This window comes from Fragaria vesca, linkage group LG6 (genome assembly GCF_000184155.1).
Source record: "Fragaria vesca subsp. vesca linkage group LG6, FraVesHawaii_1.0, whole genome shotgun sequence".
Lineage (NCBI taxonomy): Eukaryota > Viridiplantae > Streptophyta > Magnoliopsida > Rosales > Rosaceae > Fragaria > Fragaria vesca.
In genome coordinates this window covers 31,677,678-31,741,306 of record NC_020496.1, presented here as the reverse complement: position 1 = coordinate 31,741,306, position 63,629 = coordinate 31,677,678, and the positions used below count along the sequence as shown (strand labels likewise).

Sequence of the window (63,629 nt, the reverse complement as noted above, 5' to 3'; positions counted from 1 at the left end):
AAAAAAAAAAAATAATCACTAGTTGAAAAAAGTAGATGAAATTTTGTTTTAAACGAGTTTATCGACTATTAATTCAGCCGAGTTACGTAGCACAAGGATTTAGTTTAAATTTTTAATTATAAATATAAATGATTTAAATTTACGGATATGCACTTTGCAACGAAATAATATATAGCCAACTTACATCAAAAATATGAATATTTTTATTTTATTTTAAAAGTGAACATTTATTCATGTTAAATACGTATTAGTACAAAAGTATAAGAGAGTTAACAATGACAATCCAGAACCTAATAAGAAAATCCAGAAAATAAAAACGCGTGTATCATGCATGCAGTCTTCACTAAGGTGCATCATATACTCAAAATCGAAAGAAGTTGAAAAATGTCATCACTTTATCTTAAACCTAAACTAGAGGTGACCTCTAATCGTCGCAGCCACCTTATGCGGGGTGAAACTGGTGCATAATGGAAAAACGAATAACTTTATGGCTCTATAACTTTCTGTTATGTAGCCATGTTTTATTCAAAGTAAAAATGAAGTAGTCACTGATGTGCTATTTGCTAAATGGCTATTGTTAGAATATTTAGGCGATGTAGGGTCTCCTGATATTGATTTAAAGTGTTTTTACATTATTGGGTTTAGGCTTAATGTCTCTCCCTCTTTTGTATTATATAGTTTCATTAATAGTAATGACGTGAAAGCTGTCTTTTGAAACCTTGCTCGAATAAAACTCAATAAAACAAAACTTTGAATCGAGAAAAGAATACCATCAAATAAAATGTTGTGACATAGACCAACTCTGCAACAATTGTGAACAAAGACCATATCTGACTAAGATAGGCACACTGCTTATGTCCCACTACTGTTTGTAACCGCATATGTTACAATGTCCGCATATTAGGGTAGTAACTGCTTGTGGTTAACCATCTAAAAGTCAAAACTTTCTAGTAACCGTTCACAAATCACGTTGGCGAAACATACCACCATAAGCATCATATTTTAAAGGGAAAAGACTGCAAGGTGTCTAGGAAAACATTTTGCAAGATAGAGACAAAGATTTTGGGGAGATTGAGTCAATGAAGATCCATATAGGCATGACACAATTTGCTCAATTTAGGATTCAGAAATCCTTCCCTGTCTGTGTCTTTGTCAGCCAATGCAAAACGAGAATATCTAGATAAAAATTAATTTAGTATTTATAAATGGTTAATATCAACTCACTATTCAAAAACAGAACTCTATCCCCCTACAAGGGAAGAAGAATAGCCTTGCATACATGATCCAAGTTGCAAAACAAAACTTTTCATTCAGTTATGGATCTTGAAATTCTTTGACTTCATAGATGAAATGTATGGGCTTGCGAAGCTCTGCGACGTCTTTAAAAGGCTATACATGATATGGAGTGATAATATGTAAACTTGTCACTTGAAACCCAGAGTATGATCCAATAGAAACTGTTACATTAGTGTTTGATTCTACATTCCCTAAATACGAAAAACAATGATCACATAACTAGTGTTGGGTCACTTACACTAATGATCACATAACAAGTCTTGGTTCACTTATACCTTATATGTAACAACGATTATCAAACATTTATGCTTCAATGTATTATTATGGTAACCAGAACAGCTAATTTGTCTCACTTCTATATAAATTTAATTTTCTCCAGTACCCTGTTTGTTATAATCCATAATTCACTTAGGTAACTAATGTAATTAAATTCTGAAAAATAATGAGTAGGCATCCAGTGTATCAGTTTGATTAGTTGCTCGATCATATTTATAAATTGTTATCACTCTTAGTTTGCAGAGACAAATTTCTATGAGTATGAAATCATGCTAAATTCATGTTCACAAATCAAATTCACAAATTGAACATGCGGCACCTGAATTAGGATTCCTGCATTCTTCTCGATCTGCAGTTTATAATTCCGAATAGCCAAACATACTGAATGAGTCACTGGTTCTGCCCTTCATGTACTTATTTCTGGATCTTGCATGCCTCTATGTACTCGACTTTCTGGATCTTATATGTTTCAACGTGTGTCCTTCGTATTCTTCCTTTTTTTTTTCTTTTTTTTTTTTTTGTGTGATACGACATAATATATTCTTTCTGGGTGAAATCGGAGTCTTGTTACCCCTATTCTCGTTGGGCCTCACAATGATCAGGCCCGGATCTTAAAATACGTCATTTTATTATAATCTCTTTAGGACAGTTAAATATGTCACACCATGAGATAAGAAATAAAAAGGCGGTCAAAACCCTAGAAATCTAAATCGGAGAGAGAGATATATAGACCTCAATCTCCAAATCCCCCGAAATCCACAGTCGCAGTCTTCACCGTCGTCGATTTCAGTTTCCGATCATCCATGGCCGGCCAGAGAAACAGTTACGGCAAGCGCTCCCATTCGCAGTCGGATTACTCCGACAACGGCGGAGGCGGAGGAGGAAAGAGACGAAACAACGGCGAGGAGAGAGAGCAGTTCATCATCGACGCCGAGGACACAGTGTACCGCTACCTCTGCCCGGTGAAGAAAATCGGGAGCATAATCGGAAGAGGCGGCGAGATTGTGAAGCAGCTCAGGGTGGACACAAAGTCCAAGATTCGGATCGGCGAGACTGTGCCGGGCTCCGACGAGCGAGTTGTGACTATCTACAGCGCCAGCGACGAGACGAACGGCTTTGAGGACAGTGGAGAGTTTGTAGCTCCGGCGCAGGATGCTCTGTTTCGTGTTCATGATAGGGTTATTGCTGAGGACACTCATGCGGAGGAGGAGATGGATGCGACTCATCATGTCACGGCGAGGCTGCTGGTTCCGTCGGACCAGATTGGCTGCATTATTGGGAAAGGAGGACAGATTGTTCAGACTATTCGGAGCGAAACTGGTGCGCAGATTCGGATACTTAAGGATGATCACTTGCCTGCCTGCGCATTGAACTCCGATGAGCTTGTGCAGGTATAAGATTGCTGAATTCTACTGTTATTTGGTTTAAGATACTGCCTTATTGTATTTCGAGTTGATTGCTTGGACTGTAAGGTTATGTAAATATGCACATTGCGATAATTTGATCCTTTTCGCTATCATAAAGTATCTGTGAACTATTTTTTATTTTATTTTTATCTGTATAGTCGTTCGATTAGGTTGTTTGTTAACCTTGCTACTTGGATAGAGGATACGCCTTTCCTTACATAGTTGTATGTGTTATTTGTGAACTTCAGGTATCAGGTGAAGCCCCACTTGTGAAGAAGGCTCTTTTCCAAATTGCATCTCGCCTTCACGATAATCCATCTCGGTCTCAGCATTTGCTTACGTCTTCGGTGCCTATGTATGCTTCTGGTGGTTCCCTCATGGGTCCAACTGGTGGAGGGCCTATAGTTGGACTAGCTCCAATGATGGGTCCTTACGGAGGAGGTTATAAAGGTGATGCTGGAGACTGGTCACGGTCGTTGTACTCGGCTCCTAGAGATGAAGGTTCTTCGAAAGAATTCTCTCTTCGCATGATTTGTCCGACTGCCAATATTGGAAGTGTGATTGGGAAGGGTGGTGTCATCATTAATCAAATCAGACAGGAATCTGGGGCTGCTATAAAAGTTGATAGTTCACAGTCTGAAGGAGATGATACCTTAATAACTGTTACTGCAAAGGAGGTGAATTACTAAGTCCCGTATTGTGGAGGAATATTTCATTACAGATGTGAGTCATGTCACTAATCTAACACTTGCTATTTCAGTTCTTCGAAGATCAATACTCGTCGGTTGTAGAAGCAGCAGTACGTTTGCAACCCAGATGCAGTGACAGAGTTGAAAGGGATTCAGGAATCCTCTCATTTACAACCCGCATACTTGTCCCAACCTCACGAATTGGCTGCCTGATTGGTAAAGGAGGAGCTATTGTAACTGAGATGAGGAGAATAACTAAAGCTAATATCCGCATACTTTCAAAAGAAAATCTTCCCAAAATTGCATCTGAAGATGATGAAATGGTGCAGGTAATGTCTTTCTCATGGTGCTTAAATTTTTCAGATTTCTGTATTTAGTTGTCCAAGTTTGTATCTCTTAATTAAGCTGATAAAAACTTCCGTATTTCTAGATTTCCGGGGATCTTGATATTGCCAAGGAAGCTCTTATACATGTTGTGACGCGATTGAGGGCAAACCTTTTCGACAGGGAAGGTGCAGTATCATCTTTCCTTCCAACAGTTCTGCCTTATCTTCCTGTGGGTGGAGATGCGGCCGATGGTCCAAATTATGACAGTAGAGATGGTAAACGACATGGACGTTATGGTGGTTATGGTGGCTCAAGTGATTTTGCAGCTAGTGACAGTTATGGAAGTTATGGGGGTTCTCAGGTATGCTTATTTTATATTTATAGATAGTCCATTGTATATTGGTGAACTAATACTTGCTTGAGTGTCCCTTCTTTACTTAGATTCATCGCAGAAAATCATCTGTTTTTGAATTGTAAACCAATGTTTCTTAATTAATTTGGTAGAAGATATTTGTGATATACACTTTGTGCATCAATCAAGGTCTTCTGTTAAATCTCTTTTGTTATATGATATCATAGGTGGGCGGTAGCGGCAGCCCCTATGGAGCTTATGGAGCTTATTCTTCTGGACGTACTGGTAGTTCTGGGTAAAACTCCAATGATTCTCTATCTACTTGGCTTGCCCTTTCTTACTTTTGGCTTTGCTGCTCCCTTGTTAGTTTTTACTTTTTCTTATAAATGTGCGTGCATAGTCGTGGATCGCTAGTCGAATATTCATATTAATGAAATCTTGTAATAACGTTGTATGATTCTTTCACGGTTGTCTTCAATTGCATTGATCCTGATTCGAAGCTTATGATATCAGGTTATCTAGCCAGAACCCTGGTTCTCGGCGGAGAAACTATGGTTACTAGAATTGATGGTACCAGCAGGTAGACTATGGTTGTCTTTTAGATATTCTTGTCTATTATTATAACTGGCAGTCCCCCTTGTCCAGTCATTTGATAACGTAACCTATCCAATCTCCCTAATATAAAATTCTGATGCTCTTGTTTTACCTTTTTTGCCTTTCCCATCCCATTAAAACAGCTGAGTTCTATGAAGCCTGAAGCTAGCCTACTGCCTGCCTAAACCGGAAGATGAACCAGCATATGATATAGTCCTGGCCCACCTTGACGCATCTACTTAAAAGGCCAAGAAACCAAATATACCAAGCTTTACTATCTGTGTTCCCTAGAACCTAGTTAGCCAGCATGCCTATACGGCTGTTTTTCCCTGTACACTGCTATGATTATGAAGCCATATTACTTCCGACTTTCCCTTGTGCTACAGTTTATTCTTTTATGCATTCCAGCTATGTGGTTTATTACTGTGGTTTTAATTCCTGTTTTGCTTATGGAACTTAACCATTTCCTTTGTGATGTAGCAGATTATCGTATCTGATTGCAGCCATTTATGATTTTATTTTAGCAAATTGTGGAATCAACCTTATTGATTTGCATTTCTCATTAGTAAAATACATCTGCATTGTGTTTTTTTTTTTTTTAAGACTACCAATTTGGAAATCTCATTTAATTGTGGTAAGACACACACACACATCTATGCATATCCAAGAGTATCGATTTGCCGTCCCTGCTTTCTGCTTTGCAGCCATTTTTTTGTAAATGCTTGGTTGTGCTTATAACTTGTTTTCCTGAATCTGTTTTGCTGCATGCATTTTTAAACTGATTATTAAGTGTTGAAGTTTTGATCTTTTGAAATAAGATTCATTCAAAAGAATTATATGGGTGGCAGTGTTCAAAAATCAATTCTGGTCACTGATCATAGATCACTTTTGAAGACAGCATTTCTAGAATGCATGCAGCATGCTACTGGATAGAGCAAGTGTCTGTTTGAAGCTCAATTCACTACATGGCCTGTGGATTGTGTAATTGTAGATGTGGATCTGCCACAATCTCCTGCTATCTTCATCTCTCAGCTTTAAATGGGCACCTGGCTTATCATGTAATCCAAATATGTTTTAATCGAGTTTTGCTAGTCTTGTGCATTTTTTTTGTTGATATCAAGTTCAAAGTCCTTAAAAGGTTGGTGCACCAGTTAGTTGATGTACAGGCAAGTATCGGATTTTCTGAATGGATGCATGAGACTTTGGTTCAGGAGTTCAATTTGGGAACTTTGTGGGGTTTGTTTTAACTTGGATCCAACTGGTAGGATGATTTATCTACTGACAGGTTCTATCAACGTTGTTGGACATCTTTTGTTTGACGGTCGATTTGAAGCAAACTTATCCTCATTTGGCTGAGTGCATTGCTAATGCTTTACCGGTTGTATTTATCGGGGGCATTAGCTCTACCTTAGTTTGATGGAAGTTGATGATGGATCTGGTTGTATTTGTTGATGGAAGTTGATGATGGATATGACCAAAAAAGAAGTTGATGATGGATGGAGATACGGTTATGTTATTTTGCAATTTTAAGAAACTATTTAAATTTGAATCGTTGTTGTGGTACACCGTACATGTGTGTTTGTTTTCTCTCTTTGAGCCTTTGAGAATATCGTGGATGATTAGTGAAGTTGGATCTAGATTTCAAATTTTATCATGGACTGCATGTTTAATCGACTAATGAATAAGGATGAGGGTACGATGATCGTGATTTGTAAATCATTAAACGTTTTGAACTAGTTTATCTTATCTGCATTTCAAATGAGCTTGTGTATCTTATCTGCATCTCATTTTGAACCCGTTTCGATTTGAAGTTTGGAAAAATACAACCCAAGAGACAACTCCACTATTTCACTCTTGAGAGAGGAGATCGTTATGCAAAGATAATAGCAATTACGAACGTGCTCTCATTTCCAAATCTGTAAGATGCTCTATTTATTGTCCGGTACACCGACTTCTTAGTTCCTGAAAGTTTATCGGTATATGTGACACCAAATTTAGTAAATCACCTCACCTAACTCGCACTGCTACTCGGTAGAAAAGAGTACAGCAAGTTTCAGAGGAGCCATACCATTGAAGCTAAGCAATCAAATCGGAAGTAATGCCTCTGACTAGTGTGGCTGAATTAACGCAAGCTCTTCTGAAAAAGGAAATACGAAAGTGCACTTGATGTTGATGCATCTTGAGGCTTAGACCGCTCAGTTATATCTCTTGGTTTAAGCACCCATGCTTAGTCACATCCACTCATGTATGAACACACTGATTTACTTCATCTCTGGTCAGACCCTATTGGATAGTGGGATTCAGATCGGACAGTTCTTGAGCTGCTCTACTGCTACAGAGGTCTGAGACCATTTAATATTTATAATTGTTGGGAGCAACTTCTGAGTTTAGTTGCTTATAAAGAGTGTCCCTTATCTATTGCTGCCTCCAACCCTCATTCGTCCAAACACTGCCATTAGGGCTATTGCACCCAATAGCGTTTCTTCTTCTCTCCCACTTTCCTGTGCTTTGTTTTCTGGTAGAGACAGAGAGAGGGTGCTTGGTTCTCTTTTCTTGCTATAGAATGTTGTCTCTCTTCTTTGGGAAATATGGCTAACCCTTTTTTTTTTTTTTTTTTTTTTTTTGAGTTCTCTGGCAGTTTGGCTCTGATTGATGGGTTTCGACCTCTTCTAAAAATGGGTCATCGAAAGTCTTGCATGTGGGAATGAGGTGTGTGTTGCAGCCAAGGATGACTTGCCGGCATGGTTCAGTTACATGTATAAAACATTCATGCATATTTATACATATGCTAGAACGGCATATATGATATATGAACTTAGGTGACATGTGTATATACATGTTACTGTGAGTTCCGATCGGCAAGTCGTCTCTGGCTACACTATTGCCTCCTTTTCTCATGCTAGATTTGAGATGATGATGACGATGATGATGGGTTCAGCTTCTACAACATGTTAACGTACTAGTGAAGGGTTAGCTTGACTCAGGAACACTTGAAAATCTTTATACTCTATTGATCTGTCTATTTTGTGAGTAGTTCTTTTTCTTTCTATGTATGAGTTGAGTTTGATTCTTTGATCAGTTGTTAATTTTGCAGATGGAAACATACCATTACCACCAGCTTGTGGGATCGATATCTAATTTTTCTGGTCTTTAATGGATCGATATCCCTTAAGAACTGCAATGAGGAGATTGTGGATATTTCTTTCGTTTCTGTATGTAAGAAAATCATGTCTTGTATATTTTGAACATGGAAATCATAACCAGGTTATTGCAATTTTCATTTTATGTACCTTATGTACGCGTTGGTGTTTTAGTTAGCCTCATGAATGTTTCCTATGGTTTGATACGGGATCTTGAAGTCTCAACTTCTCCCCAACCCTTTAATCGAGTTCTGGCATTGAGAATCTCAGCTCAAACTACATTACCTTATCTCACTCCGGATCACATAGAAGATTAAATAGTACATGAAGATGTAGTATTTATATAAGTAACAAGAAAAATAAAATATGCCTCTTAGTTAAATCCGTACTTAAACCGCCCTATGCTACAAATTACAACCATTAGAGGATGATGACTCCTGCAGCATGAGTCTTCACTTCTTTCAGACTCAGTTGCCCTCCCTCTCTTTTCCAGCCTGAGAGTAGGGATGGCAATGGGTAAGGTAAGGTCAGGAGATCAAAATACCATATCTATATCCTTTTTCATTCCTCATCCATGTACCCGTCTCATTCCCCGTAATTAGATAATGAAGATTCCCCGTACCCGTCCCTTTTGGGGATTACGTTTTCATACCCGTCCTAATCCCCGTTAACAATTATGTAATAATTAATTTTTTAAAAATAATTACAAAATATAGAAATATGAAAATAAAATCAAATACATATATAAATAAATTTCTTAATTCAATCTAACAAAAATGAATACAAGTCTCTGTTAAAAAAAAGGGGGTAAACTACAAAAAAATACCAAAATTTTGAAGCTAATTTCAAATAAATACCTCATCTTCAGATTCTTTCAAATAAATACTCGAGCTATGCAAAATCTTACATAGTCTCAATTTCGTTAAACGAACCGTTAACTTGTCTACGTGGCAAATGTGACGTGTCAATTCTAATTAACTGGACCTGTCAACAAGGGTATTTTAGACCACCCAAAAATGTATTCGCGCTAAACCCTTAACCCTAAATTGTCAGCCCTCTCCATTAAGTTTGCACGTTTTCTTTGCCGTTCTTGTTACAGTTCGCGCGTACATGCAATGGGAAACATTATTTTCAGTTTATGAAATTGTGATCAAGGTGGGGAAGAATACTTCCCTGAATCCCTCTATATGCAAGTGAACGTACGATTGGTAAGAAATATGATTTTTGTTTGATGAAGTAGGGTGTATTCGAGTATAGTATCCTTGAATCGATCAAATTTATGTGTTTCTCTGTATGTCTTGACAAAAAGTCTCTTGTTTGAATCATTATAGGGTGAGATATCAGTCTTTCCGATTCTTACCTGAGTCCCCAACAGCCATCTGCTTGAATTGGATTTATTCATATTGGTTCTTGATATTTTAAAAGTTATAGATCGACTACTTGTTTGAGTACTTAAGCTATGTGACTTTCTGGAAATTTCATATTTGGACTTTTAATTAATGGTTAAGATACCACTAGTTTAGTTTAAGGATTCCAATATGAGTCCCAAAGGTTCTATGAGTTTTGTATATTTCAAGTGTGAACTTTTAGGAGTTTTAGCTCAATACGTTAATTAAATTAAACTTATGTTTTGATTTTGGTTTTTGAATCGGTAATCATACGTTTGGACATATCATGAATTCATGATTAGATCACACTATGTGACTAACACATACTTTTGTTATTCATAATACTTTATGTTCATCATATATTGATGAGTATTTCTCTTTTGTCGATTAGAAACAATTTTGACCTTAATAGTTATCCATGAGGCAAATCAATATTGTGAAAGAAAACGTGCAAACTCAATGGAGAGGGTTGACAGTTTAGGTGGTCTAAAATACCCTTGCTAACAGGTCCAGTTAATAGGTATTGACATGTCACACATGTCACGTAGATAAGGTAACGGTTCATTTAACAGAATGTATAACGGAATTGAGACTTTGTAGGATTTTGCATAGCTTGAGTATTTATTTGAAAGAATCTAAAGATGGGGTATTTATTTGAAATGAGCTTTAAAGTTCGGGTATTTTTTTGTAGTTTACTCAAAAAGAAGTTTCTATAAATATTCATTAAGAAAATCATAGTAAAAAAAAATTACAAAAAATTTTACATAAATATCTATTTATAAATATTATATATATATTAAAAAATAATATTTCTATCCTAAATGAGTGGGGATAGGGATAAATATCAAAATATCAATTCAAAAATCTGAATATTGAAGATCCTCATACCCGTTACCCGTTTATCCCCATATATCTTCTCCGTTAGGGTCGAATACTTGTGGGTACCCTACCCGCTGGAGATTATTGTCATTCACGCACATCGTCGACTTTCTCATCCTCTTCCAGGTTCTCATCCTCGTTCCCATCCACATAACAACAGACCATCTTGATCCACCTTCCATCACCGTCGTAGTATTCCCCAATCCCCACATGGATCAATCACCATTGGCTCAAGCTTTTCTGCAATTTCAAGAATGCAAATGGCCAACTCATACCACATACCTCCGATAGGCAAAGAGTTGTGTAAGGTGACAAAATAGGTCAAAATCAGCAGGAGTGTTGATGCGTGACAAATGCTTAAGGGTTGATGCGTTCAACTCTGAAAGGATCCAGTGTGGAAAAGCGCGCATAACGATTTTCAGTGGGAGAAACATAATGCTTTAGTCTTGATTTTCAAAATTGCCTCTATATAGCTGAAGATCGAGCAATCCGACGCCCTTTGTAATTGCTAAACGAATCCATTTGTGAAGATCTTCAGTACATTTTCCATCCAAAAAGAAGCCACTTTGAAAGAATCGACCTTGTTGCCATATTAGAGCTCCAAAAATCCATTCACACGTCTAACAAAGCATTGTCTCTCAAGTCCCGAGTCGACGGACCAGAACTGCAAAACACTATTTTCCTTCATTTTCTACAACAAGTTGATCGTATTTGGCCCCTAAAATGTTTGGAATGTCAAATACAAGATTGGGGCATGTTAGCGCTAGATGCTTCCAAAGGTGCCTCCACCGGTAAAGAGCACTCTTGGTTACTTGGTTTAGATTAAATGGCACCACCAATATGCAAGGAAATCACTACTGGTTCAGAATCTGCTGATAAGGCGCTAATCTTGCAGGGTGGAAACTCAAAGCATACTTGTGAATGGTTCTCAGACTATTTGGACAGGTTCAGTACAACAGTGTTGGAAGAAAGGCGTGCATAACTGCATCTACGTGAGCTGTGACAGTGAGTTGCTAATTGAGGATAATGAAAGAGCTGAAATCAAATTCAAATATTTCTGAATAACAAAACATAACTATATATAAAAGTTGACAAGAAATTCGGCTGAAGAGGTTGGCACCCATATTGCCTTGTACTACAACATTGACTGCCATGCATGAGTTAGAAATTACTACACAGGCAGCAGATTAATAGCCTGAGCTCAACCTGCATACCTTATTTCTTTCCGGATCACATAAAAATTCATCAACAAGATCATGAGATTGTACTATTTCCTAGTTCTTTCCTAGTAGCTACTCGAAAGGATCTACAAATTACAACCATCAGAGGATGATGACTTGAGCATCAGTCTTGACATCTTTCAGCCTTTTTAGAACCGCTGCCCTGCCTCTTTCTTGCCAAAGTTCATAAGACACCTTGTCCACATTCTCATCTTCTCTTATGTGGCGTCTTACCTTTGGGGGGTTCTCATCCTCATTCCCATCCTGATAACAACTGGTCAGTTCGCACCAGGATCCATCACCTTCGTAATATGATCCATGTGGATCAATCACCATTACCTCAAGCTTTGTTGCAATTTTCAGAATGGAGATGGCAAACTCTATTTCAAACCACTTACCTTGGAACCCCTGCATCTTTATTCTTCTCAAATGATTATGAGAGAATGTAGAAAGATTCCTCATCTCTCCTTGATAGTCTGTTGCTCGTACTGTCATTACAAGTTCTTCCAAAAGCGGTGCAGCCCTGAGAATATTCAGAACACTCCCAAGTTCAAATTTAAGATGATCGTCATCATCCGGCTCAAAATAAAGGATATCCAGCTTCAGTTGCTTTAAGTTCCTCAAAGTTGGAAAAGTTTGGGGTAGATAATGGATATCATCAGTGATCTGCAGCGTAGAATGTTCGAGTGTTTATGACCTCCCTATATATACTGTGTTGTTGTTTGATACCCAAAGGCCCTTGTGGCCATATTTATAAGCCTTGATACTAGAATCCTCATGAATCGAGGAAATATAATGAGCTAAGGATTTGTTCCTTGACAAGAAAGGAAACGAAACCGGAATTCTTAATACAAAATTGGGTTTTTATTTTATTCTTGTAGTTGTGACATCGCATTGGAATATTGACACAGGCTCTAATCTGAATTTCATATATGCCATGTCAGCTTGTCACATAAGGTAGGCTCTAATCTGGATTTCATATATGCTATGTCAGCTTGTCACATAAGGTAGGCTCTAGGTGGTTCACCTGTTCACCTAGCATTACTCAATTTTGTAAATGGAAAACTCAAAGCATACAAGCAGCTTGTTGGATGTGGTCGGTTTTCGTTGTTTAGCCTCATGAGTGTTTCATATCATTTGATATGGGTTCTTTGGATCTGTCTATATGTGATTTCATTTTGTGAGTATTTCTTTTTCTTTCTATGTATGAGTTGAGTTTAGATTCTTTGATCAGGTGTAAATGGAAAAATAGCATGCCACCAGCTTGTTGGATCAATATCTTCTTCTTTTTTCTCTATTTTTTCATCTGCAAATTCACTTGTGGGTATCTCTTTCGTTTTTGTATATGAGGGAATCATGTCTTGAAGTTTGAAGATGGAAATCATAACCAGGTTATTGCAATTTTCATTTTATGTTCGTTATGTACGCATTGGTGTTTTAGTTAGCCTCATGAATGTTTCCTATGATTTGATACGGGATCTTGAAGTTTCAACTTCTCCCCAACCTCTTAAATCTTAATCGAGTTCTGGCATTGAGAATCTCAGCTCAAGCTACATGACCTTATCTCACTCCGGAAGTCCGGATCACAGAGAAAATTGAATCATACATGAAAATGTAGCATTTCTATAATTATCACAAGAAAAATAAAATATGGCTCCACCAAAACTATGTTCTTCCAAAAGAGGTGCAGCCTTGAGAATACTCACAACACTCCTGATCAGGTCGAACTTTGCTGGCCTGACGAGATCCAAGTTCAGTTTCTTGAGGTTTCTAAATGTCGTAAGAGTTTGGGGTGCCAGATTACCACCTATATGCAAATGAATCGACTCTAAACGTAGAAGGATAGTTGGCAGTCCTTCTATCCTAACAAAACACCTGAAGAGCTGTGTCTACTGTCAAGAAACAAGCTCGAAGTAAATGAACATCTCTCATAGTCTCAGGTATCTCATGCATCTGCATATCATCTGTTTTACACAGAGGATAGCAGCTTCGCTTACTATCCTGTTCTCTGAGTCCTCAAGTTGTCTAAAGTTTCAGAAGTTCTTATTATTATATTTTAGTAAGTTCTTTGGTATTTCAAACTAGCTTTTTTTGACAACTGAGATTGTGCATTTGTCTTGGCGCTCAAACCAGTCTAGGGTTGAGATCTTTTGTTATGCCAACCCGTGACCAAATGGTTTGTGTCCAAGGCTCCAACTTGGTTTTTATGATACATAGACCAATGTAAAGCTGGACCAGGTTTGATTCAATGACCAGTCGCTGTTGATTGAGTCATGGTCCACTAGTGGACTGAGTAAGAGGTTCTATAACCTTATTGCTCCCTTTTTGAATCGAACTTGTTTTTGGAAAGGGTTATTTGTCTCATTGAGTTGGCTGTTGTCCACTCTCCTTTGGTTACATCACTTTCAGTACGATAGCTATTTACTTGTGTCCAAAACCCTTTCTGAGACAACTTGATGGATGAGCTGACATCATCTCCTTGATGTCTCTTTTGCCTATATATTGTTATAGCTTTGGCTATGCTCGGTTGTTGTTGAAAACAGTAGCTTTACGTTTTCTTATTGAGTCTGGTCTTCAGCTTGCAAGTCCATGCTGCTCTAAGTCTTCCTTGTGATTATAAACCTTAGAGCTTGGACGAAAAAATCTTTTCATGAACTCATTGCATCATTGCATACCATGAGAGATGTTGGTAGTGCAATCAACCCAAGAAGTGTTCAAAGTTGAGACACCTACTCTGTAGTTGGTTTCAGGAACAAGACTTCTCAAAGAACTTTCATTTGTTGCTGCTTAGAAACTAGTAGTATAGGTCTAGACTAGTATTCAGACTAGGTAGGATAGCAGTGAGCTGTTGTATCCCTAGAGCAACTATTGTGTAAGAAGTGGTTTACATATTGGAAAGCTTTGTCCTTTAAGAGTTAGGGGCACGCAGTTTTTCTCCCTGAGTTCAGGGTTTCTACGAGTAAAAAACATTTTTGTGTTCATTGTTTATTGTGCTGTCTCTTACTATTTCAACTCGCACCCTGTCAACCTGGGATAGCACAAGTCATTGCTATCCTCAGTTGCAGAAGCAATCAAAAATCTGAAAAAGGCCTATTCACCCCCCCCCCCCCCCCCCCCCTCCCTCTAGGACCTTTAGACTCGTCCTTAAAATTTAACAACACAGTAAGTATCATGGCACCACCAATATGCAAAGGAATTACAAATAGAGGACTAAATTAGGGAAGAAAAAATATCAAGAGGCTCATTGACTGACAAATTAACCATGTAATGCATATCATTTTGTATGGAGTGCTTCATGTCATCTCTATAGTTGGTTTTGGAATCTGTGGTGGGATTGAATACCAAATACGCATATACTGCAACACATGTAATTGCTAATTACGCATACCAAAGTTTAGATTCTGCCTAAGGCGCTAATCTTGCAGGTGGAAACTAAAAGCATACAACTATTTAAGCAGCTTGTTGAATTGGCACGAAAACGTTCTGGATCTTTGCTCTTTATCTAAGAGGAAATACATTTACAATATCACTGATCTCGAACAAAATTGTGCATCTACATCAATACATCAAATAAAGTTAAACAAAAACACCATTCCATCACATAAATTGTTCATTCATGTATAAGGGAAAGCAAGGATACAATTCTAACTAAGAAAAACCGGCTGAAAGTGAAACCAACTCAGGGGAGATCGAAGATATGGAGCTAAAAGGATATGAAACCTTCCTTGACAACCAAGCCAAACATGAGAACGAGGAGGCCGACTGTGATGCACTGAGTTGAAGACACCACAGTCTGAGAATAAGCAGACAAGGTGATCGTTGCACCCGCCAAGCCGATCATAAGAGCACTCACGTTCTGATTCATTTTCGATCCTCAGAAACGACTGAGATGGGAACTTGAAGCTTACAGTGAGGGGTTACGTTTTGATTGATGAGGAAAAGAAAGAGAGGTTGAGCTTCTTATCTGCGTTTGGAGAGGTTAAGCTAATCTAAGGTCAACTCTTTACTAGGCCTTGCATCACATGAGAATATGCCTCTTGAGTGTTCATAAAGAACCCTTTAGGTGGCTCTTTTTTAAATTCTTGAATCTTAAGATGCAATGCAAAATCATCCATTTATACAGAAGAGTGAAAAAATTCCATTTACTGCAAGTGAAAACTAGAGTAGAGAGTATTATTACAGGTAGACTGAGAAGTCAATAATTATGGAAGTAAAGTCTTCGTCAAGGTCCTCCTCCAACTCCAACAAACTTTCCTCAATTATTCTGTCCAGCAAGGTAAGATAACAGCCAACAAACTTTCAACTCCAACTCCAACTCCAACAAACTTTCCTCAACAGCAAAGTAAGATAACAGCCACACAGCCTCAGTCGGTCAGTCCTCTCAAATCTAATTGTAGAACTCGATCACCAGTGGAAAAACTCGATCCGAGTTCGTGAGGTGGAAGATGGTAGTTGAATCAGTGCTCACTTTCGCTGCTGAGGGGATTCTGAGCAAGGTGTCTTCTCTTGCCGCTAACAAAATTGCTCTTGCATGGGGGTTCAAGGCCGAACTGGAGAAGCTCAGACAGTCCTTATCCTACATTCAAGATTTATTAGGCAGTGCTGCGGATCAGAGACTAGATGATCGGGGCAAGGCAGTAGAGGAATGGGTCAAGAAACTTAAACAGGTAGCTGAAGACGCAGATGATGTTTTGGATGAGTTCGAGTATGAACTTCTCCGACAACAAGTGGAGCTGCGAAACGACATGGTGTTTCCGCAGAAGATGTTTTGCAGAAAGGTACTCAACTTCCTTTCTGCCTCCAATCCTCTTTGGTTTCGTTTCAATCTGGCGCATAAGATTAAGAAGATCAATGATTCTCTGGTGGAGCTTAAGAATGAGGCACCTGCAATCATCTTGGTTGCCAAAAAAGGAGATTCAAGGCGACGACCAGATCGAGTGCAAACTGATGCATTTTTTGAGATTGAGAATGGTGAAAAAGAAAAAGTTGTTGGAAGGGAAGACGCTGTGAGAAAGATAGTTACGACGTTGATCAGCTCCGACAATCAGCAGAAGAATCTTTCAGTTATGGCCATTGTGGGAATGGCTGGCCTGGGGAAGACTACTTTGGCTAAATCAGTGTACAATGAACCTGACATAGATAAACACTTCGATAAAAGAATATGGGTGTGTGTGTCTAACACTTTTGAAGTGTTTACGATTTTAAGTCAGATGGTAGACACTGTAGTACCTGAAAAGGCTGGAATGAAATGCCAAAATGCAATTCTTGAAGCTCTGAGAGAGAAGCTAACAGGGAAGAGATATCTTCTGGTGCTCGATGATGTTTGGAATAAAGAGAAGGAAAAGTGGGATAGCTTGATGAGTTGTTTGTCAAAGCTGAATTCTAAACCCGGAAGCTGCATTATCGTCACCACCCGTAGCACCAATGTGTCAACTATTGCTGAAACACTCCCCAGACCTGAGTTGACAAAGCTATCAGAGGAGGATTGTTGGTCCATTATAAAGCAAAGAGCTTTAAAAGACGAAAATGATGCAGAACTAGAAAGAATTGGGAGGGAGATTGCTGAGAAGTGTGGAGGGGTACCCTTGGTTGCAAAGGTACTAAATTTCATATGATATCAAGTTATTAACAAAAATTCCACTTGTTTCTTTTCATTGAGAACACGTTATATTACATATATATTTGCTTTGTAGATTTTATTTGGATGCATCTCACTTGAAATTATAATACAAGATAACTCTAACTCATATTGCTTTCTTTTCATTTGATCAAGAGGCCTTAGCGTTCAGTAGAGAATATTTCTGTTTCTGAAATAACATACAAGGCAACGGATGTGGACACAGGAAAAAAAACAGAAGCCAAATAGAAAAAGTTAGAACTATAAGAATATGATTTTAATCTCATAACCATTTTAACGTTTGACTTAATTTGTGTCTTAATCTTAAATCTAAACTCTTGTATCATATACTACAGGTTTTGGGAAGCCTACTGCGCTCAAAAGCTAGTGAAGTTGCTGCAAGACCTAGTACAGTTGCTGAATGGTCGTCAATTCGAGACAATAGATTATGGGACCTACGTGAAGGGGAGGACAGGATCATGAAGGTATTGAAGTTGAGTTTTGATAATCTGGAGCCATCGCCATTGAAACAATGTTTTGCATATTGCTCAATGTTGAGAAAAGATTTCGAAATTGAAAGAGATAATTTGATCCAGCTTTGGATGGCTCAAGGATTACTCCAGACTTCAACTGTAGAAAATCATCATGTGATGGAGGATACTGGCAAAGAGTATTTTAACATTCTACTAAACAATTCCTTAATTCAAAAGGTAATTGAAAGAGGCACTATTACGAAGTACACAATGCACGATCTTGTGCATGATCTTGCAGAAAAAGTGTCCAAAAGTGAGCGCTTGACACAGGAGTTGAATGATGATGTTCGACATGTTGCACGTAGTCGACCTCCTTCAACACTAGAAAACATGTCAGAAGTAACTGTTGGGAGATTGCGCTCACTATTTTCAAATGACCAGGTCCCAGATATCGTTTCCTCCAAGTTCAAAGCAATGCGGGTCTTAAGTTTTGATACAGCAGATATAAAAGAGTTGCCAAAGTCATTTGGCAAGCTGAAGCACTTGAGATATCTAGACCTCTCAGATACAGGAATCAAAGCACTTCCCAAGTCAATTGGCAAGCTCTATAACCTTCAAACATTGCGGATGCAGAATTGTGATATGAACGAGCTTCCAAGGGAGATGCAAAACTTGATCAACTTGAGGAATCTCGTCCTAGATCGCTGTAGCGAATGTGAAGAACTCCCGATACTAGGCCATCTACCGTTCCTTAGAGATGTGAAGATAAAGGGTATGCATAACCTAAAACGCATTGGAAGTGAAATTTATGGTTATGACCTTGTTTACGAGGCTACACGAGAGAAGGAGACGATAGTCTTATTTCCAGCACTAAAAACATTAAGCATTTCCTACTGCCTTGAGCTAATTGAATGGATGGAAGCACCCACAACGACGATGACAAAAGTAGAGGTGTTCCCTTGCTTGGAGGAGTTGACGATACTATGTTGTCCAAGAATTGGGTTCATTCCAATTCCCTGCAGCATGGCATCCCTCCGCGAACTGCGGATTGAATGGTGTGATGCATTATCTAGTATTGGCCAACTCGATCATTGCACCTCTCTACAGGAATTGGAGATTAACAGCTGTGAAGCATTATCTAGTATTGGCCTAGAGGGCCTTTCATCCCTCCGCAAACTGCGGATTGAAAGGTGTGATGCATTATCTAGTATTGGCCAACTCGATCATTGCACCTCTCTACAGGAATTGGAGATTAAATACTGTATTGCATTATCTAGTATTGGCCTAGAGGGCCTTTCATCCCTCCGCGAACTGCAGATTGTCGGCTGTAAGGCATTATCTAGTATTGGCCCAACATCCTCACAGGGCCTTCCATCTCTCCGGGAATTGATTATTGTATTCTGTGATGGATTATCAGCCCTTCCGAGCGGGATTGAAAACTGCTATTACATGTATACAGATGCGATAATCTAGCGACCATTTCGTTTACACGAGTCCTCCCATCCCTCAGTAAATTGAAAGTTGAGTACTGCGATAATCTGTCTTCCTTGGCTGTCCCAGAATACTGTCCCTCGCTTCAGGAGTTGAAAGTAAGCCAATGCCCCAAGCTAGCATCCATTACATTTTCTACGGATTTGAATCCATGTCTTGAGGATTTGTGTATAGAGAACTGCGACGGTCTGCAATCTCTTCCAGATTTCCGCAGTTTCACATCCCTCCGTGCATTGTCTATTGAAGAAAGTGCGGGGATAGAAAGTCCGGTGAGTGAGTTTCATATCCCGGTGTCTCTGGAGCAGTTGTGTATTTCGAAATTCCGTAATCTGGAGAGTATTCCACGATTGGAGGAATGCACATCCCTTCGTGGATTCAAGGTTAGTCATTGTGACAAATTGAAGTTTCTACTGACAGGGCTGAGCTGCCTCGCTCGTCTGGAGGACTTGTGTTTAGGTCCTTTCTGGGAGGACCTCGACTCTTTCCCTGATTTTCAAGTTCCATCCCAACAACTTGTATCATTAGCGTTGGACGGGTGGCCTAAGCTCAAGTCTCTTCCTCAACAAGTTCAACACTTGACTTCGCTGACAGAGTTGACTATAAGTTCTTTCAAAGGAGTGGAGACTTTACCAGAGTGGCTGGGCAACCTTGCATCTCTCGTGGACCTGAGAATTTTGAATTGTGAGAATCTCAAGTATCTACCTTCTCTCGAAGCAATGCAACGCCTCACCAAATTACAGCATCTATATGTTTCTGGTTGTCCACTTCTAAAACAAAGATGCACCAAGCACATCTGCGAAGAATGGCCCAAGATTTCTCACATTTCAGATATCAGAAGTAAGTAAGCTTCTCTCTGAGTTTTCTTTTTCTTTGTTTGGTCTGAAAGGTTTTCTACTTTGTTTGTATACGCTTATTTATGGCTCCACTACTATTGTCATCACTACTTAATTGTCTTGTTTTTTCTGTAAAAAGTCTTCTCAAGCTGTGTGCGTGTCTAAAATATATAATAGAAATGGTCTGGTTACCTCTTCTTTTTTTCTTATACTCAGAATTGACAATTGAGTTTTTTCTTATATTCAGTTTGGTGAAGATTTGAAGCCACGCAATGCCTCAGTGAAGTACCCACGTTTTGATGGACATGGCTTTCATGTTTCAAGAGAAAGATGTACGTACCTGGCTTTGTGGGAGTCTCCTTTTGAGCAAATTTAATCACTTCTCCTCTCTAAAAGCCGAGTAAGCCTTCTCTTTACCATGAATGATTTGGTACTTTCATATAAAGTTTTATATCATGTCATAAATTATCTAACAGTATCATGTAGATTAATCCTTCTGACTTCAGAACAATCATAAACAGTACGAACACTAACACAATAGGCAAGCTTGAAAACAGATTATTTTGTAATGATATACATACCTGAAAACAATTTCTTCTGCAAATCTCTGTCTGAGGATCCACAGAATGGTGGGGACTGAGATTGCTAAGGTGTTAAGAGAATACGGGGACCCTCGACATATTTATAGCGATCCTAGTACTAAAGCAATTAGGTCCTCCTCTTTATTCTGTATCAATGAAATTTCACCTAGAAGTTAGCTAAGTTTCCCAATACGAATAAAAATTCTCATAGTTTCAGGACAGAAACTTTAATGAAATCTTGAGCACTTCATTCATAAGTGTAACTATATGCATATTGTTAGAATCATAATGTGAATAATGCAAGTCCAATTTTTCATTATTTCAAAATAAATTAATCATCATCTTACACTTAGACAGCTTTCCAATTGTTCACTTTTGGTTTTGCTTTAGTAGCTAGCGAAATTTATGCAACCCTAATGTTCACACTGTAAGTAGTAATTCTAATTGCATAAAGAACATGGAGGACAATTGAGGTCATGGTTATAAATTTTCTGGATGTAGCTAGTATGCATTTGTTAGATTTGGAAAAGCTGTGTGAAGCATTTACAAAATGTAAAGAACTAGAGGACGATTAAGCTCAGTTAGATGTTTATGGTTCCAAAGTCAGGGAATACATGCGCTAGCTTGAGGAGTATTTGACGTTGCAGTTGCACATGATTATTTACATCCAAGTTCTAAGAACTAGTACAACAAGTTCTTGAAATCATTGTATACCACTACTTCTGGCCTCTTCCCTTCCAGTGTTCCTCTTTGATTACATTTAACAAGTTTTCAAATGCACTGTTCTTTTAGTTTCTGATCTATAGGGTATTTACTTGCTGCATTTTTTTCTTGATGGATGGCTTTATTGTTTTGTCATAATTTGTAATTTTTTTAACAGGCTCTATTCTGTGCTCAATGGAAGAACAAGTAGTCCAACTGATACGCACTAGGTGTGCAAACTGCGTTTGCTATCTGCTGCTGCTGGAACAGACTTCTGTTACACTTCTCAGTTGTGCCCTCTCATGGTGTTTCTCATGGGGATGCTTGAACTATAATGAATGGAGCACATAAGCTTTGCAGTCAGGTACTGTTGGCTTGTTTGGGAACAACCAAAGTATGATTAGTAGCGTACTGCAAGCCTCATGGTGCTTCCATATTTATAAGATTTCTTTTGGTGGTATGATCTTGTTGTGAATTATGGTAGAGATGTAGAGGAATTTTAACTGAAAGATCGAAAGCTTGTGAGCTTTGGGTGTAATTGGCGTTTTTCCGTTTTGGGTGTAAGCAGATGATGAATGTACAAGCGTGATGATTAGCTTTTGTTCTATTTTACAGTCAATTCTCTGCTAAGAAGTAAGAATGCAAATGAATTGGAGAAATTCTTAACAAGTAAAAAGGATATTGTCACTTGTAAATTCTATTTTACATTCATCATCTGCTTATCATTTAGCAGTTTTCTGTTTAATCAAATAGGGGCCAACCTGACTGATCAGGTACAATACCTTCACATAATTATGGCTGGTGGACAGTATAGAACATTCGAGTATGTATACATCCATATATAAATATCTTTTGCATGCTCTCCTACATATTATCTCACCAACCAGATTACTTGCGACTTGTGACGACCAGTTGGCTAGCTGCATTCTTAGTAGTTAGTACTAGGCCGTGTTTAGATGGGTTTCATTGACACTCCGCCTTTTGTTTTGTTTCTTCTCAAAGTACATAACTCAGATTCTAGTGACATCGTAATCACATTCCAGCAGCAGATTTGCTGACTTCTTCAAAGCAGTCGCAATCTCATCAGCTGTTGGAGCTTGCCCATTTACAATGGCGACCAATGGGCTCTGAGGAGGAACAATGTCGTCTCTCAAATAGCTTCCTGATGTTCTTAGCAGCTCTTCAGAACCCTTTCCCACCGCCCCTTTCATGATTATGGTCTTGTGAGTCCCTGCAATCATTTCTTCATAATTGGTGTCCCCACTTTCTCCAAGGAACACGTACACGTTTGCGACATTCAATCTCCAGCATACAAAAAGATACCTATTAACAATCAGGCAAAACATGGTATACAATCAAATGGCATTGCTATATGTAAAGAAAAATGGAACACTATCCCCAAGTTGAAAACAGAAACAGTACCTGAGAGCCTGTGCTCGAGAAGCAAGGAGCGGAACAATTTGCATTCGTGTTGAGCTCCTGCAGTACATTGGATGGCAGCGTAGTCCGCGCCTCCTGAGTTTCTGCCTTAAATCATCAACTTTCCTTGCCTGCAAAAACAAAACATTTAGAAACTTGCTCCAAAAGTAAAACCAAGCCCTCTCTAAATTGCCCACACTCAAACTAACAAGTTTTCTTTACCTTACTAGGATCCTTGATTAAGTATGAAATGCAATGGGAATTGCTTGATTTCAAATCTTCTTCAATTTGGTTGGAAGATCCCGAATTTCATTCACCATCAGGGGCATTTAAGAGCTTCCAAATGGTTTTCTTTAATCCTTCACAGCCCCATCAGTAGTCAATGTGTGACGAATAATCTGGATCTGGAAAAAGCCTTCCATCTTCTTCTGTATAAGTACCAGGGTAGTAAACCTCGCTTCCACTGCTACAAACCAAAGCATCAAACTCATTTGCCTGAATCTTCCCTGATGCCAAAAACTCTACCGTCTCCAAAGCCGGCATAGCCGTCAGCAGAGCAAACCCTGTAAATCTTGCGCTTTGAGAATCTAGTCTTACAGCCTTAAATATTTCTTGCACAACTTGAATAATTTTCTTATCAGGCGCTCCAGATTGGTCATAGCAATCAAGTGCTATGACAATCAATTTTCTTCTATGTCTTAACAAAAGATACTTGCTGGATACATTATCCGGCAGCTTATTTCCGTCTTCATGGTCGTCTGGACCAGAATCCGACTTCTTCATCTTGCTTAGGACACACTTCACTTGATCTTGCACCTCATGGTCACCAGAAGTTGTAGTCACATCTAGAGATTCATTCAGTGAGGATTTGTCCCCATCAACTGAGAGCCTAAGAGACATATCTTGCATGTCCCTGAGAGAGTCATTGAAGGACTCCTCAGCAGCCATTTCATCCTCCGGAGTGTCAGTCTGCCACTGTGGATATCTCATGCAGCAGGCTGCTACGCTAGTCAAGTAGGTTCGGCAGTGTTCAGGCCATGAGAAAAGGTGTATGTTTTTCCATCCATTCTTTCTACAGTCAACCCATAAATTCTTTTCCGATAACAACTTCAGCAATGCGTTAGAAATTGATTGCTGATCATGAGGGTCGACAAGCAAACCATTATTAAGTGCCTGAAATTCACAACATGGCATAAGAAAAGTAACCTGTAAAATTTAAATGAAATTACTATCTTATTTCTCTTAGCTTCCATGAATTAAACAGCTAGAGTGCAGAAAACAGATCGAAAAGTAGGAACCATAACAACTACTATCAAAATTTGAATTTTCTCTCACTATGTTGCCTTCTTCCTTGTATATTAATGAGGTGTAGGACCGATTCACTTCATAACAACTAACAAATAGAAGGTATGTTAAACGTTTGATCCTTGGTTAGATAAACGTAAGATTCTTTGACAATCTAAGCATGATGCAACGTGAAGTAACGTTGTATGATATATATAGGGAATTAAAATTTACAGTCCTAATTTTACAATCCACCCTCCCATTTTTTTTTTTTTGGTAATTTAAATCTTGTCTTTAGTGACATGTGATTTGTTTTTTTGTGAAAACTTTACCTAAAAAGAAAAGATGATAGTGTGGATTGTAAAATAAGGAGTGTAAATTTCACCTCTCTGTATATAACAACGTATAATAATGTTACACATCGAGTTTAGATTCTGCAGGTCGAAACTAAAGCATACAAGCAGATTGTTGAAACTAAGGCCCAATTTGAGTATTATAGATATATATATATATATATATGCATCAAGGTACGTGCCCGCGCGCTGCTGCGGGTTGTAATAACGGTTATTAACTACCTTTAATGCTTTTGTTTGAATGATTGATACCAACCATCAAAATAGATAGCACTCAAGCAAGATACTATCATAAAGCAAGAATCAAAATAGCTAGAATTTATGCAACATACTTACATAAGAAAAGATAAAAGATATGAAGTATTAGAAATTTAATGTAGACATAAAACATGGATATTTGTTATAATGTAACAGATAACTTGAACTTCAATGTTCAACATGCCTGAAGTTGCATCATTTTTTTTTTTAAGGCAAGTTGCTTCATTTACAACTGATAATTTTTTTTTTTTCCAATTGAATCTAGTTATCCACTCAAGAACCCAACACAAAATCGAATTTATACATTTAATCTGATACCTCCAAAATACAACACACTTTGTAACACTTCAACACATTTTCAAAAAGAACAGAAACAAACTAAACTGACCTTTTGCTCTCTGATACATCGTTCCTTTCAAACTTAGATAGAAAGGGACAGGGAGTCATCTATTCTGTCAGTACTCTTGCTTTTACTGCCTTCTCAGCCAACTGGTTTCCTTCGAGTTCAGGGACGGGCAAAAGATTGCTATGAGGCAGTGGAAGACCATGTCTGATCCAAAAGTATCACCATTAAATATATGCTCACAGCTAATCCGCTTCATCATGAAAAAAATTAGTGGCATGTCATTATCAATTCAAAGGCTTACTCCACCTCAAAGTTTCAAGAGATATCAACGTTCTCTAAAGAACGTTCATGTTAAATAAATAGCCTCAAATCCAAAGAAAGTTTGACACATGACTAAATACAATTAAATAGGTAAACAAACTTGTTTTCGTACTTGTATTAGAATATGCTCAAATACTCGGTTCTTTCCATACGTTTGAATACACATTAGATGCTGCAAAAAATGCCTCTATCCATTAGTACTGCAATCAAAACAACACTTCAAAATTCAATTACACACACGAAAAAGCTCCAAACTGAAACCAGTTGCAGTAGCATTGATCTCTAAACTCACATTTGGCATTGTACCGGTGTGAGTATTTCTTCTATTGAGGTATATCCATTTATGTTGACTTCTTGGCAAACATTTGCATTGTTTGTCGTTTAAACTCATACGATACACTAATAAAGAACATTTGTCATTATTTTTGTACCATCTTGCTCGACATAGAACAAACTCACTATCAAAACTCCAAAACAAACCCCCAAAGCAAAAACAAAACTAAAAAAGATTAGATAAAAATCTTTACCTTTCCTTCAGGGATATAATCTTAACATCATATCCAGAGAAGACATTATCACTAAAAGGCAACCAAACTGACACAGAAACTTTCATCCAATTTCCAGGAACAAATGAGGAAACCCAAAACAACCTGCATAAAAGAAAAGGAGCACTCAAATTAATATCCAATTAGCAAAAACAATGTATAGTAAACAGTTTCAAACCAAGTAAGTTTAGTAAATAGGATAATATGCAGAAGTTTTGACACAGGACTAAATAGGCAAACACGCTTGTGTTCATACTTGTGCTATAATCTTTTCTCGCTTCTTTCCATACTTGTGAATACACATTAGATACTGCAGCCAATGCTACAATTCATCAGTGCAAGATCTGCATCAAAGAAAATGAGCACCCATCAGGAATAATAATAATGCATGGATCCCCTTATTTCTGAATCTCTCCCTTTTCCCTCTACTATGTTTCCTTTGCACAATCAATCGAAAAAAGAGGATTGAGTGCCTGAATTGAATACTACAGTTTTATACTGAAATTATAATGAAATCAAAATATAAAACTCAGTACTACAGTTTTATACAATAACAGTGATCAATTTTCCTTTTTCTCATTATGAATTAACCTTTTGAAGATCAGTTTTCACTCATTTTCTCACTATAAATATATCCCTGACTACCCACTTCCTTCACACTCTGCAAGTACCATCAGCAATTGCAGAAGAAAATTCACAATAATTACATATTTTCTGAATCACACATCAACGCGATAGTAGTCAATGATCTACTGAGACTCATAACATGATCAATCAAATATGCTTACCCGTAAGACCTTTTTTTACTTAAACCATGGCGCAATTTCTGCTCTTGTGACCATGGATGCTCTGCAGTCACAATAGGCAAGGGAAATTTCATTAAAAAAAAATGATGAAGCATTTATCCATGTACTTCATAGGCAGGCATAGAACACAAAACTTCATGTCAGATTGATTTTCATATACAAAGGGGTTTCTCCAGTTTTAAAAAAGCCTCACAACTCATTGCATTCAAGTAACTCTATCTGAACTATACTAAGCATCAATGCTAAATACAGTCATTTGTCTTTGCTGCCCTTTTAGTCTTGCACATTTCAGATTTTGCTTTTGCCCATTGACAAACCTCAGTAACTCTCAATTATCTCAATAAGTGACTAAACCACACAAGACCAAAATACTAATACACTGGCAGCTTTCAATATAAACCAAACCATTGACATGCAAGTAAAATATAGATAAGTAAATACCTAACACAGTTTTTGGTCGACACCCTTTGACTCCTTATCACTGATTCCTTAAACACTAATTTGATTTCTCCTTCAATTATTTTTAATATTGTAGTATGAAATATATATACAGAGCAGCTCAATTAGGAATGCTAAACTTAGCTTTTTGGAGATCCAAGCTTTTATGGGATATCTTTCAAGTTTGGTGGCTGATCAAGCTTTAGTTATAGTTATCATTGCAATGAGTAATGAGTTGTGACTCTATGAGTTGTGAGATAGAGTTACTTGAATGCAAGTAATGATGATCACAACTTCATGTCAGACTCTATCTGATCATCATTACTTGCAATGAGTTATCATACCCAAGTGACTCTATCTGATCATCATTGCATTCAAGTAACTCTATCTGAGCTATTATACAGGGGAATAGAGAGAGAAGCTTACTTTAGATGATATTCCGCTTTGAGATTCATGATCACCCATTTGGAGATTGATTCTGAGCTTCTACTAAATCTGGATCTGAATTTTTGGGGGCCTAAATCAAACCGTCCGGAGTTCATGAGATGATCAGAACTCTAAAGATAGATCTTGAATCTTCCATGCAACTAAGAAAAACAAATGGGAATGAAAAAACAATATCCAGAACGACGATCTCCGGCCTTCACTTTCAGAACGCCAAAATCCAAACGCAACCCATGAACCTATCAGTTCCGAAATACTCAGATTAGTTGTCCTGAGCAATGGTTGAAGGGTTGAATAGTGTTTAGGATCGTTAACCGCCGACTTCATTAACAAGGAAGGAGATTAAGAATTTAATCGAGGAGAATTGAGAGGTGGGAGAGAGAGAGTATGAATGATAATCAATGGGCAGATTACCAGGTATAAGTTTAGGTTGTAGAAAGAAGATGTGGGGGGAGAAAAAGAAGGTGGGAGACTGAGAGAAGAGAGAGGTGGTGGGGGAGAGGACACGATGATCAATGTTAGATGTGGCAGTGTGGGTGAGTGTATTATTTGGGTGTAGCGAGTAGATGAAGCATGGTCAATTAGGCCGCAATTTTTTATTTTTTATTTTTCTTGGTATGACCATTAAAGGGCATCATTTTTAGTGCTCATCTTAGGACTCTAATCTCAGGTCCGACTCCGTGGGTCTGGAGACCGTCTCGCGTCGATTTAGGGTTTTAGAAATTAGATTGAAGATCTTGTATGTACTGCGAATTCGGTTTGTTTTAGTTTTTTTTATTTTCTTTGGTGGACCGACCAACCTCTTAGGCCCATAACACCAATTGTGTGGGTCCCACCTAAAAGATACTGGAAGAAAAAAAATGCTGCTACAGATAAAATTAGATCGATATTTTAACGTTGTGTTTGGATAAATTAATTATAATTTTTTAGAATTTTAAAATTATAAAAATTACAATTTTATGAAAATAAATTTTATTAATCGAGAATTTTATTGTTTGGATTTCATGATGTATAGTTTTACAATGATAAGAATTTATATTTGGATTAACCTCAATTAAAGAAATTAACAAATGACATTTATTGTGTGAGAAATTGAAGTCGGGAATTCATTGTTTGGATTTCATGATGTATAGTTTTAAAATGACAAGAATTTGTATTTGGACTAACCTCAATAAAGAAATTGACAAATGACACTTATTGTGTGAGAAATTGAAGTCGGGAATTCAAGCTCCCAAATTCCACGATTATTTTCTCGTGGGAATTGCTAATTTCACCGGATAAGACTCCAAATAGAGGAAACAATCATAAAAAATTGAAAATTTCTTATTTTTGATTAAATTCCTAGAAATTCACCCGCATCTAAACACACTTACAGAGAAATAGAGAATTGGCATAAAAACGTTTTGATATTCTTAAATAGAATTATCACTGAATTAATATAGATCTCCAACAAACAAACACCATTATTCCACCTCAGAATTTGTTCATTGATTCATGTATAAGGGAAAGCAAAGATTACAAATATTAACTAAGAAAAGCCAGCTGAAAGTGGAGCCAGCTCGGAAGCGATTGATGAGATGGAGCTAAAAGGATATGAAACCTTCCTTGACAATCAAGCCAAACATGAGAACGAGGAGGCCGACTGTGATGCACTGAGTTGAAGACACCACAGTCTGAGAATAAGCAGACAAGGTTATCGTTGCACCCGCCAATCCGATCATAAGAGCACTCACGTTCTGATTCATTTTCGATCCGCCGGTCTAGCTAGTACTGCTGTCCTTGTTGCTTCAGATACGACTGAGATGGGAACTTGAAGCTTACAGATGAGGCCATGAGGGTACATTTTGATTGATGAGGAAAAGAGAGATCAGCTTGAGTTTCTTATCTGCGTTTGGAGAGGTTATGCTAATCAGAGGTCAACTCTATACTAGGCCTTGCATCACATGAGAATATGCCTCTTGGGTGTTCATAAAGAACACCACCAGAATTAGTCAAACCCTTTAGGAGGATCCTCCTCAATTTCAAATTCTTGAATCTTAAGATGCAATAATGCATATATTAATCCTTGTATAAACGAAAGATTCTTGACAATCTAAGCATGATGCAATGTCAAGTAATATTGTATATATCATTGGCTATATATATATTGCAAAGTGATTTATTTCGACACAATTAAAATACTAATTGAGCATTCTGTCTAAGTACTCAACATAAAGCATACAATAAGCTTGTTGAGTGTTTCATATCATTTGATATGGGTTCTCGAATGTTAGGGAAGTCTCATCGCCTCTACAACTATCTGGACAGGCCACGAATAACATTGTTGAAAGATTGGTGTGCATATATGTGAGTTGTGACTGTGTGTTATTAATCAAGGATAATGAAACAGCTGGAAATCAAAGCCAAATACAGTATTTCTGAATAAGAAACAGAACCATAAAAGTTCACAAAGAAATCGAGGGAATTCGTCTGAAAGAGGTTGGCATCCGTATTTCCCTGAACTACAACATTAATTAACTACCATAAGAGTAGGAAAGTTATACACAGGCAGCAGATCGATTAATAATCTGAGCTCAACCCGCGTTACCTTGTTTCATTCCACATAACATGAAAGTTTCAGCATTAAGATCATGAGAATTTCTTATTTCCTAGTTCCTACTTGAAACAGATTCTACAAACTACAACCATTAGAGGATGATGACTTGAGCCTCAGTTTTTACTTCTTTCAGCCTTTCTTGGACCGCTGCCTTGCCTCTTTTTTGCCAACATAAAAGGTAATAGACCTCGTCCGCATACTCCAGATCGCTTGTGTGCCCCTCTATTAACCCCGGATGCTCATTCTCGTTCCCATACTGATAACCACAGGTGAGATCGTACCACCTTCCATCACCGTCGTAGACGGATCCAAGTGGATCAATCACCATTAACTCGAGCTTTGTTGCAAGTTTAAGAATGCAAATGCCAAACTCTATCTCTAACGGAACCCCTGCATTTTTATTTTTCTCAACCAATTGTGTGAGAATGTAGAAAGATTCTTCATATCTCCGTGATAGTCTGCTGCATGTACCGTCATTAGAAGTTCTTCCAGGAGTGGTGCAGCCCTCAGAATATGAAGAACACTTCCAAGTTCAAAATCAACCGTACACAGATCCAACTTCAGTAGCTTTAAATTCTTGAATGTTAGAGAATTTTGGGGTATCTGTGGGACTTCACCACTGATCACCAGATGAAGAGTGCTGAGCTCAGGACAAGAGGTGAGTTTGGTTAGCACATTATGTAATGGCCATTGACGCAATTCCTGGAAAAAAAAGCTTACTAGCTTTGGAGTTCTCTTAAAAGAAATCTGCGTATGATATCCAGTAAATTCCATGGAGGAGACATTTACTGCATCGATCTCTAATCTTTCTAATTGGTAACACGATAACACTTTCAGATCATGCAGGTGAAGCGATGGACCAATAATCAGATTTGAGCCCACACCACATCTGTTCAAGGTGAGGCTTTCGAGAAGCGGACAAGCAGAGAACAGATGTGCCATAAAATCTGGATCGACTTCAACATAATGCAGACAAAGAGTTGTTAGCTGAACGAATCTGTCAAAACCAGTAGGAGGTTTTAGAACACATCGATACAACGTCAAATGCTTTAGGGTTGATACGTTCAAATCTGCAAGGATCCAGTGAGGAAAAACATATATATCTTTATCAGCCCGTAAGTAATGTCTAAATAATCGAAGATCCAGCTTTTGAGCTCCCTTTGTGATTGCAAAGCGTACCCATTTGTCAAGAGCTTGAGTATCTTCTCGATCCAAAAAGAATGCCACTTTGAATGAGTCTAGCTTGTTGCAAGACAAGAGCTCCAAAACTTTATTCACACGTTGTATATAGCACTGCCTCTCAAATTGAGGAGTCATGGATGCAAAAGTATAGTATCTCTCATGTCTTGCAACGACTGGAGCATACACGGATCCAAAAATATTTGCAATGTCTAAAACAAGATCAGAAGGCCTTGCCGTCCAAAGATTTCTCCACCGGCGGCATACAATGCTAGTCTCCGCTGCATCTTTGATAGTTAACAATGAAAGTATATATGACAGAATGCAATCCGGCAGCTCATTTATCCAATCTTTACTCTCGCCCACAGCCTTAAAAATTTAACAAAAACATAGTAAATATCACTCTCGATTAGATAATGACATCACCAATATAGATACATACACAAGAAAAATTGACAAATACCAGAATGGTGGATCGAACAACTAAAACTATACAACTAAATATTGGCATGTATAGTTTACTGTGTAAAATGAAGTTAATTGGAAAATGGGTATAGCAATATTATGAATTTGGGTTTCCTTTGTTAGCAGAAATACAGACAATCTCAAGACACAACCAAAATCCCCATTAGAGATAAGTGTGTGTTGAGCTATTATACAGGGGAATAGAGTGAGAAGCTTACTTTAGATGATATTCCGCTTTGAGATTGATGATCATCCATGGACCATGGCTTCATCTGGATATAGACGAAGACAAAAACAACAAACGAAAATCAGATCACAGAATAAGAGCATAGAGAGTTAAACGTTTAATTGAGGAAGTAGGAGAAGAGAGGAAAGCTCACCTTCGTAAATTGCGCGAAGTGTGTGACTATTGAGTGAGGGTTGTTGTAAGGTTCTTTGGGCCTGGGTCAGGTTTGCTTATTGGGCGGGTTAAGGCCCAAGCTGAGCATATATATATGCAATGAAGCTAAACTCTTGCTTGCATAGATGAGAGGAAGCATTACTACCATTGCTCTATACAATGTGCTGCTTCCAGTTTTGTCTACCTCTTCACTCCACAAGCCTCACATCAAACAGGTTGGTTCTCTCTACTCTCTGTTCTCATCATCATCATCTTCAACAACCCAAGTAGATTCATCTCCTAATTGTTTCAAAGGTATAGCCCAATCTGTCATTTTGAGATGTCCCCAATATTTTGACAAGAGTAAAGTCCAAAACTTTGCCAATGCTTCTCTAAAAGACCTTCTTTTGGAGATTTCAGGTTTAGTGCCTCAACTGACTCGTAGGCTTAGGCGGGTTTCGGAGCCGAAACCCGAAGATGTGCTTGAATTATTGCTGGGTTTTGAATTGCAGTGTGGGAAAGTTGGATTTGATGCTAGAAAGGTTGAGTCTTTGTGGGGAGTTTTCAAGTGGGTTAGTGAGAAAGTTGAGGGTTTTAAGCATAAACCTCGGTCATGTGAGGTCATGGCCTCAATGCTTGTCAGAGTGGGATTGATTAGAGAAGTTGATGTCTTGCTTTCCACAATGGAGAGTCAAGGAGTTTTGTTGGGTAGTGGAGAAATTTACAGTGATTTGATTGAAGGGTATGTTGGTGTTGGTGAGTTAGATAGGGCTATTGCGGTGTATGATCGAATTAGGGGGCGTGTAGTGCCATCATTGCAGTGTTGTGGTGTGCTACTTGACGAATTGGTGGGAATGAGGAAGACCCAATTGGCGTTTCGAGTTTGTAGTGATATGGTGGAGATGGGTTTTGATTTGATAGATGTGAAGAAGGCCACATTTGAGGGTGTCATTAAGCTGCTTTGCAGGGATGGGAAGATTCAGGAGGCAAGAGATTTTGTCAAGGAGGCTATGGCTTTCGAAATCAAGCCTAGCAACTTGGTTTTAAATGAAGTTGCATATGGTTATTGTGAGAAGAAGGACTTTGATGATTTGATGAGCTTTTATGCTGAGATAAAGTGTGCCCCAGAAGTTGTGGCTGGGAATAGGGTTATGCATTCTCTTTGTAGCCATTTTGGAACAAGAAGAGCAGAACCATATTTGCAAGAGTTGGAACTTTTAGGCTTCAATCCTGATGAGGTAACCTTTGGGATCATGATTGGATGGAGCTGTCGTGAACAGAAACTAAAAAGTGCTTTTCTTTACCTATCAGAGATGTTGAGAAGACACTTAAACCCCCATGTATGCACCTATAATGCTCTTATCAGTGGGGTCTTTATGGAGGGTATGTGGAAGCATGCTGGGGAAGTCTTTGCTGAGATGGTAGATAGGGGGACTACACCTGATTTGTCGACTTTCAGGATTCTTTTAGCAGGCTATTGTAAAGCTAGACAATTTGATGAAGCCAAAAGGATAGTTTTTGATATGGCAAGCCATGGACTGATTCAACTCTCTTCAGATGAGGATCCACTAACCAAAGCATTTATGGTTCTGGGTTTCAAGCCATTAGCTGTGACACTGAAGAGAGATAATGATGTGGGATTTGCTAAAACGGAGTTTTATGATAATCTTGGGAATGGACTTTATTTGGATACAGACCTGGATGAGTACGAGAAAAGAATGACCAGGATCCTAGAAGATTGCATGGTACCCGATTATTACTCTCTTATGAAGAAAGAATGCACTCGGGGAAATTTGAAGGGTGCATTGGTTTTGGCAGATGAAATGATCCGGTGGGGACAAGATTTGTCATTGTCTATGATCTCCGACTTACTGAAAGGGCTTTCTGCATCCCATTTACATACCAAGGAAATCACCAGCATTGTAGATAAAAAGCTTCACTTGGTAAATCAGCTAGACCAAGAAACTCTGAACTTTCTTGCCCAAGCATACGGCAAGAAAGGATTGACATATAATACAAGGATAGTAGTGAATGGAATGATAGAAAGGCATCTGAAAATCAACAACGAGACTTACACTGCTTTAGTAAAAGGTTTTTGTAAAAAAGGAAACTTGAGGGAGCTGAATGCTTGCTGGAATCTTGCTCAAATTGACGGATGGTTACCAAGGCCGGAAGATTGTAAGGCCTTGATTGAATGTCTTTTCCTTCATAAAATGCTAAGAGAAGCAGTGCAGCTTCTTGAAAGCATTCTGATATCCTACCCAGACTTAAGGTCAGATATGTGTCATATGATCCTAGACAAGCTGTTTGTTACAGGTTGTACGGGAATTGCAAGCACATTGTTAGAAGATCTTGAACAGCGTGGCAACATCTTGGATCAGATGGCTTATAACAGTCTTATTAGAGGATTGTGCAAGGAGAAGAATTTTCGTGTAGCCTTTACAGTGCTGGACAGTATGCTGGCTAAAAATTTTGCTCCATGTTTGGATGTTACTGTGCAGTTAATTCCTCGGTTGTGCAAGGCTGATAGATTTGGAAAAGTGGTGCACTTGAAAGAGATTGGTCTAAGAGAGAAATCATCGTTTTCACTTTCTCTAGATCATGCATTAATAGAAGGCTGTTGTATTTCAGGGAAAGTTACAGAAGCAATCACTCTACTACAGAGTATGCTGTTAAAGGGGATACATCCTGATGCTAAAATTTATAATTTTCTGGTTCAGGGTCATTGCAAGGTTAACGACTTAAAGAAAGTTTGGGAGTTACTTTGTGTTATGACAAGAAAAAGTTCCAACATTTCACTCTCAACTTACCGCAATATGGTGGGTTTGATGTCTCTGGAAGGTAGAGTTTTTCATGCATGGAACTTGACTGAACTTATGATTGGACAAAATGATCCTCATGAGCTCAGCATCTACAATATTCTGATATTCTATATTTTCCCAACAGGGAATACTTTGCTTGTGAAGAAAGTTGTAGAGCGGTTGCAAGATAAGAAATTGCTACTTGATGAAGTAACTTACAACTTTCTTGTACATGGGTTTTGTCGATGTAAAGATGTGTTGAGTGCCGAGGACCATCTGTACACTATGATCTCTAAGGATTTCAGACCAAGCAACCGCAACTTGAGAAAAGTTATAATCGGCCTATGTGATATGGGGGAGATTGAGAAAGCCTCAGAATTGAGTCGACAGATGGAATTGAGAGGCTGGATTCATGATTCAATTATTCAAAACGCAATAGTTGAAGGCCTTCTTTCTCACGGTAGGGTTCAAGAAGCTGAAAATTTTCTGGACAGGATGGTAGAAAAATGTTTAATTCCAGAAAATGTCAACTATGATAATATAATCAAACTATTTTGCTCGTATGGAGGACCGGTTAGGGCAGTTAGCCTTCTGGATATAATGCTGAAGAAAGGGAATGTTCCAGATTCTACCAGTTATGATTCCCTCATTAGTTCTTTCTGTGCACTTTATAATCTGGAGCAAGCTATGGATTTTCATGCCGAGATGCTGGATAGAAATCTTAAGCCAAGCATAGGCACTTGGGACATTCTGGTCCATAACCTTTGCCAATATGGAAAAACAGCAGTGGCAGAAAGGCTTTTGAAGTCAATGGTTTGTGCAGGTGAAACAGTGACCATGAAGATATACTTGTCTGTAATTAATAGGTATCGCTCAGAGAACAATCTTGGAAAGGTCTCGGAGCTCATGCAAGCAATGCAACAGAGTGGTTATGAGCCAGACTTTGAGTCACATTGGTCTCTCATAAGGAATTTAAGACTTTCTAGTGACAAGGACAATGCAAACAGCAGCAAGGGTTTCCTGTCAAAGCTTCTGTCTGCAAGTGGATTTTCTAGGCAAAAGTATTCCAAGGCCAAACAAGGGTAACATGGATTTGTGGTTCATTCATTCTTTTATATGGTCCAACAAACTTCTGTAAAGGGTGTTGATGCCAAAAAGACAGGGCCACCCATCGGGATGCCCAGATGGATCAAATGGTGGAAGGATCTGAGCATCTTCAGGTAAAGAAAGAGCGAGCATTCTGCTGTGTGTTAATGTTTGGGGTAAAATCTCTTACAAGAACTGGAATTCAGTGGTACATAAACTAATACTCTGCTCAGTTGCATTGTTAAACAACTCGAGGCAGTGGTCATGGATCCATATGGAAAGCTGTATTACTGTGGTGGCGCAGGCGGACCAATATTGGATGTTGTTATTATGTGAAGGGGATCAGGGGAATGAGAAAAATTTCCTGCATGAGATAGTGGACGTTGTGGATTTGGAGTTTTTGCAGTGGAAACAAAGAGCCAATGTAGTTGTCCGAGAGAGGCTGAAGGAAAGTAACAACTAATGACTGATGCCTAACTGCCCAGGTGATAATCCTAGTATCCTATAATGGTTCTACTGTTGTACTTGTAGAGCATATGCCTACGCGCCTATAGGTTATTGTAGCATGTATCTATGTCCTTTTAGGTAGTATGTATGTATCGGATGATATATCTATATCTGTTCCAGATACAACATTGGTACATCTTTGGTACGTGTTGACTGTTGTACAATAAATTAGCCGTAGCCTGTAATGGTTGTTGTTTCTAGCATATGCAATTTTCAGGTAAGGTGCGCAATCATCTGCATCGATGTGTATGACATGCTATGTGATTCAATTAGAGTTTTGGCTTAATTCATTCTAATTTTTCATGGTGACGATGTAACTTATAATTTTATTTTCCTCCTGTTCTTTTGGTTATATCAGTAGCTGTGTTCACGAATTGTATGCAGTATATAAAGAGTTTAAACATTGTAAGCCGTAATTTGAAAAATCTTGCTATTTTTAACTCATAGATATGTGATCATATATACACGAGCATAGTGCAAAAGCTGCGAAGGTGGAGTAGAGAGATAATCAATTCTGAATCTGGTTTAGTTTCCAGCATTAGGCATAGCTTTTGCCACAAAAAGGATAACATAAACCTTAAAGGCACACCAACTCTAACAAAATCCACACTGTTATTAACAGAGAACCAACATTCAAGATCCAATCACCATTTGTCCAACTGCCCCAATTATTTTCCACATTTCACAAGCTCCCTCCAACATGATAAGGTCCCTCTTTTGATCTGCTTCATCAGAGATAAGCATATGTATTTGTTTCCAATTTAGTCGTTTATTCACTATCCCAAATTTGGGTCCTAGAGTTTGGTGGAGTTGGAACTTGGAAGAGGTGGTGATCTCATTATTGGACTAAAAATATATGAACAACAAAGCAAGTACGATTAGGTAGTATTTTTAACTCTCTGAATCATGTGATAGGTCCTCGCTGGAAGAAACTTTCCTATTTTCTAAGGGTTTTTAACAGTAAGGTCCTGAATCATGATGCAAAAGCAGGCTTTGTGGGTTTTTTAAGTCAATGAAGCTATTACAACACCCTATTGGTTCATTAAGACAATGCATGTATAAATACCACTAGGACTATGCTCTTCCATGCACAGCTCAAACGTTCAAAAACACAGAAAATACAAGAGTGTGTTTAAGAACCAACTCCAGAGAGAAAATGAAGGGAGCAGCAGCTATGGAGATTGGTGAGTCCAAAATCGGTTCAGCCCCAAGAAGCGGGGTGAACAGAGGCGCAGCGATACTCGACTTCATTCTAAGGATAATAGCGTTTCTTGGTACCTTAGCGAGTGCTATAGCTATGGGAACAACCAGGGAAAGACTTCCATTCTTCACACAGTTCCTTCAGTTCAGGGCTGAGTATGACGATCTTCCAACATTTACGTATGTCTTACCAACCTTGGAGTTTGAATTATGCTTTTCATATTGATATGTTTGGTTAACATTGCTTAACTCTGCTTCTTATGATGACAGGTTCTTTGTGGTTGCCAATTCCATCGTATGTGTCTATCTGATGTTTTCCCTAGCTCTTTCCATCTTTCACATCCTAAGAAGCCATGCAAAGAACAGTAGAATTATCTTGATCTTCTTCGACACGGTAATAATAAATATGATCTTGTGTAGTTCAATCGATATAACTTGATCTGGATTCATCATATATATGTGTGAAACAAATTTGGGAAGACAGTTCATGCCATATTACTCTTAAAATGCATCTCACTCTACCCAATTTTGGACAAATATATTGAAGTTAGAAACGAAAGATGAAACATTTTTCAAGGTGTCCTAACTGCTTATCAAGCTGCCCTATTGTATTTTAGCATACAACTTTGATATAATACTTTGAAACATTCTAGCTTTCTACTTTCAGCATCGATTATTATTCTTCTTAGATACCAAAAACAGCAGAACTGTGCCTTGCTCTTAAAGTTATCTAACCGAAATGGATTTGAACATACCGTTATGCAGGGAATGCTGGCTCTTCTGACATCAGGTGCCTCGGCCGCCACAGCTATTGTGTACTTAGCACACAAGGGGAATGCCAAAGCCAACTGGTTCGCAATCTGTCAACAATTCAATTCCTTCTGCGAACGAATCTCTGGCTCTTTGATCGGATCTTTCGTGGCAATTGTTATTTTCATTCTCTTGATCTTGATGTCAGCTGCAGCCCTTTCTCGGCGTTGAGTGTATGCACACATGTGTGCGTACCAATGTGCTCAGTTTGTCAATTAGTGTGTATTTCCAAGTGACAGTTTGAATGACTGTGACTCGTGTGCCATTTAAAATGTTTGTTTCTCAATTTCATATGAAATGTTTAATGTAATCCGATTTTTCTCCTTGATCAATTATTGTATCTCAATCTGATTCTCAATTTGAGTTCATTCTGGTGAAATGCAAACACAGTAGATGTTATTAGTGCGCGCTTATATGCTTCATGATACTGAACTCAATGATTGTACATTGTACAACAACTTATAGGGAGAAAAGGCTACAATTACACTGCTATATACGTTGAAATTCTCTAATAATTTTCGATGTACAACACTCAGAAGACTCATAGTTATGAGATTAAAGAATAGACACCAATCTGAGACTTAACATCATCTGTTTAACTTAGATTTGGAATCCAACAAAAAATGCTTGAGAGCATGACCATCTGCTTCAACCATGCTAAAGCCAGCCTCTTTCTTGACCCCACTGTCGTCCATTAGCTTTCTCACCTCCTCAGCCCCATGCCACTCACCTCGTGAAGCATATATATTTGATAGTAGTACAAAATCTCCACTTTCATCTCCTCTTATTTCAAGTAGCCGCTCGTTTGCACGCCTGCCCAACTCAACATTTCCATGAACCTTACAAGCCCCAAGAAGAGTCCTCCAAACAATGGCATTGGGTTGCATCTCCATGTTTTCAATGCAGTCAAATGCTTCATCGAGTAGCCCTGCACGCCCTAAGAGATCCACCATACACCCATAATGTTTTATGTTTGGCTCAATTTTGTACTTATTCCTCATGAGACTAAAATATCCACGCCCATCTTCAACCTTCCCAGCATGACTGCAAGCTACCAAGACTCCAACAAATGTGATCCCATCAGGCCTAACTTTCAACCTCCGCATCTCTTCAAACAGATTGACTGACTCTTCAGCATGGCCATGGAATGCCAACCCTCCGATCACTGAATTCCATGAAGACACATCCTTCTCCCTCATTCCCCAAAACACTTCAAGTGCCCTTTCAATGCTGCCACACTTGGAATACATATCTATAAGTGCATTTCCATGTATGATGCTTATCTCTCCCGAACCCAGCTCTAGCAGAGAAGAATGTAGTCTTTTCCCAATTTCTAACTCTCCAACATCTGCGCAAGCAGACAACAAACTCAACATTGTCACTTCATCAGGCTTCTCTCCCAAACTTGTCATCTCCTCAAACATCTGCAATGCCTGCTCAACACACCCACAGCGCACATACCCCGCGATCATTGCATTCCAAGTCACCACATCTCTTCTTGGAACCTCATCAAACAACTTCCTCGCACTCTCCATCTCCCCTTGCTTCGTGTACCCAGTAATCATCACATTCCAGGAAACCAAATCCTTAACAGGCATCTCATCAAAAAGCCGCCTCGCGGCATCCAGCTTCCCTCTTCTAGCATATCCCGCTGTCAATGCCGACCACGCCACAACATCCCTCCTGGCCGAGCCATCAAAAAGCGCGGTCGCAACCCTCAAATCCCCACATTTAGCATGAAAATCAATAAGGGTATTCCTCACAGAGGCATTTGACTCAAACCCAAACCTCACAACCTTGCCATGAATCCCCATTCCCATTCTAACCCAACAAAGCTTATTGCAGGCCTTGAGAACAAAGGGGAAAGTGAAATCATCGGGCCTCAAACCCCGTTTCTCCATCCGGGTATATAACACCACCGCATTGAGTGGTCTCAAGCTCTGAGCTGAGCCTCTGATCATAGTGTTCCACATGAACGTGTTTGGTTCAGTAATTTGATCAAACACCTTGTGGGCATAACCAATGGTGCCTGAAATCGACATTGCGCTTGCGAAAATGAGTTCTCCGAGAGCGGAAGGGTTTGAATTGAAGCCATGGATGACCATGGAAGCATGGACTTGCTTGAGAGCTTTCAGGTTGGTGCATTTTTGAAAAAGGGTTGACCGTTGTTGACGGTTGGCGCTCCTGTCGTTTGGTCTCTTTCTGATCATAACAGGTTGTCTCTTTCACTCCACTTGGATTATTTGTACATAACTACACAATACATTGGGCTTTAGCCCAAGTTTTCTTTTGTTTTAGGCACCATGTTTGTGGAGAAAATGAAATTATCGTCACAAAATTATGACTCTTCTAACGGAACAATATTTACTTTATAATTGTATCATCGACGTGTCACGATAGAGAAAGAGATTTTGAAAACGATAGTGTGGTTGAAAAAACTCAATGACTTGGATCAAACTGCTTATAGGTGTTATTACTTAACGAAACATAAACTCGTACGTTGTATCACGGTGATGAAATATATGTAATCTATTATGATTATTACAATAAGTTGTATTATACATCAAACGTGTTAATGTTATGACTTATGAGGCTCTTATATTAAAGCTTCAAACAAACTGAATGAGATTAAGAAGGAATTGGAGACCAAAAGAATGGGAAAGAGAAAGAATGAGAGTGAGAATGAGTCATTAATATTACATGTTTACTTGTTGAATGAATAATAAGGAATCAAAATAGAAATAAAATTGATTACGAAATTACCCTCTTAATATAAATGTATATGGTTTTTGTACTTGATAGTTTGTGTTTTTATGAAATTATGAGGTCAATTTTGGAAAGGGTTGATTCAACCATGAATGATATCTAATACACAATTCCTTGTTTTAATTGTGAGACCCACATATTCTGATTCCCTTTAATGCTAGTAAACACATTTTTAGAGAAGAATGGAAATGACTCCTTATGATTTCATTTCTTTCTTTTTTTTGTTAGTAAACGCACCCTCAGCGGCAAGGCTATAACTCTAAATCTTCAACGTGGAATATTAACAATTATAAACTGATCCCGATCCCTCCATCTTCTACCTCTCGACCAGTCTCTCACCACCATACAATTAAGACTTATAAAATACTTCTGTATATTAAATCCACAATACTCTAGCTACCAAGTCTCACATCACGTCAATATACCTCACTTATTTCGAGCATTTCTTAACCTGCTGTATGTAATATGCACTTTGTTCTTAAGAAATCAAACTGATGTAGTTGCAGATCAATGATTCAATGCAATATATATATAGTAGTAAGCAGTACAACTACCCACATCAGAAAAAAATTTCAACACCATGCCCACTATTGTCTAACATGACAATCTGTCAAACAGTCTTAATCTTCTGGATTCTCAATAAGAAAAATAGGAATTGCTAGAACCCATGGCTGTCATAAAATCAAGATCAAGTGCTGCCTTGAAACCCAGATCCTATCGTATCAACCATATAACAACTTCTATGTCATTAAAATAAACAAATTTTGAGAATCAAATACATATACTGGTCATATATGATCAGTTCATTTTAAAAGTATATAACTCAAACTCTTAGACCAAGTTAGGTCATCGTATCTCACAGAATAAAAAGATTGTATTTAATTAGTTAAATAGAAGTCACACACGACGAGTCACTTGGATATACATGTATATGTTATACTTCAAATTATACCTCTCTAAATCCATATGTTCCCATTCACTTGAACAATATATCAATGACATATATAAGAATTAGGCGATATTAGCTCATCAGAGACAGACAATAACATCTATATATTTAGAGCATTTCCAACAGCTTCTCCATAATTTCTCTATTACAGGAAAGCAAAAGTCAATGCTCCAAGCAATTTTTCTTCTACAACTCCAACAGATTCTCTATTTTGGAGATTTCAAGATGATTTCCCAAATCCTTCTATAAAATTTGGAGAATGCTGCAGATTTGAGGAATTTGGGTTTCTCTTTCATCACATTCCCCATTTTGGAAAAAGTTTTAAGGAATCTGTTGGAACAAAACACCTAAAATCTTCTCTAAATTGGAGAATTTTAAGAATTTAGGGAAGCTGTTGGAGATGCTCTTAGAATAAATGCCACAGTAATTTTCTTCCTCTTAAAATAAGTTGGTATGGTTTCTTCTCCTAGTTCTACCTATTTCTGCCATTATATTCGTCCATGATAAAAGTTCATCAAGCTACGTCCTTAATGGAAGTGACAAATGATAAGATAAACAACAAAATCAAAGATGCATTATGTGGTGTGGGTTTTGTTCACGTTTTTATTTTCATGGTTCTTATGTGCTAATCAGTTTGTTAATCGACTCGGAAGATATTATTTTCTTTTTAATCTTTCCTTTTGATCCGCACCACTCAAAAGAAACTTTAGAATTTCATATGCCAACTTTGTTTCCAGTTTTGATTAAGCAGAGCAAAAGCATTCTATGGACTTTCCCCGATTTGTTAGTGAATTGTTTGAACTTGGTCTCTAATTGAACAGATATTTTGAAACCATGTTCCCAGAACGCTTCCAACACTGAATAGTTTATCTCAAATCGTCTGAATTTAAGTACAACAGCAGAGCTTAAGCATTGCTACAGCTACCTAATATTGGACCGACTTTCTAATCAAGATAAGATTAGTCATGAATCATGATCAACAACTAATTAATCTAAAGGATGTAACATTGAATCTCATTATATATTATATACTTGCCTGGTACTTTTGATCTCATACCCAATGTTTCGAGTTTGAATTCTAGCTCAACCTCTGATATAAAAACCGGTACCACACTTTTGATTGCTCAAATTAAACACATTCATTTCATGTCACAATAGTCAAATACATTAACTCTGACTTCCATTTTTTCTTTGGATAGTATCAATAACTACATAAATGAATCAATTTTGACTTGCTTTCTCAAGATCATATCAAACAATTTCAAGTTGATGATTTGCCATTTTCTATAGTATAGCCATGAATGGTACTAATGTATTGTTGCACTATTACCACATCTTATCATCACTCATAAGCTATATACTTGTCGTACGTATAGCTACGCGAGAGGCCATTAAAAAAAAGGTCTCGTTCGCGTGTATATTGTGATAATTAAATTTGCGTACAAGACTCGGTAAGTACTTAAAACAAGTAATATCACACGAAACATGACATTTGTGATATTCAGTATACATTTGAATAATGTCGCGTCATGCTTATTCGTACGGAAACCTTTTCTTATACAAAATCATTTACCCATATAATTTTCAATTAAGAAACAAACAACTTGATGAACATAAGCCTATAAGATATAGGCTTAGGCTTGTGGGTAGCCTAGCTACTCTCTAATTTTCTTGTTCTACTAATTAATCTAATGAAAAAGTATCAAATCAAAAATTCATTTTTGTCAAAATTTTCTGCGAGCCCTATTCCTTCAAGTGTGTTGTCTCAAACTTGGTCTATTGTCGGAACACAAGAAGCAAAACCCAAGCTGCCAACTCAGCCCTTGATTTCGCGGTCAACGTAAATTTTAAACTAAGTTCGGCACAAAGCTTGTCCTCTCAGCCAATCAGAACTCGCCACCGTGATTTCCCCGTCGGCAATGGCGGCACTGGCCATTCCCTTTTCTCGGACTCCACCGGAGGATAATGTTATTATATTAAGGAATTGACCGCATCAGCAAATAGGAGCCGTTGGATCATGAAGAGGTTGCCAAGATGGCTGGAAACCCTAAAAATGGATTAAGTTTGCAGAAGCACGCATCCAACTGCATTATTCTAATATTTCCTGAAAAGGAAAGGGTTAGATATTATCGACCTTGATTAACAAATAAAGAGGTTAATCATAAACAAAGCGAAATTCTTACTGATTTATTTTGTTTAAGACGGTTTTACATGGTCGAAAAAACTTGAAATTCACATATAGTAAAATCTATTGCATAGTTCTAATATGAGAAACATAAATTGATACTGTAGCATATATAGTCCATCAAGTCAGATAAGAAAAAAAAAACATATTATAACTTTATAAATTAATCTCTTCTCTTGTAGGTTTATCATTATTTCCAACTTAAAAATAATACAAACCTTGGCCTTTAACCTAACGAACAAAAGAAATTAATAAGTATGTTAAATGGGTGACTTGTTAGTGAGCCGTGGTTTGGTTAGTTAAGGTGTTTAACTAACAAATTTAAAATCACGGGTTCAAACCTCATAGACATATGTAAGGTGTGTAAGTTATTAATAAAACGTTTTTTATTTTTTAAAAAAATGTTAAATGGGTGATTTGCATATATATTAGTATGGCAATCAAACTTTTGCTAGGGAAAAAAAAGGCATCCCTAGCTAGCTCGTGGATCATTACTAGTAATGTATGCGTATAGGTTTCTAATCTCTCTTTTTCTTAGAATGTAGGTACTCTATGCATTTAGCTGAATTTAGAGTACATTCTCACCATTTAAACCAACAAGTACTACCACAATATGAAACAAATGCCACACATCTTGTGTGGGCAATAGAGGTATTGCAATTTCCTATAAGTGTGGCAAATGAGGGTATTAGTGAAGAATGAAAAAAAAATTGCCACATATATGGGATTCTATGGGATTGCAACACCCTTATTACCCACATAAGATGTGTGGCCTTTGCTCCATATTGTGGTAGTGAAGATAGCTCTAAGTTATGAATTGTAGCACGTATGTTGAATGGGAGATATAGTTATAACTACGTGCCCACATCCCACAAAGCAAGAGTACGTACACACTAAATGCATAGACAAAATTGACAAGGACTAAATGCATTATCTAATACCTTGGGGCACACTAATGCATTATTAGTAGTAATGTAGCTCTTCACTCTCTAATGCTTGTTATATATTTGCCAATGAATTAGTTTTGTTCTAGTTCAACTCAATAATAATTTGCATGACCTTAGCTAGGATTTGTATCACTACCAATGATAAAACGAGGAAATATTCCTACTCATTGGTGAGAACGCGTCTATACATGAAACCCCATTCATGTTCAATAGGTGAACCCATGCTCATTAAGTAATATTAATCATGAACTACAGTTACACGTACGTTAGGCGGGGTCATTAGGGTCCATTTTCTTAAATAGAATTAATCGCTTTAGGACCAATCGATCACTCGTGTTGTAGGCAAAAGCTAAATCTTCGATGGGTGCCAATGAGGGAAAAAAAAATCACAATTACTAAAACTAGCTTGGAAAGTTCAGCGGGAGATTTTGATGCATAACTGACTTATCCAAAACGACTACGCTGAATGCATGTATATATAGAACTTTGGTGTGCTGCTATTGCGTTTTGGTTCGCATGAGCTAACCATAGCTACGAGTCTGTTTGGCTAATTCCAATTGCTGCGCAGCAAAGCTAGTTGTTCATGAATCACACATGTATTTAGACCATGATCGACTACCGGAAACAAAACCCGAAAGAGTGTAATACTTTGGGACACATGCATCATCACCCTGTAGTTGTGATGATGATCTATACCTGTAAGATGTATATATTACCAGAAGGGAGAAAGAGCTAGGTTCACACCTCGCATGCATATGAAGAAGAAGTAGTGAACAGAAAGACAATGTCGTCACACATAGCATGGTCTGGTTTGTCAACTAGTCTAACAAACCAAGCGGTCCTTCGCATAATAATAAGATGGAAGCTAAAGCCTTTTCTTTTCTTTGAAATGGAAGTTGCTACGATTTGTGTTAGAAATGATATATGAAAGTATGATACAGCTAACAGCTAATCTATTAGGTGGACGACGTGTTGGGACTGAGGGCGTTTGGGTCAGTTCAACGAGTATAAAAGAAGCTCGATCTATCTTTTGGTTGATGTTGTTAGTTTTTGAGAAACAATAGAACTACTAATGATAATGAAAAACTGGGTCATTTCCTACTATTTCTAATGTGCCTATATAAGTGAGAATCAAAACCATAATTTTTTTTTTTTTGAAATAATCAAACCATAATATTTGCAATTGAACTCATGTCTATAAAACTTTTTTATTTAATTAGAAATAAAAGTGTTTTTTACTTATAATTTCCGCTATATTATTTATAGCTAATATTGTCATTGTTTTGTATCATTTGGTCTAATGAGATATATGTCATATTCATAAGTAATTAAGAGGTCGTGAGTAGTATATACTAGATCGCTCTTGTAATTTTTAGTTCTTAATCTAAAAGAAAAACACATGTCGCCTTCACGTTCATACAAAATGTTGCGAGCTAATGTCTGTATTCTAACATGCAGACACATACCACCATTATAAATATTTAGATTGTGTTCATGAGATTTTATAGATATGTAAGCTAGGTAAATTAAGCTGCCTTGACTAGGTTGAGCTCATGATGCCAATACTTGGGCCTGTCCAACCTTATTAACTTTTACCGCTATATTTCTAGTACGATTAGTCATTTATTCGACGTGTTTGCATGCAAAGATATCAATATTCGATACGGTACATTACCTCTTTTTTATTTGAAGTTTTAAACTCATTAGTCACGATTTAATGTAACACATAATAAAGAAACGCTAGTAAATCATCAACCATTTCTAAATATCTAGATCATCAAAATTCTTCATTTAGTAATCGATGCTTTATACATTTCGACGGAGAAATTCCGGTTTTCGCAACAAAAGTAACTAGTTTTTCTAATGACCTGGATAGCAAAATCTCTCTTTACTTATGCATGAAAATAGTTAACATTACACTAATTAATCTGGATTAGAGAAAGAGTTTCTTTTTTCCTTTGCTTAATCTGTTCTTAATCTGGATTCAGAAAGAAGAGTTCATAAATTTCACATTTACATAGATGCAGGTCACACATGTCAATTGCTAGCTCATCCTGGTCAATAAAAATGGAATTTATTACAATAAAAGTTAAAACGGGAGAGCTGGAAGTTTGAAACTATCCACCAAGTTGCCTTACACCCCACGCTTCTTTTTTCTCACAAAACCACTATATAAGGATGTTCTCTACCTCTCCACCCAAATTTTTTTTTTCTTCAACAAACCCCTCTCAATATCTCAGTTCGTAGTTTTTTCTTCTCTCTTGTTTTTATAATAGCATAGCTCTATATATAGCTAGCTTACCTTATCTGACAAATTCCCAGAGCTTGTAGCCTTGTATCGTTTGCTAGGTCTCTCTGCATATATTAGTACTCTTCGGTAGAATCAAACCCCTTTGCAGTTTCTAGTTCCGTAGGATCTTCTTGGTTTTCTGTGTTGATTTCGGAGTTTAGAGATTTCAGATTAAGCAAAATTTTCTTAGGCTAACAGTTTTTTTGAGTGTCAAGCAGAAGAAATGGAAAACGTTTCTGTGTTTATCAACGAAGATGAGCAGATGGAGTTGCCTCCTGGATTCCGATTTCACCCGACGGATGAAGAACTCATAAGCCACTACCTTTCCCCGAAGGTGCTTGACAGTGTCTTCACCGCTAGAGCTATTGGGGAGGTGGATTTGAACAAGTGTGAGCCTTGGGATTTGCCTTGTAAGTCTTCGAAAACCAAAACTATTTGCCTCTGTTTTCCTCTGTTTTCAATTTTGTTTTATTGTGATGTTTTCTCTGATTTTGTGTTCTGTGATTGTTCTATGAAGGGAGGGCTAAAATGGGAGAAAAGGAATGGTACTTTTTCTGTGTGAGGGACAGAAAATACCCAACTGGTTTAAGAACTAACCGGGCGACTGAAGCTGGGTACTGGAAAGCCACAGGCAAAGACAAGGAGATTTACAAGGCCAAAGTCCTTGTTGGAATGAAGAAGACTCTGGTTTTCTACAAAGGAAGGGCTCCCAAGGGTGAAAAGACCAACTGGGTCATGCATGAGTACAGATTGGAAGGCAAATACTCAGCCTATAATCTCCCGAAAACAGCCAAGGTATGAAATTTCATCTTGGTTTTTGTTATCTTTGCTTCCCCTGTTTTCCTCTGTTTTTCTACAATTTTCTGATTTCTGTTGGTTTTGTTTTGGTTTGCAGAATGAGTGGGTGATTTGCAGGATTTTCCAAAAGTGCAGTGGTGGGAAGAAAACTCATATTTCGGGGTTGGTGAGGGAGAGCCCTTACGGAAATGATCAATTCCGCCCTTCTTTACTGCCACCATTAATGGATTCACCATCCTACAACAACAGTGACACAAGAACCACCACCGTAGGCTGCGAAACATCGCATGTGTCCTGCTTCTCCGATCCAATGGAGGATCAGAAAGCCCAGGATGACATTATCGACAGCTTCAACAACAACAACAACATGAGCAGCACCAGCAACAATCATCTGTTAGCTTCTTCATCTTCATTTCCGTTCAAGTCCTCGGTTCAGAACTCTCACTTCTCCAACCAAATCCCACCGAACACCGGAAATATGCAGTACCCGGATTCTGGTTTTATGCAGGATCAGTCTATTATGAGGTTGCTGACTGAGCCTCAAGCTCCAAGCTTAAAGCGCAATTCATCAAATTATTTGGGGGGTCAAGATGTTCCGTCATACTCAGCTGCTCCTATGGACTTTGATTCCATCTGGAATTACTGAACTCAAAGATGTGAAGGCCGAAGATTTTCTGGGAAAATCTAAGATCATTTACAGTAACTAAATTATTGTGTTCTTTGTATAGATTAGATACTCTTCATTGAAGCACCAAGAAAGTTAGTCATGTATGTGAAGGCAAAAACAAGTTGTTTTACTTGAACAGATGTTAATCGAACGAAGTCTTGTGTGTTGATAACTTGATATAGTGTAAACTCAATTCGTTATTGGTTTGATAATTCTTGTGATTTGGTAGATTAGTTATACAGTAACAAAGGTGACATGTATGATTTGTGTTCTTTCTCTTCAAGTTCAGTCGTTAGGTCACCAACCGAGAGTTCGTCGTTGATCAATAATTAGTGGCAAACTACATGACGTCCATGCCATAGAAAGCCATAATTCATCGGCCAAAAGAAGAAAGATATGAAAAATATGATCTTTAAACAAAGCAAATGTGCTGATGGATAAGCATATTTCCCCTCATTTTCATTTTGGATACACTAATCCAATACTGGCTCATTTACTTCTCAACATTTAATTAAAAATCAAAAAGCATTTATACGAGTATTGAGTTCCAAACATTACAATTAGAAAGCAAAAATTGATACCAATGGATTTAAACAATAATTGAAATGTGTGTATCTATTACACTACTTTCTTTAATGTCTTCATGTACTAAGTTAAATGTGATGAACGAAGATTAATCTTACACGTTAAGATAACGCAAAAATCATTAAACGTGGCAATGAAATTTTTTTTTCTACATTAAGAAAAAATGTGAAACATCCCTAAAGAGAAAATAACGATACACCACATTAACAGTGTATTGGAACATATCCATGCACTAGGAAAAAAGCTAAACAAAATTTGGTACCTAGTGGATTTCATCAATTATTATATGAAAACGTGTTTAAGTTTATCTAATACCTATTTTACTCAAGATTATCCTCGTGTATTGAGCGAAACGTGGCGATGAAGATTTGTCTTGCACGTTAAGATAAATAAAAACATCATTAAAGGTGGCAACAAAAATTTATCATTTATATTTAGAAAAACGTGAAACATCTCGCTAAAGAAAAAGAAACAATGTATCACATTAAAAGTGTCTTAAATCAGATCCACACATTAAAAATCTCATCAAGATTTTGAAATATTAACGTTTACTGATAATATAAGCTGATGACAGATGTTTCACCGATACAAGATTAAGTGTATAAAACATATCTACATAAAAGTATTCACAGTACATCTTTAAAGAGAGACAACCGATAAAACCCTTGAAAGTATATTAGATCATATTCGTGAAGCTTAAATAAGTTGTGGTTCTTAAACATTAATTTGTAAGGATGGAGCATATTATTGACATATGTTTAAGTTATTTTTATCGCTACTTCATTGAGTCTTAAAATGTCTTTTAAAGAGATGTGACTTATACACCTCATCAAAAGTTTATTAGATCATATTCATGCATGCTCAATAACTTGTTGTCATATTCACGCTTATTGTAGACAATAGGTGCTTAACATATATATGAGACTAGACATATAAAACTCATCTACTTGTAAAAGTCTCATATGTAATGGATTCTAGCAGAAGTTTATAGGATTATTGTTCATCCGAATTAATTTGCAACTAGTAAGCTATAAGCTACGAATAAATATCATGTTTTTATAAGTCTTGGGTTTAGGCTTTCCAATATTTAAATTGCTCCACCTCCACGCACAACATACCGTGTATCGGTGTATGACCTGTAACACAAGTATAGTTAGATCAAATTGCTGAAACAATTTTCCAGAAAACTTAACGGTCCCATTATGGAGGAAATGACATAAGACATAACGGTTTCTTTGTACCATGACACCATGTTCTACTGTTGTCATCTGTCACCCGTAAGAATCCACATACAAAGAATAATGTTATGTCATGCGCGCATAGTTTACATTTCAAATCAAATGCTCTGTAATCTATGTTAACGAAGTAATTAGCTACCATTTGTGTTGGACCTAATACAAACCTTCTCCCAAAACCAGAATAAATTTCCTAATAATGACGCTAGCATATATAGTTCGTATACATCGAGTTGTACGAGCTAGTTTGAGGTTCATATATACTGACATACTGTATGGTGTAATTAGCTACTCTGGTGTTTGGCGGTCTCTTATTGTCTTCAGCAAGAGTTTGCATCTAAGATTGGTGTTCACGGCTGCTTTGATGCTCCAAATTATGTGGACTACTTGTATGTTATATCTACCATTTTTCCTTTTGGTTTGTACAAAAGATGAGAATACCCTATTCTTTTTTCTTAATTTTCGTCAGTGAGCTGTGGTCTGGTTGGTTAATGTGTTAACTAACAACTTTGAGGTTATGCGTTCAAACCTCATTGACATATGTAGAGTGTGTGAGTTGTTTAATAAAAAGTTTTAAAAACAAAAAAAACAAAACATTTCGTCTCGTATTGTTTCTTTTTTGAATTATGTAATTTTTCATGTTTTAATTAAAAAAAAATATTAGTTATACAAACCCTATTCGTAATTTCAAGCCTCGCACAAAATAATCCATGTCAATCATTTCTCGAATATATATAGAAATTGATTTTTTTTTTTTTGGGTACAGGATATAGAAGTTGAATTAGAATCTGGATTTTGTCTATTCCATTTAAGCTTGTCTGGTACCGCAGAAAGATACAAAAGTATATAGTTTATATTTTGGAAGTATACATGTATCTACATACGTACCTAATTACATCCTTGGTATGAAGAATTCGGTATCTGATAAAACAGTGCTATAGTTCGTCCCTCACTGTTTCATCACATATCGTTAGTTGTTGAGTTACGTCAAACAACATATCCTCCAATACTTTTCACCCACTTGGCCTCATTTTATGTGACTATGGACACAAGAGCATGCTCATTCCAAACTCGATCTTGCCGAAATCCATTATTGTACCTTGGTGCATGTATCGCATAATTTCACCTTCTTACTACTAAATCAAGAACAAGAATCCAACGTCCATAATACATGGAAATATCGTAACAAACGTGGTTTAATACGGAGGTATTATGAGTTTATGATTCATATTATCTGATTGCATTCTTTTTATAGATTACCGATTCATAAATCTTATCTTATTGTATTTATTTTAGACTGTTATCTTTTTAAATTTAAGTTTTTATTGTCAGTTGCGTACTGATTTATCTACCGGGTTAGCATATTGCTCTTGAAATGGAAATGAAGGGAAGAGTTTATGAGCACCACTGATTAGCTAGAAAACGATGGAACTCACTCTCGTTTTCTCTCCAAATTAAATCAGTGTGGACGCTTTCGAGAGAGGAGGAATTTAGTGTTAGGCTGCCCATGCAAGAGTGACGCGGCAACTAAGGAAGAAGATAAAAACGTGTAGGTCCCATATCCAAGCAGCTAGCGTCATCTCCACCCTTCACGTGGCATGAGGGGAGGCTCACCACGTCATTCTGGTACAGGTTTGTCTTGTGTGCTAGCCAAACAGGTTTCGCCAATTGGCACGTTGGCGCGAAAGAGTTGGAGTTTTGCAGAGAGAACTGAGCTCACGACGTTTCATCATCATCTTACTGTGAATGAAAGAATGAATGTGAATCTGGGTTGTCTGTTTGTTTGAAGTTTGATGGCCACAAGAAACACAGAGCTAGATAGCACAAACCCAAATCCTTATCTACCACAGTATAATGGTATATACTTGGGAATCAGTTTACTGTGATTATATGATTACTTCTACAAATTTGTCTTCATACGTACGTATACAAAGGTATTTAACATGTTTCTTTGTTTTAAAAGAGGGTATAATCGCTTTTATGAAAGAACCGCAGAGAAGGACTAAATGTTTAGAACATGTACTTCGATCTGGAATTCTGCATCTTTAACTTGCTTGGGTTTAATTTCTCTCTTCTGCTAGGGTTATAAGACATTAAGACATCGAAGCTGGTTTGGTCTTTTGCTTCAATGAGGTCGAATAACAGTGATCTGTGATCATGAAGTTTGTATATGACATCCTAAATCCTACATCGATGAATGGAAATTAAGATGATATATATGATACATAAGATGTGTATATAAATTCTCATTCATTAGTTTGTTGATAAGATTGTAACATTTAAGAACCCAGCTGGGTGGATCCATAACAAACAATTAAATCAAGGTGATGATATGACTTTAGGGTTATAAATTTTGTTAAATGTGTATCCAGTGTAATGAATGATGAGCTATATATGTGGTGGATAAAAGTAGGATGAAACATTAGAGTGTACATTTACTTGTGTTGAGGATAAGGTGGAAGAGGATCGGAGTGAAGCTTATCTTGTTGCTTAGCTAGCTTTCTTTGTTCTTTTTATGGTTATGTACTGCAGGCAACTACTTTGTGTATCAACAAGGACTGAAAATTTGCCTCGTTTGGTAAAAGTTGATGATCAGCTCTTTTCAGTCTATATATTCGTCGCAGCAGGCAGACGTAAAAGTTGATGATGTGTAGAAGCTGATCATTCAGACCCTCGGTTCTTTTGCACAGTGCAAATGCATTGAACTAGTACGTCTCATTTTCATTCTTTCTATCACATTCATTTGTATCTGGAAATTGAACAAGCTCTGACGTACCTGAAGGACGATAAGGAGTAACAGATATATTATACACATCATTATTGGAAACTTGTTGATCGAACAGATCTTCAGGTGCATTATTGATATTGCCTTTCAACACGGTACAAATGTAGCTATATATAATAAGTCATTCATCAGATGTAAATTCAAAAGAGATCGATGTACTGAAATTTTAGGCTCGGCACAAGTGATGAATCGAAGATGCTAATTAAGTTAAGATTACACCAGATCATTGTCAAATTCCAAGTAGAAAAGTGATATTGGGATCATGGGATTGGCTGCAGCCCACTTAACCCTGTAATTAATTAGAAGAGAATGCCACTATATATGAGAAAACATTTCGTTTTTGTACCTGGTAAATTATCTTCTAGAAAACATTTGGTTTTTGTAGTTCAATTGGGAAATCACGGTAACTAATTAAGAGAGCTAGCTGCATCTTGCTTTGTGAATGTGAATATGTGATGGTGCAGCACTTCTGTATGCCTCTAAAGAGCTGGACAACTGGACAAGCTACAAATTAGTACAAACTACTACAAAAAAGACTTCGCACTCTTGTTTTCGTTACTTTCTCAATACTAGTTCGTAATATGTACATGTAGTGAAACAATCCATGGTTGAAAACTTGAAATCCACAAAGTTTGAGTTGTAACCTAGTTTGCACTTTGTAGTCCTGCCGAGATTAACATTGACGGATCCGGATTCTCTGATTGGATTTAAGTTGTTTGGATTTGCTTTGATGTCTTATAATCATTAGATGAAGTAAAGATGATATAAGGATGACATTGTGGTTTTAGATTGTATTCAATTTAATAGTTAGAAGTTATTCAAGCAAATCCAAGCAACATAAATCCAAGTAGAGAAGCCAAATTAACATTAACGGTGTTGAATGAATTGAACTCACGTTGTCGGTCTTTTTCCTTTTTGGAGGACATCTCATCCTCATTGCCATCTACCTCTCACCACCGAACCTCCAATTCCCCATCTTCACCCTCTCATCACCTCAAGACCACTCCACCATATCTCATCCTCACTTCATCTCTTATCACCGAGCCACCTCTCCTCAACACCATATCAAATCACCTCATCCTCATTTTCATCACCTCAAGACTACTCCCCTCAAGACCATCTCCTCAAGACCATCTATATTTGAGATTTGAGTAAAGTGAGAAGCCATAAATCAAGCTTTGTCACAATTATATTGCCCCATAGCAATTTGTGGCTTGTTCTTGTTACTTCTCACTCATCTTCGCCTTTATCCTCTTTACTTGATGTATTTTGTTGTTGATTTGTTGATGGGTTGTGAGTAGTCTATTTAGGAAGCTAGGGAGGGAGAATTCGTACTTGAAGCCCGATCTGTTGATTCAATATCTTCCTCTTGAAAAAAAATAAAAAAATAACAAAAACTATTTCCAGCAAATGAGAAAATCTAATAGTATGGGCTTAGAAAAGGCCCAGAAGACACAAACTGCCCAAATAATTAGAGAGGAATCGAAATTCGAAACAATGCCTTGCGAAGCCCACATACATATTGATATTCCCATTCACAGGAGAATGAAAAATCTGCATGTTGATGTGCGACGACGACTAACCCTCACAGGTTACATCAAATTAATGATTGACAAAAAACATTTTTGGCTAATCAAAATATTGATTATTACATTGACAAATTTCTTCATATATAAATGATCATCCACCGCTGAATCGATTGCTCTATCTCAACAACCTTGTGCTAATGATCATTGATTATCAGATATATTATGCAATATATATTGTGCTAGCTTTTATTATTTTGTGGTGTTTTAATTTCCAACAAGAAAAGAACATGATAATTCAGGTGATCTTCACAAGTTGCTCCCCTTTTCCATTTTTCCCTTCTATTAATGCAAACACCAAATCAACATTATGTTTTATGGGTCTTCATTAATGTCTCTGTTATGCAAATTTGTAGCTTAATTAAAATAATATTATTCTTTATCCAAAAAAAAAAAAAAAAAAAAACTAAAAGTAATAGTCTCTTGTTGAAAGATAGATGTACCGACACTTGCTTAGCTAGTACTCATAAGTTGTACCAATGGTATACGAAAATCAACACTCCATTTATATATACTTGAAAATGACTATCTTCATTTACGTACGCATATATTGGTCGGATTACTCATACCAACGCATAGATGGCAATATAGGGTTTAGATTACTCATACCAACGCATAGATGACGATATAAAACTTTTATGGAAATCATAAATTGTATTCGATGTACACTACTTATGTGTGTTATATTTTCACTAAATTAGTGTAACTTAATCGCAGATTACAGTTAACCTTGCAGTAATCCATTCGGTAGTTGCGATGGACCAATCAAATTAACACACGAACATGAACAAAGATAGCATACGAGTGAGAGGTAATTGGAGTCATATGTATGTACCCTATAGCTTGGTGGAATGGACCATGCATACTTCCCTTTCAATTTTACATACAAATATAGCAACCACGTTGCGTTTCACTACTTTGACAAGTGTAATGCTACTTTGATCTATTTAAGAGGGACTTTAAGAACTTGTTGGACCATAGACGATGCAAATAGAGCTGGCAGTGATCGAGTAGAATTTAAGAAGGTGTCCCCATTAACAATGGCCAATATCTTGATCATCTTCTTCCTTCTTGGTTTAGTTCATTTGCAGTAGTAGTCACTCCACACACGCCAATGTTTTTCAGAGAGTTTTCAATAGGGGGCCCTTGTTTTGTCTCTCTTCAAGATCGAGCTTCAAATTATCCAAGTTCAACCCCACAGAAACCGTAGAGCCCATCAACATAACTACGTTCTTCATATGCTTCAAAAGATTACGAAACTAACCTTCCCTCTGAGCTCCAGTGACACTGGGATGGTTTATGCAGCTGTAGCAGCAGCGGCTAGGTCACGATCACCCTCATTATGTGCCTAAGTACCTCTTTCGGCAGGGAACCCTTTTGGACCTGGTTCAGTAATGGCTACGCAGACCCACCACAAAGATTAATGAGCTTACACTTACCTACGCAACCAAGCAATGCCATCTTTTTTCTGGTGATGATATGATCTGTACGAAGAAATAATTTATGTACCGCTGTGGATGAGAGTATTTTACAAAGAATTGATAATGGACTAGTCATGAGTTTTAGTCAATGGTGTGTTTCTGATTTTGAGCTATATATGATAACCAATATATAGATCTATTACTAATTACTTAAGCTGCTATAGTCTGCTAGAAGAATTATGCAGCATGCTTGAACAGTATCAAATTTATAGGTCTTTTTTTTTTCCTGTCTGCGCAGTATATGGGCTGCGCGCCTAGCTATTCATTATTTAACTGGATAACTTTATATATAGTAGGCTGCCTTGTGTAAGAATAAGGCAAATACATCGAGTTATGGATCAAGCAGTTACTTATTATGTGGTTAAACGATTCAACTTAAATCAGACTTGTAAAACTTAGACGCCATGCATCCAACCCTAACTCTAGTCGATTTGTTTTCCGTATGTAATTCTATTCTAAAGTCTCGTACACTATGTTGAACTGACTTAAAGAATTACATTAAGAATGGATAAAGCTACAAATTTGAAGTATTAGATTATGCTTTACATACAGGGTTAGGAATTTTGAATATAGGAAATTACATCAAATATCTGCATAGAGTTTTCTCCACACAGCAAATCAGTTAACTGATCGAAACTTTGCACAGGTAAGTAACGGTGTTGCTGAAGCCAAAACGTGTTGTTACTCCAAGGGCAATCGCCTATATAATCTCACCCAACTTTGCAAACTTTTATGCTACAGAGACTTCTGCAACTTAAATGCGTTTGACGGGTTTGACAGAATTGAATATGATCGATCGACAGTAACTGAGACTTCTTTGTTTCTTGCAGTCAATTATTTCTGCAGGCAGCCAATAACTTCGAGAAGATGAGATACAGAAATCACAGAACAGTAAATTTGATATATATGTCTCTGGACATGGTTAAAGAAAGATCAGAGAAGATGAAAAAAGAGAGAAGCTAGCAGGGTCATTGATTCTTTGCTTGCTAGTACGAAAATCTTGCAGAGATCAACGACGACCATATATTAATGAGATCGATGATGCCTCACACTATGTAGATAGGTCACTAAACCAGATCGATGAGGACCACTGGGGTCTCTGGTTGTGCTTACATTAAATCTTTACCTCTTTTAGTGTTTGAAACCCTAAAGCAGGTATTGGGGGAGATCCTTTTGAACCAGTAAATGCTAGTGTTAAATTTGGGGTAGGAATAATTACAACCTAGAGGCGGCCAATGATCTTGTTCTAGGAGTTATTATGAATCTATATATATGCAGCTGCTGCTAGCTAGCTAGCAAAAGTTACTCAGATCGATCTTCTCGATCTGAATTTGACTTTTATTAATGAACTGTTGCAGCCTTGCAGGCTAGGGATCGTTTCTTCGGTTTCTTGTAGAATCTGGGTTTGGTCCAATGGGCATTTCATTTTCCTAATTTTTCTTGCAACTTATAATAAAAGTTGCTCATCTTCTCGTTTGAAAAATAAAACAAGTAGAAAAAAGATGAGCATATTCAGTAGAAATATACAATTTTCATCATCAGTTTGATATATGCATGGTCCACAACTCCACATAGAATTAATTCATACTAAGTCTGGTTATTGCAATAATGCGCAGTGCTGATAATTTTTTTGGACATATTATTAGGGACAAATTCTTTCCTCAGTCTTCATTTATTTCTCATCTTGTCTACCTCTCTTTATACCGGGAAAATATTTTATACATAACAACAAGATTAAGATAAAATCCATGAGATCGGAGGCCCTCGTCCAGCGGCTCCCGTGCCGCTTGACTACTAGCCTTGCCGGTAAACGGTGAGTGCAGCCGGGCGGGAAAGATTGAAGGGTCTTTTTCATATGATCGAGTGGGTGTAACGTGTTAAGATAAAAATAAATTACAACAATATTATCTAGATTTTGATTCTGAACTGAGCATGAAAAATACAACAAGATAATGAGTAGAATGACATTGTAAAAGCAATTGCATGTGTGTCGGATATACCATCATGCCAATTCATTACTATTCATCATGATCCGTCGATAAATATGAGAAACACCAAGAGAAATAAATAAGTGAAGAGAATGAATATTTAAGTTTGAATTGAAGAGGGGGTTCAATAATGTAGAGAGGGTGGAGTACTGCTATTCCCTTCTTAAATGATGAGTCTACTGCACACTGAAACTGCAGGAAAATGAGAGTTTTCATTGCAGAAATTTCAAAGATAATAATAAAAAGGAGAACAAAGAAAGAGCAAAAAATAAAAAATCTTGGAAATGAGGAGGGAGGTGATCCTATATATGCAATTATTCTTGGTAATGTCTGCCAAGAAATCCAGTCCTCTGTCCTGTACCTTTACGGGAAAAGACAATGAAAACCATAGACTCTTACACAGAGTAAGAAATAACATGGTAAAACTAGGGCAAGAACCAAGGGTAGTTCTGTCATTAGGAGTTATACATATAGGACCTCTCTCTCTGCCAGAAATTAAATTTGTTTATCCCATTCATGTCGCTGACCTTTCTTTCTCATCCCTCTCTGCCCATTTCCTTGGTTTAATTTTGCAAAACCAAAGACTCATCATGTTGCCTTCTCTTTCGACCTTCGTATAAAGATCCACAAGCACTACCTACTTTTTCCTTCACTTACTACTCATCACTCTTCTCAGTATTGATCCCAGTACTACTTGAATCTATCTGAACTACTCTGAAGTAGTCGAAATGGGTCGGTCACCGTGCTGTGACAAAGTCGGGTTAAAGAAAGGTCCTTGGACTCCAGAAGAAGACCAGAAGCTCTTGGCTTATATTGAAGAACATGGCCATGGAAGCTGGAGAGCCCTCCCAATCAAAGCTGGTGATTTTCATACCACTCTACTAGTACTTCTTATTTTTCAGTTTGGTTCTGAGTAAAACTTTCTTAATTTCATCGTGTAGGGCTTCAGAGATGTGGAAAGAGCTGTAGACTGAGATGGACTAACTATCTGAGACCAGATATCAAGAGGGGAAAATTCAGTTTGCAAGAAGAACAGACTATTATTCAACTCCATGCCCTCTTAGGCAACAGGTATAACCAAAACTAAGAAATCTCATATTAACTTGTTGTTTCATAATGTAGATCAAGCTTCTTTTCATCTTACTGATCAGTCTCACTTTCCTCTGCATTATCAAAAATTCAAAATAGAGAACCATGATTCTTTGTAATTTGCTTCAGATGCAGAAGTTGTGTATTTGATTTTCTTCATTTTCAAAACCATTTCATTGTTTTGATCTGCAGGAGTATTGCAAATTCAGTACCATTATATGATTTTCCTGTAGCTAATATATAACTGGAAGAGCTTTGAATGTTGCAATGACTTCTTGCATTTACTTTTCAACTACTCACTACTATAAATCCAACCTATCATCACCTGTAAACATTTGCGAAATTTCGTTTTTTGACCTATGAATTGACTTGTCATTATTTACTGTTTTTCCTGACACATTTCCAAGTTCATTTATTCTTCATCTTCACATCATGAAAAAGAAGCCCTGGATCTTCAAAATGCATCTCTTGAAAGTTCAAACTTTTAAACATTATGATATTTTTTACTGATCTCACTCGTAAAATTTCACTTGACACTTGCATTTCCGGATTGCCAATAACTGGTTTTTACTTAACATATTCTTGTAGAGATCGATGATATATGCAGCTAGGTGTTTTCATATATAGTTTTGCTGTCTCCAATTACTAAGACGTTGCTTGTCTTATATAATTTAGGTGGTCGGCGATAGCAACTCACTTGCCGAAGAGAACAGACAATGAGATAAAGAACTACTGGAACACACATCTCAAGAAGCGCTTAGCCAAAATGGGAATCGATCCGGTCACCCACAAGCCGAAAAACGACGCCCTCCTCTCCGCTCACGACGGTCAGTCCAAGAATGCCGCCAACCTCAGCCACATGGCTCAGTGGGAAAGCGCCAGGCTCGAAGCCGAAGCCCGGCTCGTTAGGGAATCCAAGCTCCGTTCACACAACTCCCTCATCAATCAGCTCGCGGCCGCAGCTGCTGCTTCAACTTCTTCCTCATCAGCTCACCAGTTGCTTCTCATGAAGGGTCAGAGTCTTGATTCTCCAACATCTACACTCACTACTTACAACTCTGAGAATGTGGCACAAGGGATTATGCCATCGTCGTCTATGATTGAGTTTGTGGGTTGTTCTGGTGCTTCTTCAGGCGATCATCACGATCAGACGGCTGCAATTAATGCCAAAGAAGAAGGGGACGTACAAGTACAAGACTGGAAACTCGGGTTTGGGAACATGCCGTCATCATCAACTCATTTTGGTCTTCATGACAATGTCGCATGGACTAGTTCTAATGAACAAGTTCATCATGATCGGGGAATTGGCGGCGTCGATGAGATAGCGGATCAAGAAGGGTTTACCAACCTATTGCTCAATAACTCCGTTGATCGTGATCAGAGTATGTCGGACGGCGGCGCCGGTTGTGATTCGGAAAACGGTGGTAGTGCCGGGAGTGACTATTATGAAGATAACAAGAATTACTGGAATAGTATTCTCAATTTGGTGAATTCTTCTCCCTCTCATGATGACTCTCCAATCTTCTAAGAGAAGTGTGTTTGTCTTGATTAGTAGAAGTTTGAGTTTTCTTGGTATAGGATTAATGCGCGGTATTGCCAGAGCAGATTTTGGTTGCTTATGCAATGATTTTAATTCATAGCTAGAACGCGAACTACTAGACCAAAATTGTAATAAGATGCTTGACATGCATATCTGCATATGCTTTGGCTGTATTAAGCTCTCACTTGCATGAAATGTTAATACTACTACTTAATTCACCTTTCGACTTTTATATATTTATATATTTACATATATGTAATGCCTTTGGATCTTTCTCTCAAATTAAACAATTATCCTGCTTTTGCTTAATTACTTGTATTGCAAATTAATACAAACCTAATTCATAGAATCAAATGAAAGCAGATTCGTTGATCTGATACTGTCACTAGATCAAGATCACATTTTGAGGATGTTGATCTGAACTTAGGAAACGTAACAATTCAAAAACGTACACATGCATATATCTTGATGTAACATTTTTGTCAATTAATTTGTCCTTTCTATTCTTCCGTTTCCATCTAACATTGCGGCTTTCCTCAAAAACATCTAACAATGCGGCAATAGTACTGTGAAATTTAATGAATACTAGGTTAATGGCTATTGAAATTATTTTGAAAAAGGCCAGGATTAACTAGTATCAATTTCATCGATCATATATCTTTAGCAATGCTAGCCATATTTGAGTTAAATTTTTGTCAAATTAGTTAAAATGTTATTTTGGCTAGCCACTTTAGAAATGTGTATGCATTAATGCTCTATATTTTAGTTAGCATTACATTAATATTATTCTTCAAATAAAGATTAAATAGTTTAAATATATTTATATATTTATATATCACCTAAAATATCTTAAAAAGAATATAATAAATTATAACTAACCTCATTTGAGTTACCTTGCTAGCTATATTTAGCTAGCGAAATGGCTAAAAGTTATAATAGCTCAAGTTGGCTAGTATGCTGGAGCTCCTGAAACATCTAAAAAAACTAAACACACTCTCTAAAATAGTTAAAGAGTTAAAGTAGAATCTGTTAAAGATGCTCTTAAGAAATGTAGGTAAGAATTGTTTAAACATTGTAGTTACATTGTTTGGAATGTGTGACACTTATACGACTTCAGCAAAGTTTGCTCCTGAACCAATCTCTCTCTAACTATAGAGATATCATTCCATGATAAGTTGATAACTATAGTGTCCATGACATACTAATTAAGCAGTGGAAAGCAATATAGCCCAAATGTATTGAATTGACTACTCACCTACCTAATTAGCAGAGCAATTAAGCCTTTGTATATTGTAGATGAACTGCACACATATTTGCACACATTGTTAAGTAGAGTCAGAGCAAGATTGTAGTTGAGATATTGCGTGCAGGCACTAAAAGGTCGACACTAATCCCTCTAACAAGTGTGCTGACGAATTGACGATCATTAATCGAAACAAGGTTCAACTCCTATCCTTAAATCCTTTTCTCTATAATCGATCATTTCCCTTTCATGGTTGTCCTTTTCTCAAAGCTATATTAGGTCTCATTGAGACCCCAAAATCAGATGGCATCATGCTTATAATTAAGCTAGCTTTGTAGAAATAATATCATCATCATTTACTAAAGAGCACCAGATATTGCAGAATGATATGCATGACTGGTCTTCTACCACCACCAAATTTGGTGCTACATACAAATATATGGCATCTATTGTAGCTTTTTTTTTTTAGAAGAATAGCTTTATTGATAACGGAATAAAATTACAGCATAATAGAATGACCGGTTGTGGTACCTACACCACGACACACATTCCCAAAAAGATCCGTAGTTACGGGTCCGTCGCCAATAGCAACATCCATGAGCCAAGTGGGCCCAACCCCTAACCCAATTTCACGCTCAAAAAGAGCTACACAGTCCTGAGAGTAACGATACAACCTTGCTGCCAACACTAAAACGAGCAAATTCTCCTTCTTCCACACCGTGTCCAAATACCACCAGACCACGTGCAAAGGTAATCCACCCTCATGTTGCCACCTAGACCACACCGATATTAAAGCCGATAGTCCCCAGGAATAACGCCACCGAAGTAGCACATTGACCAGAAAACGACACTCAAACCCTCGCCCAAAAGAGGAGGGACTTATACCTATCCAAAAACCTAAACAAAGCCTAACCAAAAAACATAAACTAACAAAGGACCAAAACTGGCCCAAAACCATACCACTGGCCCAGGCCGACCAAACCAGTTCCATTAG

At 37.6% G+C, this 63,629-nt stretch overlaps 6 protein-coding genes and 2 pseudogenes across 8 annotated transcripts; 6 read left to right on the top strand and 2 right to left on the bottom strand.

Annotated features, from left to right (window-relative positions):
* The first annotated feature begins 2,279 nt into the window (after nt 1-2,279).
* LOC101312270 lies at nt 2,280-6,362 on the top strand (annotated as a pseudogene). The gene is made up of 7 exons (XR_185050.1): nt 2,280-2,963; nt 3,227-3,655; nt 3,739-3,996; nt 4,098-4,355; nt 4,574-4,671; nt 4,860-4,926; nt 5,084-6,362. The product of XR_185050.1 is annotated as a KH domain-containing protein At4g18375-like (transcript).
* A 9,579-nt stretch (nt 6,363-15,941) lies between these two features.
* Nucleotides 15,942-19,993, top strand: LOC101294391 (disease resistance protein RGA2-like). Its single transcript, XM_004306085.1, has 4 exons — nt 15,942-17,164; nt 17,541-17,669; nt 17,895-18,847; nt 19,117-19,993. Exons 1-4 carry the CDS (start codon nt 16,013-16,015, stop codon nt 19,991-19,993), a joined length of 3,111 nt encoding a protein of 1,036 aa, XP_004306133.1. The 5' UTR covers nt 15,942-16,012.
* A 1,868-nt stretch (nt 19,994-21,861) lies between these two features.
* Nucleotides 21,862-31,990, bottom strand: LOC101294101 (annotated as a pseudogene). Its single transcript, XR_185132.1, has 9 exons — nt 31,937-31,990; nt 31,254-31,622; nt 30,546-30,597; nt 30,275-30,464; nt 25,773-25,895; nt 25,041-25,128; nt 22,906-23,856; nt 22,687-22,814; nt 21,862-22,587 (listed from the first exon to the last, which is right to left on the bottom strand). The product of XR_185132.1 is annotated as a probable sucrose-phosphate synthase 2-like (transcript).
* Nucleotides 31,991-32,243: 253 nt separating this feature from the next.
* On the top strand, nt 32,244-35,984 carry LOC101293811 (pentatricopeptide repeat-containing protein At5g15280-like). The gene has a single exon (XM_004306084.1). The coding sequence runs from the start codon at nt 32,244-32,246 to the stop codon at nt 35,982-35,984; it is 3,741 nt and encodes a 1,246-aa protein (XP_004306132.1).
* Nucleotides 35,985-37,647: 1,663 nt separating this feature from the next.
* Nucleotides 37,648-38,843, top strand: LOC101311982 (CASP-like protein 1-like). The gene is made up of 3 exons (XM_004304239.1): nt 37,648-37,871; nt 37,962-38,085; nt 38,457-38,843. The coding sequence occupies exons 1-3, from the start codon at nt 37,648-37,650 to the stop codon at nt 38,670-38,672; spliced, it is 564 nt and encodes a 187-aa protein (XP_004304287.1). The 3' UTR covers nt 38,673-38,843.
* Nucleotides 38,844-39,088: 245 nt separating this feature from the next.
* On the bottom strand, nt 39,089-40,711 carry LOC101293513 (pentatricopeptide repeat-containing protein At5g15300-like). The gene has a single exon (XM_004306083.1). The coding sequence runs from the start codon at nt 40,709-40,711 to the stop codon at nt 39,089-39,091; it is 1,623 nt and encodes a 540-aa protein (XP_004306131.1).
* Nucleotides 40,712-47,619: 6,908 nt separating this feature from the next.
* On the top strand, nt 47,620-49,310 carry LOC101311690 (NAC domain-containing protein 100-like). Its single transcript, XM_004304238.1, has 3 exons — nt 47,620-48,048; nt 48,156-48,433; nt 48,534-49,310. Exons 1-3 carry the CDS (start codon nt 47,862-47,864, stop codon nt 49,080-49,082), a joined length of 1,014 nt encoding a protein of 337 aa, XP_004304286.1. The 5' UTR covers nt 47,620-47,861; the 3' UTR covers nt 49,083-49,310.
* A 9,957-nt stretch (nt 49,311-59,267) lies between these two features.
* On the top strand, nt 59,268-61,471 carry LOC101311397 (transcription factor MYB39-like). Its single transcript, XM_004304237.1, has 3 exons — nt 59,268-59,624; nt 59,705-59,834; nt 60,528-61,471. Exons 1-3 carry the CDS (start codon nt 59,492-59,494, stop codon nt 61,378-61,380), a joined length of 1,116 nt encoding a protein of 371 aa, XP_004304285.1. The 5' UTR covers nt 59,268-59,491; the 3' UTR covers nt 61,381-61,471.
* The last annotated feature ends 2,158 nt before the right edge of the window (nt 61,472-63,629 follow it).

Excerpts from the sequence above, each read along its gene's own strand:
- LOC101311982 (XM_004304239.1), top strand. The coding sequence starts at position 37,648 with ATGAAGGGAGCAGCAGCTATGGAGATTGGTGAGTCCAAAATCGGTTCA. Across the intron at positions 37,872-37,961 it reads GACGATCTTCCAACATTTAC|GTTCTTTGTGGTTGCCAATT; the intron begins GTATGTCTTACC and ends TTATGATGACAG. Across the intron at positions 38,086-38,456 it reads TCTTGATCTTCTTCGACACG|GGAATGCTGGCTCTTCTGAC; the intron begins GTAATAATAAAT and ends ACCGTTATGCAG.
- LOC101293513 (XM_004306083.1), bottom strand. The coding sequence starts at position 40,711 with ATGATCAGAAAGAGACCAAACGACAGGAGCGCCAACCGTCAACAACGG.
- LOC101294391 (XM_004306085.1), top strand. The coding sequence starts at position 16,013 with ATGGTAGTTGAATCAGTGCTCACTTTCGCTGCTGAGGGGATTCTGAGC. Across the intron at positions 17,165-17,540 it reads GGGTACCCTTGGTTGCAAAG|GTTTTGGGAAGCCTACTGCG; the intron begins GTACTAAATTTC and ends CATATACTACAG. Across the intron at positions 18,848-19,116 it reads CGCAAACTGCGGATTGAAAG|ATGCGATAATCTAGCGACCA; the intron begins GTGTGATGCATT and ends ACATGTATACAG.
- LOC101311690 (XM_004304238.1), top strand. The coding sequence starts at position 47,862 with ATGGAAAACGTTTCTGTGTTTATCAACGAAGATGAGCAGATGGAGTTG. Across the intron at positions 48,049-48,155 it reads TGAGCCTTGGGATTTGCCTT|GGAGGGCTAAAATGGGAGAA; the intron begins GTAAGTCTTCGA and ends TGTTCTATGAAG. Across the intron at positions 48,434-48,533 it reads ATCTCCCGAAAACAGCCAAG|AATGAGTGGGTGATTTGCAG; the intron begins GTATGAAATTTC and ends TTTGGTTTGCAG.
- LOC101311397 (XM_004304237.1), top strand. The coding sequence starts at position 59,492 with ATGGGTCGGTCACCGTGCTGTGACAAAGTCGGGTTAAAGAAAGGTCCT. Across the intron at positions 59,625-59,704 it reads AGCCCTCCCAATCAAAGCTG|GGCTTCAGAGATGTGGAAAG; the intron begins GTGATTTTCATA and ends TTCATCGTGTAG. Across the intron at positions 59,835-60,527 it reads CATGCCCTCTTAGGCAACAG|GTGGTCGGCGATAGCAACTC; the intron begins GTATAACCAAAA and ends TATATAATTTAG.
- LOC101293811 (XM_004306084.1), top strand. The coding sequence starts at position 32,244 with ATGAGAGGAAGCATTACTACCATTGCTCTATACAATGTGCTGCTTCCA.